The sequence below is a fragment of the Melanaphis sacchari genome, unplaced genomic scaffold (genome assembly GCF_002803265.2).
Source record: "Melanaphis sacchari strain LSU unplaced genomic scaffold, SCAv2.0 Contig174_pilon_pilon, whole genome shotgun sequence".
NCBI classification, from domain to species: Eukaryota; Metazoa; Arthropoda; class Insecta; order Hemiptera; family Aphididae; genus Melanaphis; species Melanaphis sacchari.
Window position 1 is genome coordinate 327,141 of NW_020270814.1, and position 72,089 is coordinate 399,229.

The 72,089-nt window shown below is 26.1% G+C and overlaps 9 protein-coding genes across 15 annotated transcripts in view; 5 read left to right on the forward strand and 4 right to left on the reverse strand.

The window, feature by feature from the left end:
• The window catches only part of LOC112592424 (transcriptional activator protein Pur-beta-B), a 10,432-nt gene extending 6,602 nt beyond the window's left edge, over nt 1–3,830 (forward strand). For 3 of the 5 annotated variants that reach the window (XM_025336461.1, XM_025336463.1, XM_025336464.1), the window contains 5 exons: nt 1,674–1,792; nt 1,921–2,023; nt 2,808–2,926; nt 3,013–3,252; nt 3,331–3,830. In XM_025336461.1, coding sequence (XP_025192246.1) covers nt 1,674–1,792; nt 1,921–2,023; nt 2,808–2,926; nt 3,013–3,252; nt 3,331–3,486 — 737 coding nt within the window. In that variant the 3' untranslated portion in view covers nt 3,487–3,830. Of the gene's footprint in view, nt 1–1,445; nt 1,547–1,673; nt 1,793–1,920; nt 2,024–2,807; nt 2,927–3,012; nt 3,253–3,330 lie in introns of those variants that run through there. The other 2 variants (XM_025336465.1, XM_025336462.1) reach the window with 2 other exon arrangements.
• A 3,516-nt stretch (nt 3,831–7,346) lies between these two features.
• LOC112592413 lies at nt 7,347–10,679 on the forward strand. Its single transcript, XM_025336443.1, has 4 exons — nt 7,347–7,639; nt 8,939–9,024; nt 9,087–10,164; nt 10,641–10,679. The coding sequence occupies exons 1-3, from the start codon at nt 7,564–7,566 to the stop codon at nt 10,161–10,163; spliced, it is 1,239 nt and encodes a 412-aa protein (XP_025192228.1). The 5' UTR covers nt 7,347–7,563; the 3' UTR covers nt 10,164; nt 10,641–10,679.
• Nucleotides 10,680–10,986: 307 nt separating this feature from the next.
• LOC112592409 (sedoheptulokinase-like) lies at nt 10,987–16,523 on the reverse strand. Of its 2 annotated transcripts, none has more exons than XM_025336439.1 (7): nt 16,148–16,523; nt 12,556–12,797; nt 12,216–12,481; nt 12,033–12,158; nt 11,820–11,957; nt 11,298–11,490; nt 10,987–11,211 (listed from the first exon to the last, which is right to left on the reverse strand). In XM_025336439.1, the coding sequence occupies exons 1-7, from the start codon at nt 16,364–16,366 to the stop codon at nt 11,013–11,015; spliced, it is 1,383 nt and encodes a 460-aa protein (XP_025192224.1). In that variant the 5' UTR covers nt 16,367–16,523; the 3' UTR covers nt 10,987–11,012. The 2 variants fall into 2 exon arrangements, with proteins under 2 accessions (XP_025192224.1, XP_025192225.1); XM_025336440.1 differs by having other exon boundaries at nt 12,556–12,830; nt 16,148–16,223.
• A 4,484-nt stretch (nt 16,524–21,007) lies between these two features.
• Nucleotides 21,008–22,330, reverse strand: LOC112592406. The gene is made up of 2 exons (XM_025336436.1): nt 21,948–22,330; nt 21,008–21,826 (listed from the first exon to the last, which is right to left on the reverse strand). Exons 1-2 carry the CDS (start codon nt 22,059–22,061, stop codon nt 21,119–21,121), a joined length of 822 nt encoding a protein of 273 aa, XP_025192221.1. The 5' UTR covers nt 22,062–22,330; the 3' UTR covers nt 21,008–21,118.
• Nucleotides 22,331–22,356: 26 nt separating this feature from the next.
• LOC112592407 (MOB kinase activator-like 3) lies at nt 22,357–25,015 on the forward strand. The gene is made up of 6 exons (XM_025336437.1): nt 22,357–22,373; nt 22,446–22,538; nt 22,627–22,777; nt 24,071–24,298; nt 24,377–24,492; nt 24,815–25,015. Exons 2-6 carry the CDS (start codon nt 22,497–22,499, stop codon nt 24,947–24,949), a joined length of 672 nt encoding a protein of 223 aa, XP_025192222.1. The 5' UTR covers nt 22,357–22,373; nt 22,446–22,496; the 3' UTR covers nt 24,950–25,015.
• Nucleotides 25,016–25,141: 126 nt separating this feature from the next.
• On the reverse strand, nt 25,142–26,037 carry LOC112592408 (60S ribosomal protein L32). The gene is made up of 4 exons (XM_025336438.1): nt 25,928–26,037; nt 25,628–25,727; nt 25,405–25,557; nt 25,142–25,342 (listed from the first exon to the last, which is right to left on the reverse strand). Exons 2-4 carry the CDS (start codon nt 25,718–25,720, stop codon nt 25,187–25,189), a joined length of 402 nt encoding a protein of 133 aa, XP_025192223.1. The 5' UTR covers nt 25,721–25,727; nt 25,928–26,037; the 3' UTR covers nt 25,142–25,186.
• Nucleotides 26,038–30,421: 4,384 nt separating this feature from the next.
• LOC112592418 (heat shock protein 60A) lies at nt 30,422–34,499 on the forward strand. Its single transcript, XM_025336449.1, has 10 exons — nt 30,422–30,594; nt 31,286–31,444; nt 31,590–31,842; nt 31,916–32,064; nt 32,151–32,274; nt 32,355–32,523; nt 32,640–32,847; nt 32,906–33,214; nt 33,298–33,480; nt 34,026–34,499. Exons 2-10 carry the CDS (start codon nt 31,286–31,288, stop codon nt 34,197–34,199), a joined length of 1,728 nt encoding a protein of 575 aa, XP_025192234.1. The 5' UTR covers nt 30,422–30,594; the 3' UTR covers nt 34,200–34,499.
• A 1,287-nt stretch (nt 34,500–35,786) lies between these two features.
• LOC112592395 (exosome component 10) lies at nt 35,787–39,906 on the reverse strand. Of its 2 annotated transcripts, none has more exons than XM_025336422.1 (13): nt 39,665–39,906; nt 38,830–38,963; nt 38,655–38,766; nt 38,323–38,594; nt 38,069–38,255; nt 37,856–37,999; nt 37,603–37,793; nt 37,341–37,497; nt 37,134–37,282; nt 36,913–37,075; nt 36,633–36,836; nt 36,352–36,555; nt 35,787–36,068 (listed from the first exon to the last, which is right to left on the reverse strand). In XM_025336422.1, the coding sequence occupies exons 1-13, from the start codon at nt 39,686–39,688 to the stop codon at nt 35,802–35,804; spliced, it is 2,208 nt and encodes a 735-aa protein (XP_025192207.1). In that variant the 5' UTR covers nt 39,689–39,906; the 3' UTR covers nt 35,787–35,801. The 2 variants fall into 2 exon arrangements, with proteins under 2 accessions (XP_025192207.1, XP_025192206.1); XM_025336421.1 differs by having other exon boundaries at nt 36,633–36,839; nt 39,665–39,905.
• Nucleotides 39,907–42,659: 2,753 nt separating this feature from the next.
• On the forward strand, nt 42,660–48,494 carry LOC112592391 (4-hydroxybutyrate coenzyme A transferase). The gene is made up of 8 exons (XM_025336417.1): nt 42,660–43,264; nt 44,781–44,933; nt 44,992–45,140; nt 47,082–47,172; nt 47,243–47,647; nt 47,714–47,851; nt 47,932–48,081; nt 48,143–48,494. The coding sequence occupies exons 1-8, from the start codon at nt 43,093–43,095 to the stop codon at nt 48,325–48,327; spliced, it is 1,443 nt and encodes a 480-aa protein (XP_025192202.1). The 5' UTR covers nt 42,660–43,092; the 3' UTR covers nt 48,328–48,494.
• The last annotated feature ends 23,595 nt before the right edge of the window (nt 48,495–72,089 follow it).

The following is a 72,089-nucleotide window of genomic DNA, read 5'->3' on the forward strand; positions in this document are numbered from 1 at the left end:
TAATTAAAGAATTCGTCGAAAAAAATTGCACATAAATGTATTAGACATTTATATTGGTAGTATGTACCAGATGTCTGGCAGCTGCCAATCACAAATCAGTACAAAATTATTAATTGTTTTTGTTATAATTGAACTTTGAAGTATCTGTTTTTTGTTTTATTTGATCGCTTGCGATCCTCATTTGTCTTATCATAATGGCTATTTGTTTTGTCATTTGGCAAAATTGAATGACTAAATTATTTTAAAATTCCTAAATTATTGATATCTTTTAGTTTTGATTTATTGGTCATACTTAAAATAATAACACCTAGATAATATATATACATTATACATCTGTGTATGTAGTATATGCACCTGTATTTTTTTATATTTTGTATAGCTAATTCTATTAAAATATTCAATTTCGACTTTTAATCATATAATTTCTAATTTAAGTCTTATCTTGTGATAAATTTGCAATTTATAAAACAAAACAAAAAAAAAAACCATGATTTTTTTACATTAAATAATTTTGTTTATAGAAAACTAAATAATAAATAAAAATACATACCTAATTATTACATTTTTAACTACCCACAATTTTTTTCTTTTTTTGTAATTAGTTTCATTTTTTGATATAACCAACCACATTTAATAAATGTAAGTTAAATTCAGGAAAATAAGTATTTATGCCTATCGTATTTGTTACGCTTTTTTTTTTTTTTTTTTTTTTCCCCCATTAACTACAAGTACATATATACAAAAAATATTTATAAATTTTTTTATTTAATTTGTATTTTATATTTGTTGACAAGTAATAGGTGAAACTATACTATTTTTTTTTTAATTGTTGATTAAAAATGATTATGTTTACTAGTGTATTTAATCTTGAAATAAATATTTACTTATGGTTTAATGTATGAGATTTTATTTAATGATGTTGGTTGTTGATATTATATACGCAATATTTTTAATGGCGTCTACAATAAATTCATAAAAAAATTTTAAACTGTGTGTGGTATCTCAAGTATAAAAATAATTTGTGATACTCGGATACTTCGTTATCTGTTTAGTGTAATTTATAACTTTGTATTACTTAATATTAATTTCAAATAATCTCGTTTTGATAAAATCATTTGGTTTTTAAATATTTTGCGCTGTTTTAATGTGTTAACAACCCTAATTAAAAGCAATTTAAAGAATCCCTCTAAACGAATACGTAAAATAAATTATTTCTTGTGATGGTAATGATGGTACTATCTACAGCCCTTTATGCGGCGAGTCAGCTGACGTGACCCACTTATTGAACGCCCTGACCTAATCCCTACTAGTAATGTTGTACTGTTATTCCCGTCACCGAGTGTGTACCCCTTTAGTCGTGTTGCTTTGCTGTTAATCTTTTATTAGCGAAATATTACCTCACCTAAATGTTTACAGTTTTCGTTTTACTGTCAACAAAAAACTATGCACATTTACAAATCATTTAATTTAAGCTAATATTAAAACAAAATGCAAAATCGCGATAACCCCTTCATTATGTCAGATATCGATAGGGAAATTATATTCGGTACAATATATTTTTTGTGAAGTTGTTTTTTAGTTTATACTTGTATATGCCTAGATAATAATTATTTATATATTCATCCAATTTAATACAAATTCATTCATTCACGTCTTCTGTTTTTATAATATAGGTCAACAACAGCAAAGTAATGAGCAAGAATTGGCTACCAAAATGCTTCAAATACAATCAAAACGTTTTTACTTAGATGTTAAACAAAATAGAAGAGGAAAGTTTATAAAAGTCGCTGAAGTAAGTATAAATATATTATATAATTTTTCATTCAAATTGAAAATTATTGTGGTTAACATAAGTTACTAAGCAGTGTTAGGATTTTAAAAAATGTATGTTTGTTAAAATATTATTAAATATTTTTATAGATTGGAGCTGATGGCAGAAGAAGTCAAATTTTTTTGGCTTTATCCACCGCAGCTGATTTCAGAGATCATCTTGGTACTTTCAGCGAGTTTTATTCACAATTAGGTAAATATTACTGATCTTTAAAGTAATAATTAGTGAAATAATGAATATAATTAAATAAATTAAGCTTATAACAGTATAAAATTGACCGTAAATATGCCGCTAAATCTTAAACCTAGAATAGACTATTCTATGATCAATGCTATTATCATAAAAGTTTTAGTTAAAATTATGAATAAAGAAAAACATTTTAGTTACTTTTTCATATAAACCGTGTTTTTGTTCAAATAAATATTTATTTTGTTTGATATTTTGCACCAAAAATGATCATATACAATTAAAAAATTGTATTTAAAAAAAAAAAAATGTAAAATATTAGAAAACAAAAATTTCAAAAATAAGTTTTAACAAATAAATTATTTAGTATCAAAAATGTTTAAAGAAAATATATTTTTTCTAAACTAAATTATGCATCAAACATTTTTCAGCAAATGAATTTAAAACTAAGTATTTGTAGCTTTGAATTACTCTGAATTATGTAGGTTAGTTAATAATTATTATTATAATCTGAAATAATAATCACAATATACATACTGATTTTGTCAAGATTTTATTGAGTTTCTAATCTTAATTTTTTCCAAAAAAACAAATAACAATAATCATATGTTGATAACAAGACTTCAAATTATTGATGGATGAAGGTCATCATAAAATATTATACCAAAATATTTTAGAAAATTCTTTCAAACATTATACAAACACAAAAATTTTCCAACAAAATGATCATATAAAGTTAAAAAATATGAAAAAAGTCCCACTTCTTTTAATTATAAATAAATTTGTACAGGACCGCCAAATTCAGATACTGTTCCTGAAGATGGAAAATTGAAGTCTGAAATGATGATTAAGGACAACCGTCGTTATTACTTAGACCTAAAGGAAAACGCACGTGGAAGATTTCTTCGTGTAAGTGAATATTTTTGTTTTTCTAAAACAAAAACAAATTTACTATATTACTAATGTACATAATATATATTATGTTACATTTATAGGTCTCCCAAACCATAACTCGTGGTGGCCCACGTTCTCAAGTTGCTATCCCAGCACAAGGGATGATTGAGTTCCGTGATAATTTGACAGATCTACTAGATGAATTTGGTACTGATGATGGTGGTTTCAAAGGTGACTTGCCTGATGGTCGTCACATGAGGGTTGATAACAAAAATTTTTATTTTGATGTTGGTCAAAATAACCGTGGCATTTATATGCGCATATCGGAGGTAACAACTACGGCAAGTCTAAATTATTCTTCATTAAACAATCTAATATGATAAAATTTAATTGTAAACTAATTTTAATTTAAATATTAGGTTAAAGGAAACTTTAGAACAGCAATCACTGTGCCAGAAAAATCATGGTCCCGCTTCCGCGATTATTTCAGGGATTATTGCGAAAAAATGGCTGAGTGCAACGAAAAAAGTACTACAGCAACTTCAGTGCCAGCTGAAAGTGTCAGTCCACAATAAACCTCCGTGTATAAGAAGATATAAAAAAAAAAACATATGATTAATTTTTTTTTCACACACACTCATACAAACAAATGAAATTTAAATTAATTTAGCAGGTCTAATGAATAGTATAATATGAAAAGGTGGTGGGGATGATATACAATTCATCCTATAAGATTGTGAATTTGCTAAGGCATCTGATTTATGTTCTAATTGCACACGAGTTTACCAACTGATTGTACAATGTTAAAGTCTTTTCTAGCTTGTTGTTTAAGTGTTCCATTTCTCCATTAGTGCAATATTTGTTAAAAATTTATTTAAATTCTAGTAACTATACCAGATTGATGTTTTTGTTTTATATTTTATTATGAAAAATGTTGTTTAAATTTTATCCAAAAAGTTGACATTTATTTTGTTAAATATCTTTGTTTTAGCTTATTAATCATTCCAAAATTTATTCAGTTATATGTATTATTTATTATTTGACATAATAACAATGATTTCATTATTAATACTTTCGAGTTAACAGTAAATAATTTATTTTTTTATTTAATTTGGCTTTTCATGTAGTGCTTAAAATTCTTTAGTATCTCGAGAGTACAAAAATTAGACAAATTTTCCATAACAAGAGAAAATTTCAAAAGTTTAAAACAATTAAAATATATACAGTTATATAACCAATATTATATGTATATAATATAAATGTTTTATTTTGTGTTAGACATTCAAAAAAAATATTATGTCTTTATTAGGTTTAAAGAAAAAAAAAACAATTTTATGTATGTCAGCTTAATGTGTACCTATTTTATTTACAGATCTTTTTTCTAGTCTATTAAAATTTAAAATATTTATTCTATCAAAAAAAATTATAATTTAATGTTACTAATTAAGATTTTTTCACGTACTTAAAATTTTATTTTGGAAAAAAATTTCTAATGAATTGTTAAAGTTTGTTGGGTGTGGATAGTGAAGAGAGGACATTGTCCTGAGTGGTCTGTGATTTTGAAAGTAGAACAATTGAAAATTATATATATTTTTCTCTGTTATGTTTGGTTCTTTATCATGTTGGGCACGCGTTACACATATAAAAAAAAAATTGATATGCTCAAAGCGATTATCTATTTTTTTTTTCAGTCAATTAGAAAAGATTTATGGGAATGTTTGAGTTAAAGGATGCAAACACACTGCCATTCTAAATTTTCCCAAATTAATAATTTCTTTTTAGTTATTATTTTGTTAACATTTCATATTATATTGCATAATCGTGGAAAAATCTAGCAAATTTTAAATTTATACTATGTTAAATAATTTAAAATATTTGTAAATTAAAAGTATTTATTAGATAACAAATTAAAAATTACTTTTCCCACTTGAAGATTAATTGTATTTTAACTCACTTGCAATAGTACCTTCATTATATTATATATTATATTCCTTGTTGATTGTTTTAGATTTTTTTTTTTACTTTATAAATATTTATTTTTCCGTTTGTGCTTGTTTTGTACAAAATTTGTTACCAGATTATTATGATTTTGTATAAAACAAGTCACCATTATCTGTGTCTGGAGCAAATAAAGTAATTGTAATGTGAAAAGATATTTGGACTTGAACTTTTCATTGTACCAATATTTCCTTTATCATAAAAATAACAATTTTTCTTGAATATCAATTTTGTCCTAATATTTATTTACAGAGTAATTGTTTATTTATTATTATTTTTTTTTAATATAAGCTATTATAAACTAAATTTATTCTGTAAAATTATGTTTGAGTTTTTGGAAAATTTAACCACAAAATAAATATCCAATGTATTTATTTATTATTTAAATGTTTTTAACCTCAATCCTTTGATAATACATAAATGTGAATATTTTTTATTAATTTAATACATGGATGTCTATCTGTAATTTTTCTATAGAAGATTTATGCTGAATTTAGACAAATTAAACTTAAATTACAACATTTTACCAAGGCCTATAATTTGCAAATAAATATTATTTACAAGAATCAATAGCATTTTACAAACGCTAGAAGATATTCATAATGAAGTTCATCAGAAGTCTGTATTGTTACTAGCTTAAGTAATAATTTTAATATTTATTTTTCATTTTTAATAAACCTACAAATATTTATTATCTTATTGAAAATTTATAAATCAATAGTAATCCTTCATCATTCCATGTATAAATTAATACACTTAACAGATACAAAAATAATTGGTCAAATTTGAAATATTTTCAATTTTATAATATGTAAAAGGAGTAAAGTAAACTACTCTACTAATACAGTATATCAAATTGAAAGTTTAATTAAGTACATACATTTATTAAATATAACTAAAATCATTATTTTTTTGTTTAAATTTGAACTAACATTTCTATAAAAATAAAAAACTATTTCTAAATTATTTCATATTGTCACAGTATGAAATACTTTTAAGAAACCATGTACCTACTAAATTTACAATTCTTGTCTATAAAAATTTAACATTTTATAAAAGAAATTTTGATTTTATCAATATTTTAACTTAAAATCCTTAAAAATTAACACAATTTCATATTTACTATATTTTTAATTGATAAATACAAAAAAAATATTAAATGTTCATGTATAAGTCATAAATACTAAAAGAATCAATATATCAGGAAAATGTTAACGTGTATAGAAAATTTCAAGTTAAGTTTTTTATTACAAATGTGACCTACTTGTTTTGAAGATTCTTGATTTTTTTTTGTTATTATTATCAAAGTACTAAGTATATTTAATTGACTATTAGAATCTATACCAAAATCTTAAAACTGAAAAATGGTGAAAGATGCAAAAATATAAAAAAAAATCATTGTATTTCAAAGTAAATCAAAAAAGGTAGGTAAGTTAGTAAGTACTACTCTACTATATCTACATTAATAGGTTTGAGTGGATCATTATTCTTATAGGTGTGTTGAATTTGAATTTAATCATTGTAGGTACCTACCTATACAAAAATAATTCTAAACGGAAACTGTATCAGCCTTTAGAGCCATTTATTATATTATTGGTGTTTATAATAATAGTTAATACATACATATTTATTTCATAACTCAAAATTTAATATGTTTCTTTAAATACTGTAACAGTGAAAATAGATTCATAATACTTATAAAAAGATAACATTTTAAAATAAACCAAGAATGCTATTACGTTCTTATACTGTTTCATAAATTACATAAAAGTTTAAATTCTCACGAATGTCTTTAAATCATGATAAGGTAATTTTTATATCATTATATTTATCATTTAAATAAGTTATTTTGTTCAAATTAAAAATTGGAACTTAAAATATCTATTAAAAATTATTGTTATTATACAATTTTTTAGATTTTATTATTTCAGTATGAACTACCAATGAAGAAGCTTGTTAAAATGTTCAAAACTTAAATACAATAAGGAAAGTTTTTATGAAATTTTAACTACAAAATAATTTGCAATTTTTTACTTCAAATGAATATAAAATGTATTAATATAAATATAGACTGTTATAGTGCTTTAGACTATAGTATTTTATAATATTTCGATTTGAACAAAAATTTAATTTGCTTTAGAATAATCATTTTGTAAAACGTTTAAGAAATTAAAAAATGGCGGGGAATAATATTGAGTATACATCGTTTGTTCCATGCACCACGGAATTCCTAGGAATCTTTACCAAAAGCTGATAATTGATATCAAATTTTAAAATATCGGTTATTTTTCGTCGATGTCTGAATTTCCGATTCAAATTTCAAATTTAATATCAACCATATAATACATAATAATTAATAATATTATCATCCTTGTGACTATGTACTTATTGTACTTCAAGGTGTAGTTGCTAGTTGTATTTTAACGGAATTTGCTTTTAATTTTTAAAATTTTATCAATTTATTCAATCTAACATTTTAACTGTCAAGTGCCGAATTTCGGTATCGTTGAAAATTTGAATATTGTTACTTCTTATTATTGTTATTAAATATTGAATTTTCTCTTTTGTACTAGTCGACCTTGTATTTTGTTGGATTTTTCTAAATCCTTTTGTTTTTTAATTTGCGTGTACATTAATAGCCTCGAAGATTTAAAATGAATAAAGAAAGGCGCGTTGGTCGTCGTAGTGTTGTACAAAATCTTGTTAAACTTACTCCCGAATATAATAATGGTAAGTAGTTAAGTATAATTCTGTATTTATTACTTCCTATTTTAAACATAATATTACAACTCGTTCTATGTTATATAATTCATTTTTATATTTTTATGAACTTAAAACATCATATTATTTGAGTTAGATTTGTTTTATTCCTTAAATTAACTATTTGCTATGTGATTACATTAAAACTATTATTATAAAGTTATATAAAAGTAATTTTTGGTTACAATTAAACACCTGTGTTTCATAAAAATCTTACAAAAGTTGTGGTCGTTGTAAAAGTGTCATGCTTGTCACAATTATTTAAATGATGTAACATTTTTATTACTATCTTTAAATATTTATGATAATGATAGGTAATTTATAACAAACATATATTCGTTACTTTATTGAAATAACTACAGTCTACATGCTATACATGTATGAGTCTCAGAACTGTAGATAACTTATTACTTGCAACAATATTACTGTGATAAAGTCCACGAGCATTGGGTTAATCAACAATAATGTAAAACTATAATTATTTTTTGAATATTTGGTACTGTATTCATAATTATGCGATACATAGTGCAATATATAAATAATGAATAAGGGCTATTATTTTAGTATCAAGTAAAATCCCTCTGGTTAATAATAATATTATGCATCTATTGTTGAAAACTATATGTTTAATCTTTAATATTGTTTTATGTTAGAGTAAAGTATCTAGTTAGCATTTACAACACATCATAAATAAAATGATATAACTAGATATTCAAATAATGTAATAACTGTAGTTTAGGTTCAATACTAACAAATATATATATATTTTTTTACCGTAATGTTATAACAAATATATAACCTATCTCTGTGCAATATTAATAAATAAATTTAAATGAAGTAAATTTTTATTATTAAAGAATTTCCCTAGTTTAACTTTTTTGATTTTTTATAATATGATATAAATAGCGTTCATTTTAATAATTACTATGCTGATATCTTCACCCTAACTATAATGACATAAATGCATAATACTTAATTTATATGATCAAAGGTGTCTGATATTGTTTTCTTGTTTATTAATATCTACGTTGTTTTCTGGATTATTTATATTTTAATGATAGGTACTGTTAAAGATAATTAATAATTTAAGATTTAAAATGTAATGAATTTAATAAAACAAAATATGGGTACCATTCTATTATTTAAAAAAAAATTTATTTATTTAATATAATTATATTTGTTGTTAATTTTACAGGTTAATTAATTATATCACCACATAGTTTAGGTATATGGAAAATTAAATACTTTATGTCTATTTGTATTTTTTAGAAGAAAAAGTATCAGTAGGACCAAAAAAAGCTTTATTTGATGATGATACATTTGTTATGAAACGTACATTGAAGCCATTACATGAGGTATTTATAAATATTTATAATATAAAAGCAACAATAATAAATGTACTTCTATTTATTTTTAGATTAACAATTTTCAATTTTCTTCATCAAAATCCAAAAGTCATGATAAACTTTATGCAGAAAATACTTTTGACATACCTAAATCTACGTACATGGATATGTTTAATAACCATAATAAAATTCCATTATCTCCACCTAGTAGAATTAAACTTCTTGAATCATCAATGGGAAAATCCCGCCAAAAGCCTTATGAACCTGTATTGCAATCAAAAGAACTTTTTAACACTTTAATTGACTCACCTTGTACCAAGTATGAAAAAGTACAGTTTAACAATGCATTATCATCTGCCTCTAAATATTTATTAAACCGCCACTTAGAATCTGTCCAAAAAAATGCAGACATATTTAATGTCTCAGAACCTGATGTAAATTTGACTCCTGTCCATGAAAATAATTTCAATAAACTCACAACTCCAAGTTTAATAGATGTAAGTATTGCTCTGAAGCCAGATATATGTCAGTCTTTTAGCCAAACTCAAACATCAAATCTACCTATATTAGATGAAGTAATGAAAAATGAAGAAATTGATGATACTTGCAAGACACAATTATCAAATGTGCCTTTATTAGTTGAAGAAATTGAAAAATTAAAAAACAAAGAAATTGATGATAATCGCCAAGCTCAAACATCAAATCTGTCATTATTAATTGAAGATATTGAGGAACTGAAAAAAAAAGAAATTGATGATATTCGCCAAACTAAATTACAGTGTTGTAATTTAATGAAGACCCGGTTCAAAGAAATCGAACTAGAAATTGAAAAACATTTTGGCATTATAGAAAATAAAGTAAATGAAAACTATGATAAATTGCTGAAAAAAGTTCAAGATGGAAATAATGACAGTAATGAATCACAGATGTCAAATATCACTGTAGAAACAGTGAAGGAAAAAAATTATACTAGAATGACTGGTGCTTATGGAATTTTCAACAATTTAAACAAAGATTGCAGTTTTTTAAAAACTCCTAAGACTAAAGGCAAAACTCGCGAAGAAATGTTGAATAAAGGAGTTTTGACACCATGTACAATGTCATTTGTTTTACAAGAACAATTAATGAATTTGAATAGCAGTTCTTAAGGTAATATTATGTTATGTTTATGTATTATTAAAAGCTTATATTGTTATTATTGATTCTAAATTACTATTTACTGGTAATATTTTGTAATTTTATAACTTCAGATTATTAGTTTTATCATAATTTCTAACCAGATTTGTTTTGTTCATTTGTTAAGACTTACTCCATAAATAGTATAAGTTATTCTTTGTAGTTCCTACATTTCAAGTTGTATGCTTTAGTTCATTTTTTCTTTAAAATAATTAAATTTAGTGATGAATATAAGTGTAGGCCTATACATAATAACTTTCAATATTGATGTTGCAACTGATCAATCAAATTCTTTTCATTATGGCTCTAATTTGTATAATATACTATGTTAAAATTATAGACATTGACAGTATATTTATTTTATATGCTTTATATATATTTATTCTTATTAACTTGTATATTTAATTTTAATACATTTTATGTTAATATTAAGTTTATTTATGTTTCAGAATTTGAGCTATGAATATTCCAAAAAAATAAAACTAACAATATTAAAAGTATTTAATTTGTTAGTCTTTAATTTTTACTGTGACGTTTAATTATTTTTATGCAACAATTCAAGTATTTAATATAATTTTAGTTTTTAATGTTAATAATATTTTTATTTTTTATTATTATTATTATTTATAGATAAATTAATATTACAGTAGTTATTATGATTGCAATATTGTAGTGTTAAATACATTTTTGAATTGATAATTTCATGTTTTGTATCTATAAATTTACCAAACATTTTTTTTCAGTTCTTGTGTAATTTATATATAATATTATATATAATTTAATGAACACTTTTAATAATAAAATAAATTAATTATTTTTTATTAATTAAATAAATAAGGATTATTCTTCAATAATGCTAAAGCAACACCAAAAGCAGAATCTTCTGGCATTTTTACACTTAGTGGGAGATTAAAACAATGTTCTATTTCTTTTTTTATTATATGATTTCTAGTTATGACTGATCCTGATCCTATAATTCTTTGAATTCCAGCTTTCAATAATATTTCTCTTGGCATCATTCTAAAATCAAATCAATTAAATTTTTATGATTTTATATTATAAAATATTGTATTTTACATTGTTTTAAAATAATATATTATACTTACTTGAGTAAATTATTAACCATTCCTTTACAAAAACCTGAAAATATTTCTGGTAATGTAAAGTTATTATTTGTTATATTTATTAATGAACCAAACGTTGTTGGATCATGTCTTTCACTAAAAATTAAAGGGTTTACTATAAGAGTTGTCAAATGTTCTTCGGTTGATAAATGTAATAATCTATTCCATAGTTCATCTGAAATAAAATTGATACATATAACATAGTTATGTATGTGTAAATAAAATATTCTAATATTTAGAAAATAAATAATATTATATATGTGTACTAATAAGCAAGATTTAAAAGTATATTATCAAACAAATATATTACTGTTAGAAGCTTAAAAGGAATTTAAAAAAAAATCCTCAGTATAAACCAGTTTTGATTATAGTGTTTAAATAAAATATAAAGCTGAGATTTTATATGGTTACAAGCTAATAATAAATTGATTTTCAAAATTTAGTTTTGAGCCTTAAATTAAATTAAATGTTATTGAATATTGGTAAATAAATATTTTAAATTACCTTCAGTTATAGTCAATCCAAGAGCAGATATCCAGCTAAGCACAGATCTAACAAAAAAGTCTATGACATTTCCACCATTCAAAGAAGCTGCTACTGCCAAGAAATGGTTATCAAAATATGGAAAATATTCAATACCATCTAGTCTTACAATATAAAATAATACAACAAACCACTATATGAATTATTCAAAATACTAATAATTTTTAATATTACCATATTGTGTCTCAATTGTTTTGGTTATAAATGCAACTTGAGCAGAAGTTGAAATGTTAATAATAGCATCTGTCATTGTTGTTAATGTGGCTATTACTGAACATTGTAAATCACCAAGAGCAACACCTTAATGACAATTTAGTTAAATACATGTATTATAATTTTTAAACATTAATTATTTACCAACTACTATGCCTTTTGGTATTTGATAAATTGTTTCATATAATGTCCCTACATTTATTCCAGGCTGTACAACTGATGGTAATAGGTGAACTGGAAAATTTGCTTCAATTAGTATATCTGTATTCCAGGAACAGTCAATTACATCAAAATATCCCCAACTTGCTGCATTGTGAGTAGACATGATTGGCTTTCCTTGATTACAAAGTATTGATACTACTAAATCTTGAATTGTGCCACAATGCTTAAAATTATTCAATATTTCTGGTCTAAAATATATGTATTAAAACATTTGTATTTTATTTATAAATATTCAATCTTTAGTTACGCCTATTAAACTTACTGATTTTCTTTTAACCAAAAAATAGTATTACAGCCATAACCTGAATATGTATTTAGATGAGAATGAGGTTTTGGCAGCTTAGACAAAAATGTTATATCTGTACGTGCATCTTGCCATGTATATAAACTAGATACCAATTTCTCTGTATCGTTCTTAAAATCATTCTCCCAAAATGTTTGTACAAAATTTTCATTCCAGAAAACTATTCCATGCATTTGACCACAAATACCAATCGCTTTTACCTTATCAGGATCAGTTACAGGTCAATATTTTATCTAAATGATTATTCAAATTAAAAATACTCAAGTGATTTTTTTACCTTTTGGATTAAAACTATTCACATAAATTGTAACCATAACTATGTATATGTGTACTTACATTACAACAAATAAAGAGTACTTAGTTTAAATTAAAATATTTAACTTAATAGGGACCTAAGTATTTTTTTATATTGAATAATTTATATTTTCTGGGATTTTAAGAGATATAGAATGATTCACCGAGCATACTCATTCCTTTTTTTTCTTCAATAATACTTAAGTTGTTCTTTATTTTTAAAACCATAATTTTAAATTCTTGAGATTTTCAGTGCTATTTAAAAAGTATTAAATGAAATAAAGATTATCCTAATTTTTTAATTACGATGTATCCAAATCAAAATTTGAACTTATAGACTAGGTATAGTTCTTGAGTTATTTTAAATTGTGTACTAAGAATAATAGGTTTATGTTAATGCATTTTTAAAATATGGGAGCTATGGTAGTATTAACATTCTAATAATTTAGATTAATTTAACAACATTATTAATTTATCAATTTTATTTGTAAACGATATAATATGTTCGTCTTAGGTAAAATCAGTTGCTTTGTAGTTAATTTTGCAGACTATATAAAAATATTCTTGAAGATTCAATTTTGCCCGTGTTTGTTTTAAATTTCAAAATGATCTTAATAGTTTCTCTACCTGGACTAAATCATTCGGTCTTACAATGAATATTAATAATAATAAATTCAATGATATTTAACAGAAATTACTTCCCTACTACTTTTCCTACACTTTGAATGGCTCTAACCCGTTCCTGCTGTAATTACTGAAATTTCTGATAAAGATTTTACTTTTAGTTTCTCCATCTATTCTATTGTCCACAGTGATAAGGTTACCTGCAAAGTTTTGAAAGTGTTGGATTTCATTATAAGAATATCTGGTGAATTTCAACTATCCCACTGAATTCCTTATATTGTGCACCTGTTAGAGTTACACGAATTATTAAATATGGTTCAGTTATATGGGATCCTTAGACAGTTGATGCATGCAAACAACTTCAGCGTGTATTGTATGAGTTCTTAAGGCTTTATAAAATAAATTTATGGGTGGGGTGGGCAAACAAGATAGTCATCTGTAGCACGTCAATAATTATGGATATTCCTTTGAGTCAGTGTTCCGGGTGTTACGGAACTAAAAATTACGAAACTGACGTGAGAAATCTCTTTTTTTTTTCATTTTTATATCCAACTGAATGCCAACAGTTCATCTATTAATAGTACCATTTCATCACCAACAGATTTCCTTTTGAATAATTATAGTAAAACTTTATCTTTATTACATTTTCAGAGTTGGTTTCTCTAAAGATATTCAACGCAAATTTGACATACAGATGTCTGCCACACATTAAACTTTTGCATTTAAGCGTCTTGATCATCGACAATATGTCATTAGGACCGTGCGTTGCATTGGTAATATAATAATACATGCATTACGATTAATTACATGTTACATATTTGATGTAGGTACCTACGTTGGTATAAGCAGGTAGGTATATGACACAATAATAATAATAATAATAATAATAGAACGATAAAAAAACAGACGAATGTTAAAACGAAATTTATATATTACAAACTACCGAGAATCATAAAAACTATAGGGCAACTATTTATTTACATCGTAAATAAAGTGATCACTAATTTTTAAGAAAAACGACGAAAAAAGAATAACGTGATAATATTTTTGAACGTCATGTTATTAATTTTTCATAATTTATAATTATTTTAAACACGTAAAGGTAATTTGGATTTTTTCTCCAAAATTGTTTTTAAAATATTTGCTAGTTTTGAAATGTTAATACGAATAGGGTACTTAACTTATTTTAATATATTTTTTATTTGATGACAGATTAGTCACAGAGGATATTAAATTATTTGAATATTTAATTTAATTTACCATACAACCAATTGTATACTCCTAACTGTAGGCCCAAATTATAACGACGAGTTACCGATTATAATTTATAACTCGGTGTGTTGGACTTTATTTTAGTACCTAGATTAAGTACCTAACAAACTTTGTCTAAATTAATAAATTATAACAGTAAGGTAAAAAACGGGATTAATAAGGGATAGATTTGAAAATACGGACAAATAACGTTCTGAAAAAAGATTGTCAGGACAACTAAGTATCTACCTACTAAGTACCTCATACTAATTGCAAATTGTAAAAAATTACAAAATATAAATAAGAAATTATTTTATTTTTTTGCTATCTATATTAATATTAGAATCTAAAAAGATAAATTATTATTAATCTATTATTTAAATTAAAATTTATATTAAACAATTAATGATGACTATAGCTAAATTTTATTTGAATACAAAATAATTATTAACAGGACTCAAACTATAAGATATTAAAAATAACTACAATATAGGCTGTATATAGTTTTTCTTAAATATTTATCAAAAAACATTGATCTTACCTAATCAACAAATAATTTATGTGACCGTCTATAGGGTTTACATGTTGACGAAATTGAATATTTACGCGTAAAATAACAATATATTATTAAACAGATTCAGTTTTTTTTTTCTATTCAAAAAGTATTAATCATTGAAATGTATAACATTCCACTGATTAAGTGGAAATAAACTGTTGATAAATATGTTTAAGTTTAATCAAAAACCATGAAAATTTCATACAAAATTCTACCAAGTAATGATTTTAACAATTTAAAAAGTTTTATTATACACAAACACAGACATGATTTTTTTTATAAGCATTTGAAGATCAAATTTCATTAAATCAAAAAAATGTAAAAATTATTTTTATAGTTAAAGCTTAAAAATTTACAAGGTTCATTTACTTTCCTTCTCTTTCAATCTAATTTCCTTTACAAAACAATAATTAAAAAATAATAATAAATAAATAAATCTATTTTTAATAAACTAAAATAATAATACAACTGAGAAAAAACATTAAATATCTAAATTGCTTAAAATATTAAATATATAATTAAATATTTATATTTTTTTAATAAATGCATATAATTTACTTTGTTACTCATATACATCATACTATCTGTATTATATAGTGATAAGCCAAAGCTATAGAATTCGAGCCCTGTAGTTTATAACTATGAAATATTTTTGAATAAATTCTAAAATATTATCTATAAAAACAATATTACCTATTAGAATAATTTCCTTCTATATGTAATGTATACGATTATCAATAAATACTATACAGATATATCTTTATAATTTACATAGTATTGTTGTACATTTAGGTATATAGTTTAATTTTCGATTTAAATATTTACCTTTTCCATAATTTTTCCTGGTGACTTTAAGCATTCTTGCATTGCTTGCAAAATTTTGACAACATCTTGCTCATCACCTTTTTGATGACTAGGATTCATTTTTGCTTTAGTTGGAACCGATTTTGCATAAACAGATTTTGAAGTGCAGCTATCTAAAAGTGAAATTTTGACTGAACTTGTTCCTATGTCAATTCCGAGTATTAATTTTTCAAAATCCATAATGCAACAATTGATGGTTTATCAACTTATTATTTTTGTACAAAAAATAAATATTTTTAACGGGATTCTAATATTTAATTTTATTAATAACAAAATATGTTAACATTAGAACTAACTATATATAGAAGTGCGATGAACTACGTACGCCAAAAATTAAATTAAAACTGATTGGTTGGTTTATTTGAAATATTTGTATACGTATATACGTATACAGTCTATCGCACGAACTGCAATATCACTATATCAGTATTAAATAGTAAAATACTCGCAGGTCAAACTGGTTTGAGGTCACGTTCCTTTAAGTAAACATAAACACGTCCTTATCGAATTATTGTTCATTTTTTTTTATATTTTACTCACACAGTATGTTCTTGTAAAATACGTTCAAGTGTACTGTGTACAACATATTATAGCTATTACCTATCTATTGACTATATTGTTTAAACCAGTCACCAGATAAATGCTCAATGAAGCTTGCATTACTTACACTATAGGCAAAATCTTATTGTAAATAAATAAAGTGGGTTGACATTTATCTGCATTGTATGCTTGTCTATCAAAAATATTATCCCGTGAACCATGACGGGGCACCTATATTATGAGAGTTGATCTTACCAAAACCTAGCTGTTATACAAATAATATAGTTGGTAAATATATAACTTAAAACTAATTATAATTTGATAATTTATAACATGTAAACACAAAGTACAGAGTGTTATACGGTATAAATATTAACTATATGAAACTTTTTAAACCACAAACTTGCATTAAACTTAGAAATTTAAAAGTATACGCAAATCGTAACTCATAAATTGAATTGACAATCAATCAAATTATTCCAAAAAATTTATCGTTATTCAATATAGAAATACAGCACCTACTTATATATAAAACGATTACGATCATTCTGCTAAACGTATATAAACTATAGATACAATATTGTCAATTATTATACTCGTACATAAAATATGAAGAAATAATTATTTGATTAGTGAGCAATTAACCTATATAAATATAGAATAATGAATTAGTCACATTCAAAAACAAAATTGTTTTGCGTGCAAATGATTATTTGTTAAGATTATAATTTAGTTGAAGTTAGAGACCTATAATTTACTTCTTAGTGTCAATAAGAATTACAAATTATAAATAAATTATTAATAGGTAATTAATACCCTTTTCACACCACAAGCGTCATGCATAATCGAATTAAAGTATTAGGTAGTTATTGTTATATGGTGTGAAAAATGAGTACCTAGGTAGATGATTCACTAACTCATCTAATTTTTTACTTTGCTATATAGGTATAAATGTATATTATCGGCATGGTATACAATAATTAGTATATGGTGAACTAATTTGATATAAAAAAAACTATTCTGAACAAAACTATTTATCAGTCAATACTTAATATTACTAAATATTACTAAGTAGTGGCATGGCAAGCATATTTTAAATCCTAATAGAGTTTATTTAAAACATGACAAACCCCACTACCTCTTACAACAATATATTTAATTTAAAATTGTATACTTATTTAAAATTTTTATTATAGGACATAGGTCATAAACAAGTTAATATAATAAAAAAATATAACATGATAATTAATTTATTTTATATAACTATATATATACTAATTACATTTGTTAGGTAAATTAGTAATAAGTTATGTTGAATTTAATTTTGCCAAAAACTTTTCGTTTACTATATTATTATAATTTGTATATCATTATTATTCAAGAAGATTATGGATACCATCGCACATGTTCGTGTTTATACCTAATTAAACTATTCTCATTTAATTATTATAATGTATTAGTAGATATACCTTATACATACTCATATCATATTAACCTCTGGTCTTAGAGTCAATATATCGATTATTAGTTATTACTATAGAACGGTGTGAAATAGTTCGTTGTGTATAATTAACTTAAAATAATCTAAATATCTTGAATATATTTAAATATGTATGTATATAAAATGTAGGTAATAACATAATATGCACTTTTCTGCACTTAAGAGTATAGCCGTTTATATTTCAACTATTAACTCAGAATCTCCATCGATTTTATCAATAATTTCACTAACACGAGAGTTGCAGATAAATATTACAGATGTCTTAACGTAATCTACATATTATATCGCATATTCTATAGAATGTCAAAAATTGTACTAAACGATGTGTTAAGGTTTATAAGTACATTTAAAAACTCCTTAAAGTCTATCGTTATTACTCTTTTATCCACAAAACCAATTTGCAAAATTATTCATAAGAATTAAAATTATTGGCATTTACAAACCTTTTTGTCAATGTTTGTAGATACGCATAATTTTGGCAGAATAGACTACCTAATCTTGCGAAATTAATCTCGACGACTCGACGAACTTGAAATGTTTCAATTTAAATTTTGTAAAATATTTGCATAGACTTGTAGTAGGTTAAACCAAGTCTCTCGACTTAACCAAATTGTAAAGTTACAAACACAATTAAGTAAATAGGTATATTGTATACCTATGTAAAATAAAAAAAAGAAGCCTCAAAATTAAGGTTTTTTAAACTAAAAATAATTGGAAACAGCTACATCATTTCTAAACCAATTTTAATTTTTAATAATACAGAAATACTTACTAGATTTTTGTTTATTTTTAGCTCATTAGTGTATACCTATTACACAATATTTGTTCGCTAAATCTATTGACATAGATATCAAAATCTTTATTCTTTAATAGCATATTACGTATAATAAATATTAAGCTTAGACTAGCAAATTTGACGTTAATTTGACAATATAATATAAACTAAGATGATTGTGTCTTAAATTAATAAACATTTATTTTTTGTTTTTGTGTGGAGTTTATAATTATTATCTACTCTAAAACAGGGATCAGCAACCTGCGACCCGTGTAGCGATTTTATGTGGCCCACGATTATAATTTATAATTGATATAAAAATTTGGAATATCACATTATGTTAGTTGATAACCTAACTTTGTTTATATATACCACGTTAAATTAATAAAGGTACCAAACAGTGATAAAACTTAAATAAATTAAATTAAACTTTATTTAAAATTTAAAATTCAAACTGTAAAATGTAAATAAAAGATGTAGGTATGGCCCGAGAAAATGTGTTGGTCCTTAACACCAAAAAGGTTGCCGAGCTCAGCTCTAGAACATAAAGTAAAATGCTGAAGTTGTTTTGAAAATCTAAATATTTCACTAAACAATAAAATAATAGCTTAAGTAATTGTGATTATTATTTATATATTAATCATTAACCACCAATTATAGATGTCAGTATTAAAAAAATATTCCCATCATCTATTTATGTAGCAGTCACTATAGCAGAAAAATGCAATCTTAAAATGTTTTCATTTATTTGCTACACGTTAAATTTCAATTTAGATTATTCGAAAAAAATATATATTATATTGATAAATAAATTAAACTAAAGTGGAACTTTTGTATGTTTATAATTCAATTAACTGGTTTTTTTATTATTATTATTATTATTACTGTTATTGGAATAATAGTAAATTGGGCGTGGTCGCATGTCAGAGTTGGCGTCCATTGATTATTACTCCAAACTCCGATACTATACTAGTTTTGTTTATTTTTGGATATTTAACCAAGTAGATCACGAGACCACTGACCAGTTGTGTAATTGTGTTTAATGCTATGTAGTTATTATATAGTTGAACACTCTTGTATGTCGCATCGTCGGGAATTAGGCGAGATTCATAGGAGTGTTACTGTCCTTTGGTCTCACGAGTCACGACCAAAACACCGACTCGAGTGAAGCGCATACGAGGTGAAGAGTGATGAGATAATGGCTAAATACATATAACACATAACTATTATGTATATTTTTACTCGTGAATGAGACGAAACGAGTGAACCAAACTTCGTTCCTCGTGTTCGTGTCGCCGCTTCCGTGAGAATGTGCCGAATGTGGAGCCAGCATGAGACGTCAAGGTGGATGATTAGGAATAGTGAGTAGGATTTTTGTCCTAGACGAGTTTGTCAAGAAAAAACGATGGCTGATAGTTTTTGTCTGTGTTGATTTCACTATAAACGTTCGACTGTTCGAGTAGTTTTTGCCATTATTTTTTCATTATTCGATAACATTTAGATGAAACAAATAGTTGGAAATTTATAATTTGATGTACTGTTATCATTACATTATTATTACTATACCTATAGGGAGTTTGAAATTATGTTTAGCTAGGTAATTTTTTTTTTTTAGACTGTCAAGTCGATTAATATAGGTTGTAAAATGGACAACCTCTATAGTTGGTCGGGTATGGAACATTTACAAAGAAAGGTAAATGTATTGATTTTTGACAAACTATCTGAAAGGCAAAACTCACCACATCAAACGCATTTCGGTGAACGATTACAATGTGCTTTTGTGTATCGCCTTGCCAGCTAGTTAAACTTAAAAATGAAAATTAATTTATTGTTTAACCAAGTTTTTAATTTTTTTATGGTAAATATTATTCAAATATTAATACAAATCATAATAAAAATTTAATAAAAGTGTAAATACATTATAAAAATTATTATACAAATTAACATTAAAAAATGTACATAAACATATAACATGTTTTTAGTATGACAATACATAAAAAGGTATATTGTATAGGTACTAAAAAGTAAAAATTATTAAGCTCAGTTTTTAACAGGCAATTTAATTTGGATAAATGAAAAAATTTTCACAGCCTATAACAGAAAATGGTAAGATACTTCAGTATGACATGAATAAATCTGGAAAATGACTTAACAAACAAATAGATTCTTTAGGGTAAGCTAAAGCTAATTTTTTTACTTCATCATTTAAATCATGTTCTGTTACTAAAGTTGAATTTTTGTTCTTAATGTCTCTTAAGATTAATATACTTCTACATTTGCTAGGATAAATATTAACAATATCAATATCGTTGTTTATGCACCGTGAACTGACACCATTCACAAAGTAGTTCAAAAACTCCATAAATGTATTGCTAAAGTTTAACTTGATGAGCAATTCATTAAAAATACTTGAGCATGATTGGAATACCAATGGTGATTTTGAGCATACATCAATTAAATCGTTTATTTCCCACAGCGATATTGCAGACAATATTGTTTTTTCAAAAATTAAAGGATTTACCTTAATGATTTTTTCTTGAACAATTATAGGCAATTTCAATACATTTGATCCCAATTGAGTCCAAACAGCCATTAAAACTGAATTCAATGACTTGTTGTTTTTATTTAAGATAGATTCTATGTATCTAGCATAGATATCAAAGTCTGCCACTTGATCAAGTATTGATTTTAATTTGATCATATGATCAGGTTCTATTACATCAAAATTAATCGCATACAGAAAACTTTGAATGTTAAACTGTGTGCCGAGTGTATTTTTAGGTATAAAGTTTGATGAAGTGTATAATAATGTTTTCAAAATCATCTAAAATCAAAAAAAAAAAGTGTAATCATAAACCATAGGTTTGATATTTTAAAGTGTATCAATATTAATTTAATTTAATACTCCTAAATAATTATTAAAATGTATATGAATAAGGACTTACTAAACACTTTTCAAATATCTCGCCAGAATCATCAGAAACTTTTTTATTTTCCAAATGTTCCAAAAATGCAGATAAACGATCTTTATTTATTTTTCTAAAATTTGATATTTCCATTATAATAGTTTACATATTTCTTCATAGTACTGAAACATTGAACACATGCAACAAAAATTAAATGAACTCGATAATTAATGATTCATTACAATTTAATATAATTTCAAAATTTTAACTTCTGTTTCAATATTTGGATTTTTGATTACAAATTTGAAATTACGATCCACGGATTCACGATAAGCTGCAACTGGTCATGATACTGTTATTATCGCATTTCAAAAAAATTAGTATTGATAATGTTATCCCAATACACTGTTTTTGTATATCATTGTAATCATTGTATTAAAATGGGAAGATAATAAAAGCTAAAAAGTAAAAACCACTTAAGTATCTTAAATTTAAGTAACTTAGTATATATTACTACTAATTATAATTTAATTTTAGTATTAATTTTTCGGAACAGTATTCATTTACGGAGTATTAAATAAATTCAGCATGTCTTTTAGTGGTTTTATTGATTTTTTTCAAAAAGGAAAAGTAAGTGACAAAATATTGCACTATATTACAAATATACTATTGTTGTATTGTATGCATTGTAAAATTATCCATTAAAATATATTTCCAGACATTTAGACCGAAAAAAAAGTTTTCACCGGGCACTCTTCGTTATTCATTGTATAAACATGCACAAGCTTCGTTAAACTCCGGCATAAATTTGAGGAACGCAGTTCAACTGCCACCGGGCGAAGACTTATACGATTGGATTGCTGTTCACGGTATTATTATTAAATTCTATGCTTGTATTTACTATTGAAAATACATCATATCTTAGCAGTAAGTTTAAGTCATAATCTATAAAATATAGCTACATCCATGCATGACTATAAATAATATGCCATGCACGACAAGGATTTGTTGGTTTTTAAATAAATTATTTAAAAATCATATTTCTAATAAATATAATTTAGATGTATAAAATTGAATATAATTTGATATTTACAGTACTATATCACTTATATGCAATTTGCAATGTTGCTTGAAAAAAGTTGATATCTTATTTCACGTAAATTATTATTTATGCTGACAATATTTTTTATTCAGTGGCGTCAAATACGCACTTTGGATAGTTTAATTGGACTGCTATAAATATTGGGTGGGTAAAATTATAAAGTACTGCATACTGCTAATTTTTTTTACAATATTTATTTTATACACAAGAATGTCATTAAACTATTTATATTTATTAATAACTATGCTAAAATAAAATAAAATAATGTTCAAAAAGGTTGTAAATTAGAAGGAATGATTGGTTGATTAAAATATTTGAACTACCCATAACAAATTTTATTCTGTGCCACTACTAATATTTAAATAATAACTAAATTACTAAAATTTACAATAAATTCGATTAAATTTAAATTTATCTTAAATTATATTTAACTCAACTTATTATTTTACCTATAAAATTTTTAAAATTTAATATTTTATTCAGACATGAATTCTGTATTATTCTTTATTCTCAGATTAATATATAGGGGCATATTTTCTAAACAATATTTAAAAAAAAAAAAAAAAAAGAGTATGAAAGAATATTTATTTTAAATATATAATGAATTACTCACAATCATTACATTATTTAAAAATGTTTTTTGTCTTGTTTCAAATTGTATTTATTTATTTTTTAATTCTATGGTTTTCTGTGACTCATAATATTACTTGAGAGCCATAGAATAAAATCATAAATATAGCTAATGTGTAACTAGTTGGCCTACTAAGTTACATACCTAGTATAAAAATTGGTGAATTATATTTTCTAATAACTTGTTGATTAAGAACTAAGAAATAAGCGGCAAAAGTATGTTTAATAATTTTCTAGTACAGTAAGGTTAGGATCTGAATAAAATAAATAAATCTGAAGCATTTAAATGACTTTGTTTTAACAAATTATAATTATAGGTCCATTCATAAACTAACTTTTCCATTAATATTGCAATCTAAATGGTTTTGTTTAAATATTGTCTCTATATACAATACAGAACACTAGTACATAACTTATTTCTTATTTTCAGTGGTCGATTTTTTTAATCGAATAAATTTGATTTATGGCACAGTCTGTGACTACTGTACAGATACATCTTGTCCGACCATGAGTGGTGGCCCTAAGTTTGAATATTTGTGGGCTGATAAAGAAAGGTACAAAAAACCAACACCGTTACCAGCACCTCAGTATGTTTCGCTGCTCATGGATTGGATTGAAACACAAATTAATAATGAGAACTTATTCCCAGTATCAACAGGTAATTTTAATGAAGCCTTATAATGAGAAAACACTTAACATTATAAAATTTGTTGCTCTTTTTAATATTTGTTATTAGATGTACCATTTCCAAAGACTTTTATGCCACTTTGCAAAAAAATACTTACTCGATTATTTAGAGTATTTGTACATGTTTATATACACCATTTTGATCGAATTATATCTATAGGCGCAGTAAGTATTATTATGTATTAAAACAATAAGGAAATAAAATATTCAACTCATCTTTTATTAATTAATTTATTATTTAACTAATTAAAATTAGTGGTTATAATTAAAAAAATAATATGTTTGAATAAAAATCAAATATTTAAACGGTTGAACGTTCTTACAAATATTTACTGAACTATATTTCATAACTATTACTATCAGTCAAAAATATTGAATTAATTATTAATATTAACTTTTGATTATTTGAGGTGAATTCAAAATTGAGTATATTTATACAATGTTTAACCTTAGATATTAACACTATGTGCTTTAATTTATTTTGCAGGAACCACACGTGAATACATGTTATAAGCATTTCTATTATTTCATAACCGAGTTTGATCTAGTCATAAATAAAGAATTGGAGCCATTAATGGAAATGACATCAAAAATGTGCCAGGATTGTCTTCAGAATCAATAATATTTTGTAACCAAAATAGTTTTTAATTTAAAAAAAAACGAAAAATGTATATTTTCAAATACTATGTGGCATTTATTTTAAAACTTTGTTACCTTTAAAAATGTATATTTTTAAATAAATATTCTTTTGTTAATTTAACCAGGAGTTGAATAATATATGATAGTATATTATATTAAAATGAAAAAAAAAAAATGGATTTTAAGAACTTTTTATTTTATTAAATAATGATTACAAAACTTAACCCTCTTGTGTACGAATACGTGCATTTCCATTGGTTAACCTGATAGATAACTCTTGGGCTCTAGAAACAATGGTTTTACGGTTTTTGGATGAAACTCCATGAGCAATTTCTGCACAGTATTTCCTGTTCTGCATCATCAACATTTCCAATTCCTAGAATGTGGATATTTCATTAGAATCCATACAATATAGGTTCAAAGTTAAGTTGTACTTACTCTGACATTGTGTACAAGAACTTTACGGAATTTAGAAGGCAACATGTGTCTGGTTCTTTTGTCACTACCATAACCAACATTGGGCATCAAATACTGTCCCTTGAATCGCCTTCGCACTCTGTTGTCAATACCCTTAGGTTTACGCCAGTTGGGCTACAAAAGAAAAACAATTGAAGAAAAATGATATTATTCAAGATTTAGTATTTGATCAAATAAGACTTACCTTGAGTTTGTCATAACGATCACTCTGATGTCTGATAAACTTCTTTGTACGTTTTTTGATGATTTGTGGACGATACTTAGGCTTGATCGACATGGTTAATCTAAAATAATTAGATAAAAATCAATCTCGATATGTACAGATTTTAACTGATCTCAATAAACGAAAAACGTTTATAAATTTAATAATATATCATTTTGACTAAAAAGAAACACAACGTACGATTCATAATGAAATCTTACAAATGATACATTAGAGGATCGAGTTGATAAATTTGGATTAAAATTTCACAAATATACTTACATTTTACAGGATTGACCTACGGGAAAAGTAGACTTACGTCGAAGTGTCGTATTCAGAGCGAAGAAAAATAAACAACACAGACTGCTGGTGCTAACCGTATTTTGAGGTTATCATTGGTAAGACATTATCTCATTAAACGTATACCAACCTCACGATTCTTACAAAATTTTTTTTTTTGTTATCAATTATTGGCGCCTAAATTCGAAGTTAAATCACTGTGAGCGATGTGATCGTAGTAAAAACCTATAAAGTCACTATGCAGTTCTACAACCTATGTTGATAAATGTTTAGTAGGGCTTGAAAACCGTTCGTCAAAAACTAGATCACTGTATGGGTGTGTTATATTTCAACTCAACTACAAATTATTAAAAACGAAATATGATGGTGATAATTGCAATATTCAATTTATTTTTACCCAAACCGTTGCATAACACTTAACAGTGAACGTTGCTTATAAGATACGCTTTGGGAACAGTACAAAGTTTTATGACCGAATAAACTTTACTGGCGACATGGTAAAAGTAAGGAAAACATTATTTAATTAATTATTAACTTTATTTTTCTATTTTACTTTTACTGCACATTATTGCATTTTAGATATTATTTTAATTTTACACACAATTAATATACATGTATAATCTATTAAAAATTTGTTAATTTTGTATGTGTTTTGTCATTTTTGGCTATTCTATCTTTATACTACTTTTATTCGTATTGTTTAGTTGTTTATTAAAATTAGTGTCTCAGTGGTAAATTAATAGTAACATTGGGAATAGGAAAGCAGGTCCAAGGGGTCCGGGACACCTTTAGACAGTTATATTATGTTTGTAGTTATAATAATATGAGATAATTATGACTAAATCGTTGTTCTAATTGCTTTCAGACCTATTATTACGAAAATGTTGATACTATAATCTTATCTGCGTTTTATACTTAGTATTCCTTGTTCAATAATTGTTATAATATGTAAATATGTAAAATATTATTCATTTAATACCAAAGTAATTTTCAGGCACCGTGTATATTATCAATTAAATTTTGCACTATATTTAAAATAATTATTCTCAACTATGAATGAAATTTCCTATTTTGTATGTGATTCTCCTAAAAGAATTGATTTATTTGAAAAAGCATTTGGTTATTACGGATGCAAATGTTCCTAGGATCGTTGTATCTTTTTAATGTGAATATTATGGCTCTTTTGATTGAATTAAAGTTCAACATTCATTTTTTTTTAACAGATGTGATTTTATTCAATGAGGATTAAAGTTTTTCAAATGATAAATATGAAGCTTTATTGAGTAACAGTAAGGATTACCATATCATCCGCAAATATTAACAGATGTATGTTGGGCATTTTTGGGATATTGTAGCAATTATATTATATTGAAGAGGGTTGGCCTAAGGGCTAAGACCAGTGACGTAGCCAGTGAAGGGGCCCATGTGGTCCGGACCGCCCCTCCCCTCGAAATATCATCGATAATATTTTTTTTTATACTTTTACAGTTTTACGTTTTACATATAGAAAAAATTACTCTCATACAAACCAAACCACATAATAACTGCTTGTCTACGTAGATAAGAATTTACACAATATTAATACCTACCTACCTAATATAAGATAAATTTGTAAATATAATAATCATGATTGTCTTTTATCAAATAACTAGATACTAAATTTTATCTTTTATTGATATACTGGTAAAAAAAAAAAATTAATATAAATTAAATATATAAATATGAACATATATATATTTATATATTTTTTATTTTAATTTTACCGTTTAACAGGCTGACTCATTTATCCGTTCACTGGGAAATATAAGTTTCATCAAAAGACAAGTTAGATATAATTACAAAACCAAAAGAAAATTATTATTGATATAATTTGTACCAACATTTATTTATTATTATTTACTAACAATAATTATTACTTTTGAATTTTGATGCTACAATAATTTGATTTTTACTTCAATAATAAGAATTTTTAAACCTACTGATTATTATTTTTACTTGACCCCCTCCGAAACAAAATCCTGGCTACGTCCCTGGCTAAGACTGATCTTTGTGAGACTCCAGATTTGATTTTTTGTTGTAGATATGATTCCGTGTTTATTTTGACTTGAAATATTCTGTCTGTTATAGAAAATGTGATTGTTTTTGGTAGGTACCTAGCACACTAATATTATACAATAATAACATTAATAACATTTATTTTATTCTGTGTTTTGATAAAATAAACATTAAAATTAAATTTTCAAAGCGGTATACTTACGTTTTATTCTTATTATTAATCAATTACAATTCATTGAAAATGAATATTAACTAACAAATACGATTTAAAAATAATTTTCCTATTATTAGATTAAATTATTGTTATAACTTATTTATAATCAAAGTTTACAGATAAATAATTATTGGTCACCGAAATAACTTATCAGAAACGATATCAGTAAATAATTGAAAAATATATGTAAGTTCTACACATTCATTGAAAATACGGAGAACGTGTTCTAGTTAATGAAAATAATCAAATGGAGTTCAGGTTAATACCTACTTTGTTTTTTAATTATAGTCATGTTTAAGTTAGGAACGTCAAGTTAATAATTAACTAATAATTAATTTAACTAAACTAGTTTAATGATATTATTGAGGAATATATCAACGATTCAATTAAAAATAAGTTAGTTTTTAATTTATAACTTTCAAATAATTGGAAATGTTGGATTAATCAGCCTGTTAAAATTGTACCTCAAATCTTTTATCTTCATCTTAAAATTCTATATTCCTTCTTACTTCGTACCAACTAAATAGTCTTAGGTGGCAATTATATAATCGTGTCAATACTTACAATTATTAAAAACAAGAACATTTTTGTTTAAATGATTTTATATAAACATGTATTTCAATTTAAAGTTAAGTATTATTACAGTTAATACTGTAACTATTTATCTAGTGTCTAATTAAAACTTAAATTAACTTAGTAGGTAAGTTAAGAAAAAAATTAAATTTTTTATTTAGTTAATTACCTTTGGTCTTTGGAATATGTAATAACTAATAGCCAATAGGTACTATAATATAAAATATAAATTATTGGTGACTGGTGAGGAGTGTCACATTAGGTAATTATAATACGATTCGAAAACTTTGTTGTCATGAATTTAATGATTATTTTTTTATAATCACATTTATTATGTACACATACCTATTATAGACAAAAGAGAAAGTTTGCTTTGCGAAAAAAAACCTTTTAGGAATTTAATTATAATTTGAACTGTAATACCTATATTATGTTTATGCAAGTACCAAGTAGATGGATAATACTGAAATAATATTTATTAATGGTCAATGGAAATGTTTTAATAGGGTTTGTAAGTTCTCACACGAATCATAATAACAGATGAATTGTTACATACAATTTGTTTTTTATATTATTATTTATAATATTATGCAAGTTTCCATATGAACAAAGATACAATATAAATATGTAAAAGTTCTCAACTTATGATTATAGAATAAGTAAAAGTTTATAGTATTGTGGATTCAATGGGTGAAGAACTAATATGGATAAAAATTACGAATTTAATAAAAATGATTATATTTTGAATTTTCATGTATTGCTAATATCAAATTTTCGAAATAATTGGAAATATATGAATGCTATCTTAAATTATTGTGATAATACCATTTTATGCAACTCTATACAGTTCATAATTTCATAAATACTTTTAATTTAATTTAAATCAATGTTTTGCTTCTTACAGGATACATAAAAATACAATAATATTAAATAAACATTAAACTATTAAAGTTGTAGGTCACATGTCTAAATACAGTATTACAGTGGAACTGTGGAAAGGACATTTGTGTAGACGTATAGTTATTATTTTTATTCATGTAATAATTTACATATCTATTGATAAAATAATAAGTTTTTTTCGTATTGGAACTTACGTAGTCAAAACAATGGGTGATTTTTACCTATTATACACGTCTTATGTGGGAACTTTAATTTACCCTTTTTAATAACAGTTGGTCTCCCCTTTTAAATTGTTAAATAACTGTATACTATTTTAGTAAAAGTACATCCTATATGTGTAAATACTAAATACTAATCAACTTTAAATTTTGTATTTGTGTGAATAAAAGAGACTATTTTATTATGGTAATCATGGTATGAGTTTATATTGTAATATTAATAATATAATAAATAATAATTGATTATAAACAGTAAATCATAACAAAAAAAAATAAAACCAATCAATCAATTTGAAGTTCTTAGTCGTCGAACTAAGTAGTAAGTACTTACTAATAATTAGAATATACTATATATAAATATATAATGTCGTGTACTTTTTTGGAATTTCATCGCAACTTAAATGATTGAAGTTTGAAATATCAACGATATGCGAGGTTGTAGTCGAAATATTTTCTGTCGGTTTAGTGGCTACACTGGTGGCGATCGAACTTTTTTACATTATTCCTTCTAGAAATTTCCATAGATTGCTCACTTTGGTCCCGGCTACCGGCTTCATATCTGTACTCTAAACTCGTTCCGTTTTGTGGCGTGGTGCAGTTTTTCGAATCGTTTTCGTTTGATTTTTAGTCGTAAAATCATCTATATTTTATTTTATTTCTGTTTAGCTGTGCTGTTCAAATTATTTAAGGTAAGATAAAATTCATTTACAGATTAAGGCGTTTTTTTTGGACGTCGGTATTCTACAATAATTTATTTAAACCAACAACACGTATTATAACCTTTGCGCCATCCGGCCGGCTTAATTCGATATGGGGATAACCTAATTCTTTAGCAAGTTTTTGTCCATTAAATGTCTTCATATTTTAAATTTTGAACATTTTGGTTTTACATGATTAACTGATAAAATTTAGAATTAATTAAAATCTATGTAGAGGTTAATTAATACATTTTGAGATTACCCATGTGGTTTTATTTTTTAAACAATCTTTCCATAGAAGTGGAAAAGATATACCCTAAAATTCGTAAAATTAGAATCATTACTGTATTACTATTGAATGCATTATTTTATTCAATTATGTAAAATTTAAAACTAGAATATATGTTTTGATTTGCTTATATAGTTACCTACAAATATGGTACCAAGATAGAAATCACTTACATTCCAGTCATTCCATGATTAAAACAAATGTAAAAATACCTATCAAAATTGTTTTCAATTATTCAGAATGAAAATTTTGCAATTGAAGACCATTATAAAGAAGATATTATATTTGTTATTTAAACTCATTTTTTTTTTAATGTTTTACATATTATATATTGATTTATTTCAAATTTTTTATATTAATTTAATAAAAATAAATTGTTTTTATGTTTAATAGATGTACCGTATCTCTGCTGCTCTTGCTAGAAACAATGTGCCCAAATACTTCGCCAGAAACTATGCCAAAGATATTAAGTTTGGCCCTGAAGTGCGAAAACTTATGCTTGAAGGAGTTGATATCCTTGCTGATGCTGTTGCTGTAACTATGGGCCCAAAAGTGAGAAAACGGCAACATTTATCTAAGTCTTACTTATTATAATACATTGTAGTAGTAACAAATATTTTATCATTATGTTATTTGTATTAAAGGTACATATATTTTATCAATTTAATGAATATGATATTTTTATTTTATTTATTAGGGCCGTAATGTTATCTTAGAACAGAGTTGGGGCTCTCCTAAAATTACCAAAGATGGTGTAACTGTCGCCAAAGGTATTGAATTACAGGATAAATTTCAAAACATTGGTGCTAAACTTGTTCAAGATGTAGCAAATAATACCAATGATGAAGCTGGTGATGGCACAACAACAGCTACTGTATTAGCACGTGCTATAGCTAAAGAAGGATTTGAAAAAATTATTAAGGGCGCTAATCCTGTTGAAATTAGACGAGGTACTTGGGAATACAATTCTAATAAAAATAATATATTTAAGACATTTTAATAATCTTTTCTTTTTATTATCAGGAGTAATGTTAGCTGTTGATACAGTTAAGACACATTTAAGTACATTATCGAAGAAAGTTCAGTCTGCTGATGAGATTGCACAAGTTGCCACAATTTCTGCTAATGGTGATACTAGTATTGGAAAACTTATCTCTTCTGCTATGGAAAAAGTAATACTTGTGGAATTACAACTATAGAACGAGATATCGTCTAATTTTATTTTTTTTAATTTGTACTGATTTTATTGATAATATAGGTAGGAAAAGATGGTGTAATAACAGTCAAAGATGGAAAAACCTTAGAAGATGAATTGGAAGTTATTGAAGGTTTAAAATTTGATAGAGGATACATTTCCCCATACTTCATTAACTCTGCTAAAGGTAATTACAATTAATACTATTTTCAAAAACTATTCTTAATAATCTTTAAAATTCTTTAATACTTAAATAATTCTTTAAAGGCGCCAAAGTAGAATTCCAAGATGCATTAGTATTATTCAGTGAGAAAAAAATTTCATCTGCTCAATCATTAATTCCTGCTTTAGAATTAGCCAATGCACAACGTAAACCACTTGTTATTGTTGCTGAAGACCTTGATGGTGAAGTTATTGGAATGCTAGTTTTAAATAGGTACTATTTAAAAATACAATTATAAGAAATATGATATGATTTTAAGTATTTATTATTATTTATGATGTTAAAAATATAAGATTTAATGTAAAAATAATTTAATATTTTTTATTTAGATTGAAAATAGGTTTAAATGTTGCTGCTGTCAAAGCACCTGGTTTTGGAGATAATCGTAAATCTACCTTAACTGATATGGCAATTGCAACTGGAGGCGTTGTTTTCGGACAAGAAGGCAATGAACTGAAAATTGAAGATATTAAAGCTAGTGATTTTGGTGAAGTCAAAGAAGTGGTTATCACTAAAGACGACACTTTACTTCTAAAAGTAAATTTACTATTAACTCTTTATTTATTATTATATTTATACTTAAAATAATTATTAGGGTAATGGCATACCAAGTGATGTGGAACAAAGGGCTGAACAAATTAGGGATCAAATTAAGGATACTTCATCAGAATATGAAAAAGAAAAACTGCAAGAACGTCTTGCTAGGTTAGCATCTGGTGTTGCTGTATTGAAAATTGGTGGAAGTAGTGAAGTTGAAGTTAATGAGAAAAAAGACCGTGTTACTGATGCATTAAATGCCACTCGTGCAGCTGTTGAAGAAGGTATTGTTCCTGGAGGTGGAACTGCTTTAATTCGTTGCTCACCTGCATTGGATACCATTAAAGTAGCTAATCAAGATCAAAAAATCGGTAAATATTGAATAGTTATAACTTATAAGTATGATGAAGCTGCTTGTGAAGATTATTTTAATAAACAAATTGTTGTGTGATCGGTATTGAGATTGTACGTAAAGCATTAACCATGCCTTGTATGACAATTGCCCGAAATGCTGGTGTTGATGGTAGTGTTGTAGTTGCCAAAGTATTGGAAGGTAAAGATGGTTTCGGATATGATGCATTGAATGATGAATATGTCAACATGATTGAAAAAGGAATCATCGATCCAACCAAAGTGAGTTAAATTAATTAATAAGGTTTATAGTAAATCAAATATATTATGGCATTCTTCAACCAATATAACATTCATTCCTTTACATCATTAGAGTTAATCTAGATTTATTTCAAAGATCTCCTGTGTCTTAGTTATTTAATTTTGATGGAATATTACAATACTTAGAAATTAAGGGTTTAAATCATCCCATGTAGAGGTATATTTTTTCGTTGAATTCTCGATACATTTATTAGATTTTCCCCCCATCCATATCACTTAATTATATTCTTAATCTTATTGCAGCCCATTGATGAATTTTATTTAAATTGACTTAATATTAATTTACATGATATTGATTTAAAAAAAACAATACACAGTGGATTGGATATATTTAAGTTAAATTACAGACCTTATATTCTGTATATAGTTTCTTTAGTAATTGTCTATTTTTAGGATTTTAAGTTTATGTTAGCATATTAGAAACTCAAAAAAAATTTATCCCTGAATCTAATATTTTTGTGAATTTTCATTTTATAAAATATTTATCATTAACATGTTTGTTTTAGGTTGTCAGGACAGCATTAACAGATGCTGCAGGTGTTGCATCATTGTTGACTACAGCGGAAGCAGTTATCACTGAATTACCAAAGAAAGATGAGCCATTACCAGGTGGCGGTATGGGAGGAATGGGTGGTATGGGCGGTATGGGAGGTATGGGAGGAATGGGTGGCATGATGTAATAATTTGTTTTAGAAATCACAAAGACTGACATCGCGCAAGTGGCATAAATATTTTTCTATCCTAGTTATGTGTTGTTCTCGATGTTTTATTTTATAAGAATCAAATTTATTAATTATTAGTAACATTATTAGTTTTTTTTATACATATTTTTTAAATGCATGTGTTTCTATATGTACAAATGGATTGTAATTTTCATTAGACTCATGTTAAGAGATATTTTGTCTATTGCATAGATGTTAAAAATGGAAACTGTACAAAGTGTTTTAGGTCATATAAAACTCATTCCAAAAATCATTGAATATTTTTGTTTCTTTATTTCAATAGTAATAAAAAGTGATGTTGCAATTACGGATTTTTTGTCTGACCTTTGTCCTATGAAATGCATTACCATTAATATACAATTGCTAATTGTTGCCCTGTGTTAAATTTAAAATTCATATAAGGAAGAATAATTGATTTAATAATCACAACATCATGTTTTATGAATATTATATAAATGTTAATGCCTATTTCTCTTGTAACTGTTGATATATATATATATATAGAATCCAAAACCAATAATTACTCTTCTAAAAATGCTAAGAAGCTGTTATTTCTTCTGGTTGGAACAAGTTGAAAAACTATTGGTTTGCAAAAAGTAAAAATAATATTTCTCAAAGTATATTATTAAGATTTTGAGTTGGTTATATTCATTCAAATAGTTAACTCATATTATCATGTTGTATTTCATTTATGTTTTGGGTATTGATATACAAGTAACAATCAATCAAATTTTAAATTTTGTTCAACTTATACCAGGTAGATATGAATTGATCGTGGTTTGTAATTATTAAGGCTATTAAGAGGATTTTAATCAGCACACATGGTAGTTGTTTGACCAACTCAATAGAAGAACAAGTTGGTGTTTAATAGTACTAATTTCATGAATTGAATCACAAGCTTTATTTATGTTAGATTATTCAAATTTAGCAATTAGTATTGGAAAATTAGAAAATATGATGGTTTAAAACCTGAATGATAGAAATTTTTGCTTTCAAAAAGTGATACTTTTAGACTACTCTTTGTACATTATTCAGATTAAGTGCACCTAACAGTGGATATAAGCCATGTTATGGCTTGTCCTATCACTAATGATTTTATGCATTAATCGCAGAAAATTTTTTAAAAACTGCATTACATTGTCTGAAAGTAATGCATTTAATTAAAATCCTGTAAAGGATGACAAAACACATTTAAAATTCAATATGTTATTTTATATTTAACATTTAATAAGATCGGTTAAACAATTTTAAAATCTGATAAAAATCATTAATTCATTGTTTATACTGTTTTTTGCAATCTCTTAGGCTTTTTATTTTTCTTTGTTTTGTTCTTTTTCTGAAAAAAAAATTGAAATTTTATAAATAATTTTGTTTAAATAATCATCTATTGTTATTAATCATAAATATAGTGAATTGTTTGATACTAGTAATTAATAAAATGTTACAATACTCGCAATATTTCTACTAACACGGTAATAAAAATATTAAAAAATGATTATAAATGAAATTTTGGTTTTTGTATCATGTACGCATTGGCCTATATTTCTGTTAACAACAATTTTAATTAATACATTTCATATTTACCTTTTGCAATCGTTTAGCTATTAACATGACATCTTTTGATTGATTGTGAAATTTAGTAAAATCTGTGTTTTCATATTTATGAGGTTTAAAATTGGTATTTTGTCTTGAATTATTTGTAAGATTTTGGGAAGCTGAACTCGTGCTAGAACTTTGGTTATCAGTTTTTATCTCCTTCATAATTGTACTCTGAATGTTTTTATTTACACTTGTAAGGTCAGTAATTTCTTTTTTAATTTCTTGAACCTAAAAATAAGAAATTATCAAATTAATCATTCACTATATGATAGTGATAAATTAAAAATTTATAATACGCATAATAAGACAACAAAATCACAAAAATGTATCGAGCATAGCAGATTTGAAATATAAAACATCTCAGATACAAATTATAAAGTACAAACAATTTATTTAAATTGTGTTCAAATATTTTTAGAAACACCAATAGAAATATAACTATCCATGATTTTATGAATTAAATATTAATATTTAAGTATGAATATTAAAATCATTCAAAAGTAAATCTCACTTGAGGTGTCAAATGAAGTTTGTCCGGACACTCCATTGGGATGGTAGTATTTAACGGTTTATTGTTATCATCACTGATTTTATCTTTTACCTCTAATGATTTCTTAAAATTATTATATTTTATTGTTTTTAAATACAGCTCATATGGCTGTTTATAAACAATATTTGTTAAACCAATATGCTTTCTTGATTTTTTGTTCACTTCCTAAATTAACAATAATAATGTTTATAGCATTCATATAACAACTGACAGAAGAAAATTAAAATCTATAATTAAAGTACTTGGAATATAGAAATTTGTGGTGGTGTAAAATATACAATTTCAATATCATCTTCAACTAATTTATTTATATCATTTAATAATGTGGGTAATACTTCTTCTACATTTTCTTTTGATTTAGAATAATCGTGTAAGCTTATCATGTCTACATCAATATGTTTGACCACATCTTGTGTAAAGCTTTTATCTTCGTTTAACTTCTCGGCCTGCTAAAATAAATATACAAAACTAAACACACGAGCATATAAATTGTTTTTATTACAAACCAAAAATATTACTAACATTTTCAAAAGTCTGTTCCCTTGCTTTTTTAATGATGTAATGGATTTCATGCAGACATTGTCGGACCAATGGGGGTATTGGGGAACAACAAGCCAGTATGCCATATGATTCTTTGGGCAACATTTCTGATATTTTAAGCAACATATGATTTGGTAGAATGTATCTGTAATAATAATAATAATAAGAAAGTTTAAATAATTATAAATGTTTTTTAATCTTACCCTGGGCTTTCATCCAATTCTCTCGCTAATTTATCTCTCCAAGCGTATATATGTTTGAGTGCATACATTTGCTGAATATCAAACATTTTTTTACTCCGCTTATACATGCTCAAGTGACTGTCATCGCTTAAAATATTTACTTCATACCTCTAAAATTAAATTAAATTATTTATACCAGTTACAAAATATAAATCATTAAATTTTTACCGTTTTGCACACATCAGCACTTCGCTGGAATACTAATTCGATATAGTTACACTGGTTAGTAGACATTGCCATTAAATCTTTTTTGATCATATCATACACATAGAGTAAATAATGAGTATCACAACGGGCGTAATATATAGCTTCAGGTGATAATGGCCTAAATCATAATACAGAAACATAGTTACATTTTTGAATGGCAGAACAGCATTTGAGAAGAATACCTTTAAATAATTTATTTTTATCGGTTTTAGATGATCGTTACCTTGTTCTCCAATCATACAGTTGAAATGCTTTGTCAGCATCTACATTACAATAATGTTTAAGTAAGAAATCTAACCCTTTTCTAGAAAAGTTCAATATTTTGGCAGCTTGATACGTATCAAACATATTGACAATATATAAACCCAGATCTCTTTGCAGCCATGGAATATCACTATCTGCTCCATGAAATACCTGAGTATAAACATAAATAAATAATAAATTTAATTATTTTAATTTTAATTAAAATCTATTACCTTGACTACAGCAGGATTAGTGAATATTTCATTGAGTACGTGCAATTTTTCACGAAGATGTAGTGTATCTATAATATAATCTGCATTTCTAGTAGATATTTGCATTAAACAAGTAAACCCTTGATAAGTTCGATAACTATGTGCCTTTAAACAAAAAATAAAAAAATAATTTGATTTATTGTATATTGATTCAATAAAAAGTTTGAAGCCTACCTCTAAATCAATAGCTAATTCATTGACGTTTTCTAAATCTGAAATCATTAAATTCAATTGTTCTTCTGTATATACTTCAACAAATTTTGTATCTTCTAGTGTTGCAGGATAAACAGCTTTTGAGACATTTAAATGTTCAACTGGAACCTTAAATTCATCCAATTCTAATTGATAGGGATGTTTATAACTAAAAAAAAAAAAATAATTTTAAAATATTTATTTTGTAAATATTTCAATGAAATATAACTACTTACAACATGATTCCATCATCATTTGTTTCCAAACATAAATCCAATGGTACTTTACTGTTTGGCTTACTAGTAAGAAGGGGTTTAAACGGAACTGGTCTATTATCAACTTTGATCTTAAATTTTATTTGTGGTCTTTCAATATTACGTCCATGTACTAATATTCTTTTTTTGTTTGCTGCTTGTGTATTGTCAGTAGATTCAGATATAAAAGCTTTAGGGACGACAGATACATCCACATTTTTGAAAGACCCATTTAATGTATCAATATTGTGAGTCTACGGAAAAAAAAAATTATTACTGTCTATTCATAAAATAAATATTAACACATTAGGTACCACTCTGTCTAAGATTGTGTCATTTCCTTCTTCAATAAGTTCAAACTGATGATCATCATCTTTATCTCGAATATTACCAGCGATTTTTTGATTTTTCAATAATGCAGATATTCTATACATCAAAAAAACAAATTAGTTTGTATTAACTGACATAATATGTAATATATGTACATACAACTTGAGAACATGATTTTGACGTAATGAAACAGCTTTTTTAAATTTAGGGTAGCTGTTATAAAAATTCCAGTTCACGCCATTTGGCAATTTATTAGAGGCTCGAGTTCCTTCAATAACTGTTTTTAAATCATTCTGCAAAAGTAATGTAAATGTATCAATAATTTATGTTTCTGCTATCATATTACATAAGTATATATTACGAACAATAGATTTTTACATATTAGTTTTAAGTATATTTAATGGGTATTGTCATTATTACACAAACAATGAATTAAATTTAAATATATTGATTTAGTTTTCTTAAAATTAAAATATACATTTTTGACCAATATGTTTAGTTTATATAATAGTTAAATATAAGATGACTAAAAACTTTAATTTTTAACAAAATGAATGATCCATAATGTTTTCATTAAACAAAATACAGTTAAAAATAATTTAGTGATATGAATTGATTGATTAAAAAAAATATGTAATAATTTTTTGTAAGTTTAGACTATCTGTATTATAAATTAACAATTTTTTATTATGTTTGTGCAAGTACATAAGTAAATACTTATCAAATTTACTAAATATTACAATAAATGTCAACTATTATATTATTATCTAATTATTTAATAGAATCAATTTGTATGAATAAAACACACATTTTATAACATGTAACCGGCACGTATAGCTATGATCTCGAAAGTGATCAATTATCTTATCAATGTATTTTAAAAGTGGATTGTAGTTTGTAACAATCAACAATAATTCCTAGAGATTTCACTACAGTTTTTGCAAATGTCAAATTTACAGAAAAGAATCAATAAATAAATTTCAATTCAACAAACCTTGATTAGCATATCATTATCCATTTTAATACTTCAGACTCCGATTCCTATTTACAATTCGCGTACTCGCACTTTTTTAATTTTAAAGTCACAGTGCAGTGTGCACTGTGTATTAATTTATAATTAATAATAAAAAAGTTTGCGTATGCTTTTTTTCAAACTATTTTGAAAATACTGAAAAGTGAGAAGTAAATACGAAAACGAATCGTGATTAATGCGACAATGCGACATGCAGGTGTATAATGTATAGTGTGCTGCTATCGACCGCCGCGGCGGCTGCGCTAGTTTGATGATACTCATAGTGATAACAGTAACCCATTACAGGTTGGCAAATTGTTTGTGTTTCAGTGTAGGAAGAGTGAACGATCATATAATATAATTATTAGTTGTCTACAATTCCACTGCAACGAAAATACAGATTAATAATATGATATATGAAATATATTCAAATATACAATATTTATACAGAAATACAGAATGAACTTTAAACTTAAACAGGACGCCACGCTCGCAAGTGTTGTCTCAGTCGGACAAATGTACAACATGGCAAATTTGCGTTCAGTAGAACCAATTTTCTGTTGTTATATAGTGACTAGACTAGAGCAGTAGAGCGCGGATTTCTATGCAATTGCATATTTTTTTTTTCCTTTTACTTTTTTGGATTTTTTTCAGTTATCTTAACGAATCATAACAATTTGAATTGAATGGTGAATTTTTTTTTTGCATATTTCTACATATTTAATGGTTATTGCATATTTTTGTATATCTCTACAAAATTCGAAATATATTGCATATTAAAGGAAAAATTTTAAAAAAAATTGTGTAAAATAACATTTTGTCAAGTAAAAATATTAAAAATAATTATGTTGGCATTAAATTATAACCATAGCGCGGATTTATATGCAATCGCTTATTATTTTCTTTTTCATATTTTTAGATTTTTTTCAGTTATCTTCACGAATCATAAGAATTTGAATTTAATGGTGACATTTTAATTGTACATTTCTGTATAATTGTACAAAATTTAAAATATATTTTATACTAAAACGAAAATTTTTATATACTTAGTTATTTTAAGTAATAAATTATTGTATGTTGTTCAATTTGTAAATTTTATATAAATGAAAAAAATTTTCTTACATATTTTTATGATTTTTACTGCATATTATATGGCATATTTCGATACTTTTTAGTGCATAAAAATCCGTGCTCTATTAGTGACATAGTGTTAATATTAGAGTTATCTCAAACTATTTATTTTTTAATTGGTTTTACTTTCTACTTAAGAAGACATCAGCGCATTGTTTTCCCTCTGGCCAACGCGTAACATAGACAAAAGTCAAAACGCATTTGTGCAGAATCATTTTTTTGACGTTTTTGAGTAATTTTAAGAGTAAAATCACCCATAATGAAAATTATAGAAAATAATAGTTTTGTGGGTAACTTTATCGATTTATCTAAATATTATCTCAAAACAACTTTAAATATTATTTAATTTTATAATTTTTATTTTTATCTTTAAAATGTAATATTAAGTTAAATAATAATAAAATATAAAACCGATACGTTAAATCCTCAAAAATATTATCCTCTATAATTTTTATAGGATGTGTTTTTACTCTTTGATTACTCAAATCATAAAAAAACGATTGTAGTTGAAAGCGTTTTAACACTTTTAACTATGTTGTGCGTGGGTTTGAGAGAGAAAACAAATATTGTGCTAAAATCTATTTAATGCATTTTTACTATACATGTACGTTTGTAAAATGAACATGCGGAGACAACATTTCAGTAGCTTTATTACAATTTTATTTTTTAATACATTTTTTCTATGCAAATCATTAATATTTTCTGGAATTTATTAATTTTTCAGGCCAACCTATTGGACTTTAAATAATATACAAATGATTACATTAGGTAGTTCAAAAAACGCTATAACGAATTACAATATATAGGAAAAACGGATATGGTATCCTTTTAATTATTGGTATACAGTACACACTACACTGGAACAGTGATTCATGACAACTTTATCGTGCTGTGACCATTGATTATTTGATCGATAAATTCATAAACTGGATTATATTTAGTAAATATATATTATATCTTATGACTTACGTGATTAAAAACTAATACATAATACAATGATTAATAAAATTAATCTATTTTGTGGTTGTACTCCGTACCGTGTAGGTAAAAATAATTTATAACACGCTCTCATCATCGTTGGACTTTAAGTATTATTGAACTTCTAAATTTTATACTTTGGTGAACTATTTCTATATACATCGGTCAAATTACGCGTTTCAATGTTCTATTATTAATCTTACTTCCTAGCTGTGTGTCGTGTGTGTGTGTGTTAATACGAAACGATTACACAATGTAATACGTATTCCCCATGGCCTGGCCCATGCACACGTTGACCTATATAAATTGATTCGATTAAAACCGGGTTCACCCAGCCGCCGACACGTTATTATAGTTTTTGTTATTGTAAAAATTGTTTATTATTATTGGTAATATAATATAATGATAATAATAATATTAATAATAAACATGTTGTTTATGCGTCTCGTTCATTTCCGGGATTTTAATCGACTCGAGGCTCAACTGCTCAAGTAGTCTGTGTAATAAATTAATTGTCATTCGTCATTCGCCAATCGTCATAAATGACGTGATTCGTCCGTCTTGAGTGCCTCCGCAAATTAATAATTTGTTCATTATTTATTGATTTATGGACTAACACGACCATAGGTATTTTTGCTAGCCAACTTACATCACAGCTACTGACGTATAATCGAACACATTTACACTGTTGTGTTCCTACCTACCTACCTAATACAGTAGATTATCGTTTAAGACATTATATTATTATTGTTAATTATTATTATTATTATGTCACGTAATCCGGTAATCGTTACGCATTAACACCTCCTAGGTACCCTCCCCTAAAGCTTGCCACATCTTTTCAGCGGTTGTCACTTGTCGTTACTCATCAATCGTCATTCGCCAGTGCGCGCGCTTTTATATTTGGTGGTGGCGAAAACGAGGAACCAACTGATAACGCATAAATGCATAATCGTCATTTTATTATCGTTTTATTCATTTAATCGCACTGTGTCGCCCGAACCGGCTGCGTAATATTTCTTCGTATCGCCGACAGTGTTCGCAGTTTCGTACTGTTCGACTGGTGGTATTTCGTGTCTACACTCAAGTACACGTACTCACCACTGTCGCCCGTCCTCTCTTTAGCACCAGCCACCAGCTGACCGTGGCGTAGTCGTCGCCTACTGACCCATCACCGCAGTCGTTTTTTTTATCACTTGTTTATGATTCGCAGTCATTATTGCAAAAGCTTTCGATTGTTTTGAATATATTTTCACTATCTGTCCGTCGTTCCATTTATTCAACCACACACACCACCAATAATGTCGGTTTCGGCCATGAACAGGATTGGACTGAGGGCCAAGATATGGAATTCACTGGTCGGACGGGTTGGTCCCAAGACGTATTTCACGTACACGCCTCAAGTGTCACAGGTATTGGACCGAGAGCCGAAATGGGTGTCCGCCGACGAAGCCGTCCAGTGTATCAAGTCCGGTAATTGAGTATTTTCTGTTCTCGCCAATTCCCTGCCGTCTAGTCAACTCAAAGAGTCCCAACGCCAGTGTCACAAATAGTCAATATTTTCAGGAGAGGAGGTTTTGGTCCTCTGATTTTTTTTATTAAGTTTTGGTATTAGGTAATGATCTTTATGATCATGTATTGGAGTAAATTAGGAGAAATGTGCTATGTATCTATGTACAATCATACAATACCTATACCATTATGATATTATTTGAGCTTTGCTTGCTAATATTTAGTCAGAAAGGGAGGGGTTAAACACCCCCAATTTGTGACACTGCACGGTACACAGACTTGTTTGAAATTCAATTTTGGTTAAGGGTGCATCTATAAATAATTAATTAAACCGTTTTCAGGTTAAGATAATATATTTAGTTATGTAATTTTAAAGTTATAACTTATAAGTTTTTAAGTATCTCAACACAAACTCTTTTGGCAATGGATAATATTATTAAATGTTTGTAAAAGTTATTTAGTTCATGTCATTTACCAGCCATGCTCACTAAATTATTAATTCTTTGCCCTTTTGAACTTTTACATAATAATAAATACTGTCGGTAGTTATGCAAGTGCTTAACCTTACAAAAAAGTTCATATTTATTACTTATGCTAATTTAAGTGTTTGGTTATGAGACTATATAAGTAATATTTTTTCCTCATGTAATACATTGCCTTTTAAATATCTTATAGATAGTCATTTATCATAAAAAATATTTATAGAATATTTACTACTTAATAAATGTAAAAAAAAAAAATTTATAAATACTTTAGATAATATTTTTTTTATAGATAATATACTTATTATAACTCACGCACCTACTTGCATTTCACCTGTTAAAACTTTAAGATTTTGATTGCCTTAAAATTGAAAATTTTATTTTAGGTTGCATCTATAAATTGTTAAGGTCAAAATAATAAAATTGTGTTTTGTAAATTTGAAATTCATTTCAGTATGACATAATAAATACCAACATTCAAATTGAAAATATACCCTTTTTCTAATGAAGGTAATACAAATAAAAGTATCCAAAATTGTGTGAATGAGTATAAAAATAGTAAATAATTAATAGCCATACAGTTTATTCGTACCTTTTAAAATTTACTTATAATAAAAATAAAATTGTTGCCTGTTAGTACAACTATTAAATGCCAAAAAAATATTGATATTAAGTAAATTAATTCCTCTGTAAAATTCTTAAGATGAACAATAAGGACATAATTAATATTTATTTATTTTTTTTAAATAAAAATTACCAATTAGAAAAATGTATTTGAATGGCTATTGAATAATATAGTTGTACAATTAGTTAGTAGAAGCTATTAAATATTTTAATTGTAAGAATTTATATTTTTATCTTAAATAATAATTAATAATAGTAACTTTTAATTTTTAAATACATTATAGATTAGATTAAAAACGAGAACTATCATGTAATTGCAGTAATTACATATTTCTGGTAATTTTTGTTCTAAAAAAGTATTTTGTTTACAGATGATACAGTTTTTGTGAGTGGTGCTGCTACTACACCAATTGAAATTCTCCGTAGTATGACTGATCATGGAAAACAAAAGCAATTAAAAAATATACGTGTATGTAGCATTCATACTGAATTTGAGTCACCTTATTCATCCCCAGAATGTGAAGGTGTGCAAGTTATACAATTTTACAACCAAAAAATATTTCAAAAATTTTCATTTTTTAGGAATATTTCGACCAATGGCTTTTTTTATTAGTTCCAATATGAGGAAGTGTATAAATGAAGGTCGTGGTGATGCTGTACCAATATTTTTACATGATATACCTTACGTATTTGAACGAAATGTTATACCAGTAGATGTATCAATTATTTCGGTAAGAAAATTTGATTAATTTTTATTCAAAGGCCATAGTGCTGTTGGTTGTTCATTTTGACCTAAACCATTCATCATTTAAATATAACCTTAATAAGCTATACAAATAGTAAAATTTGTCACAGTTAGTTAAAGTTATTATTTGTATAGCTAAGGAAAATAACTTTATTTTGTATTTGGAATTTAAAACCATAATCTGTTTATATTTATTTAATAATTATTATATTTTAATTTTAGTATAACTTAATATACTACGTTGTATGAAAATTATTTTTCCACATGTGGTGGTTAAAGTAAATATTATTTATATTTACATAACTTATCTTGATTTATTTGAAAGTGATTTTTGGTTTTAATATTTTATTATTTTTATAAATAGTTTTTGTTTTGAATACTCTAAACATTTAAAAAAAAATCCATCTTTCTACTTTTTTATAACCAATATTATTTATTAAAAATAAATAAACAGATTATTCTACTATTTACTATAGAGTTATATAAGATTCTTATTAACTATAATATTAATTATTAAATAATTTGATTATTAATGGTTAGGTTAGAAAAGTTATCTAACTTAATAAAAAAAAGATGAACAATGTATTGGAGGTGAGGTAAAATAAAAATAATAACTGATAGCGTGATAAAGTATTTAGTCTATAGTAACTTATCTAATTAATTTTACTATTAAGATAGACTATTATATATATTCAGATATTTTATTTATTTAATGTGAGAAAGTTTTTATAATTAAACATTGGACCTACCAATATTGATAAATATTGTTTTGATTAAAAACTTAACTTAAACAAAAGTATTTATATATTAATAGTCAATTTATTAAAATAAATAATATGCATATTTTTATTAAATTCAAATCAATATTTTTATAGCTTAATAATAAGTGTTAAGTATTTACCTTTGAACACTTGATGATTTTAAACTAAATTTTATTATTACACTAGCAGTTAAATGAGTAATTAAATGTATATACGTATTTGTTTGAAACATGAACCCTTTACTTTATACAGTAATACAGTATACTAAGTATTATTTTTAACTCCCTCATTTAAATTAAGAGGATGTTACAATGAAATAGTCTGCTGTTTTACAATAATATAGTATAATAAAATAATTATTAAAAAAATATTATCTATTTTACCAGAAACATTTTTAATTTTATTATTTTTATTGTTAATTCTATAAATATAAAATAGCTTTTATATAATTATAAATAATATTAATGTTATTTTTAATTATTTAAATGATAGGTTTTACATTTTTAATTATAACCATGTCATTACAACCTGTAAAGTTTAGAAAGTGTTTTATTTTTCAATGTTTACTCTATGTGTATATAACTCATTATTCCACCTTATCAATAATTATTTGTTGATATATATCTTGTTTGATATAGGCAGTGAAAAACAATGATTGTAAGTTAGAATGTACAATTTTATTAATATACATCAGACATTAGTATTTCTTTTTTAAATGTCAAGTCAATAAAACATAAAATTTTTTTTTATATTTTCTCTTTTATGTGAAGCAAAACTGGATTTGTGTAGTACTTGTATTATATAGATGAGCTTAAAAATAATAATAATTGTAAAGTTTCTCTTTTTGTACACAGTTTATTTATTGTAAATTAACATAAAAATTGATAGATTTAAACATTCAATAATTAATTCTATAATATATTTTGTTAGTTAAGTAGTATGTTATAGATTAAATCAACAATTTATTTTAGTTCCATAAAGTAGCAGATGTAAATTTGTTGAGATATTTATAATATTATATAGGTAACAGTTTTATTTTTAATTTTAATAGTTATATTATTATGTTGGTTGATTGTTCAATAAAAAAATTAAAATACATTTTAATAACTATATGTTTATTGTTGAACTTTTTTAATGCAACAGTTTAATATATTTATTTATTTCAGGTATCACCCCCTGATCATCATGGTTTCTGCAGTCTTGGTACAAGTGTGGATTGCATTCGTTCAGCTTTAGGGAAATCAAAAATAATTATTGGTAAGTCAAATATTGATTTAACATTTTAATATCAATATTTCTAATGTATATATATATTTTTTTAATTTAGCACAAGTAAATAATTGTATTCCACGCACTTTTGGTGAAGCCATCATCCATCAATCACATATTGATTATGCTGTCAGATGTGATCGTGATTTACCAGCTCATGAACATAAAGATCCAAATCCTACTGAAACAGCAATTGGCAAACATATTGCAGATAATCTTGTTGAAGATGGTGCCACATTACAAATGGGTATTGGTGCAATTCCAGATGCCACGCTTACCTGTCTTAAAGGTCATAAGGATTTAGGAATCCATTCAGAAATGTTCAGTCTTGGTGTTATTGATCTAGTAAAGTCAGGGGTTATCACCAATCATAATAAAACATTTGACAAAGGATTGATAGTAACAAGTTTCTTAATGGGCAACAAGAAGTTGTATGATTTTGTTGACAACAATCCATTAATATGTAATACATTTTTTAATTGATTAATTTATAAAAATGTGTATATTTATTTTTATAAATATTTTATAGGTATGAGGCAAGTTTCATATACCAATAATGTACATATTATATCTCAACAACCTAAAATGACTGCAATTAACTCTTGTATTGAAGTAGATTTAACTGGACAAATTGTGTCAGGATCTATTGGATATAGATTATACTCAGGTAAATAAAATGATAAGTTAGCTATGGTAAAATTAGCTAATAAATATTAATAAATATTTGTGAATTAAAATCTATTTCAGGATATGGTGGTCAAGTAGATTTCATTAGAGGAGCTGCTGAAGGTTTTGACGGTAAGGGTAAGCCTATTATTGCTCTAGGTTCTGTAAATCCAAAAACTAAGGATGCCAGAGGTTTGCCGAGTAGTAAAATTGTGCCTAAAATTCAAGAAGGTAAAATATTAGATGTGTACACATTAGATTTTAACATTGATGTCATGAAATTATTTTATAGGAGCCACGGTTGTTACTACTAGTGCACATGCCCATTATGTTGTAACCGAGTTTGGTGTCGCCTCATTATTTGGAAAGAGTTTGAGACAACGAGCTCATGCCTTGATAAATATAGCCCACCCTGACCATAGAGAATGGTTAGAAAAAGAAGCATTTAACCGTTTAAAAGTTATGCCAAGTGCATAATATGTATTTAACATTTCAATGTATTATTATTATTATTCGTTAAATTAATTATCATATTACCTGAATAATTCATCAATTATATTAATACATGATTTATTCTTATTTATTTTGCTTAACACCTATCATATCAAATGTGAATTGGTTGATAATACACTGTAATTCGTAATTGGTTTGTTTTTTAATTATTTTTGTACTAAAACACATTTGTTATTAAATCGTCAATATAATATTCATTTAAAAATCAATATTGTCCATAAATAAATGTATGAAATAAAAATTATTTTGTTAACATGATGTATATTTCTATTTAGTATGGAAATAGTATTGTGGATCTCAATAATGTTATTGAAAAAACCTAACATTGTATGATTTTGTCTATACAGATTATACCTAGTTTATTGCTATAATTAAAAAAATAAATTATTTTATTTTCATATTAACAAATAATTATAGATTTGTAATAAATGTATTTATTTATTATGTATAAACTATTAATTAAAATTGTAATGTTTATTATTGTATTTAAAATAGCATAATTGAAAAATATGAAAGATGTTGAGTATAACATATCTGTTGAAATAATTTATTCAGTGCTGGGAAAAAATTGATTACCAAATAATGGTTAAAGTTAATTAAGATAAAGACTAAAACTGATATATTTTGATAAATATTCATTCATTTTATTTATCATTACTAAAGATTTAAGGTAAGAATAAATATTTATATAAATTATGTTAAAAAATACAATTTATAAAGTGATAAAATGTTATTATTAGATTAAACTCTATTTAAAAGGAAATATTAGAAGATTTATCAAGAAATCGTTTGGCATATTGTAGTGAGTACATTATTAAAAAGAATACTATACAGTATGATATATTACTAGGTACTTATATCACAAACTTATAAGTTATAACAAATTACTATTTAGTACAGTACAATGTAAATTTTTAAATTTTCATGTGACCAAATTCGTATAAAAATTAAAAAAATAGTAGTTAAGTACTTAAGTATCAGTGCCTTATTTACTTAAATAACATTAAACTATTCTGTTAATGATAAATATTTGCCAAAATAATTTAAATATTTCAAAAAAAGGAAAAATAATGTTTTAATTAAAGATAAGTAACATACTAACATATAGGTCTGCAATTTTAAATGCATCTCTAAACTTTAAAGTTGATTTCAGTATACAATTATATTTTGTTTTTTATGATATATATATATTATATTCATGGTTGAAATAATTGTTAATTACTATATTGGTACCTATAATTGTGAATATTAAAACTAGGATTTATTATATAAATTTATTCAATAGGTATATCTTGTACACATTGGTGCAACCAGATCTAAAACATAAAGAGGGCTGAAGTTCTTTTATTAATTTAGGAAAATACGTGGCATGGGGGGACAAAGCCTCCTTTCGTTTACCATAAAATAATTACTTAAAATAAAAACAAGCATTACATGGATAGTAGTCCTGTATTATAACATACTATAGGTACCTATTCAAAAATATTTACATAAAATATGATATAAATTATAATTTACTGATTAAGATCTATTTTCTACTTTTAATATTAACTAAAAAAGTTTTAGTACAGTGTCATTGTTTATGACATTAATTAAATATTTTTTTATGCTTTATAATGTCAAATTTGTTTGTTGACCTAGTGACAATGCAATACAGTTGATGAACGTAATCAATTTTTTACTCTTCGCATAGCAGCGAACGATTTTTCCACAAGTAGGACTAATAATAAACTATATTTAAGAATTTATATGTACCTACATTTGGAAAGGTGTTAGAAGATACAATTTTTGCATTTTCAGAGGTATTTAGTATTTGATTATCAATTGAAAAATAAAAAAAAAATTTTATTATTCATTACCTATTCATTAATAATTAATAAGCTACTTTAGAATGCTGAATGGTTTATACTTCAATGAAAAGCTTTTAGAATAATCGAACATTAAAAATCTATTAACATTATTAGCTGAGTTTATACTTTATTTAGAAAATTCTTTTTAAAAATTAATTTTTATAGTGTCTTTTTTAATATAATACTTGTTATGATAGTATGTAGGTAATTTACATATAAATATATTAGCACAGAAAATCCTAGAACAAAACACATCGACCATTCGACCATATTTATTTATAGTTGCAATTAGGTACCTACATGGAGTTTAAAAATTGGTTGGTGATCATCGCTACATGTTCCTTGGCCCTTAATATTTATTAGATAAAACTGCTATTAATGTTATTACTTAAAAAAATTATAGTCTATAATAAATGTATTTTGAACAATTCTAAATCTGTACATGTTGCATATAATATATTTTACCATTAAATTACGATTAAATCTAAAATAACCATTTTGTAATCCATTATTCAATATTTTTTAGATTTTAAGAAAAAATATTGGGGGAGGGGGATAAAATACATTTTTGGATCTAAATTCCCCCTAAGTTTCCCCTAGTTGCGCCAATAATTGAACACATATAACTGAAATACAACTATTAGGTAAGTAGGTAATTATGATCTTATAGAAATAAAATTATTCATGTTTTATAGCAATTTTTAATGAAAATAAGCAGTGAAAATGTTAGATGCCATACCATATCATATTATGCTCTCAATTTAAATACTATACGTTTAGTAATAACTTCATCTTCGATGAAAAATGTACGGAAAATGATAAATTTAAAAGTAAGATTTATAAAAATGATTTAACTTCTATAAACAATACTGGCATTCAATTTATTTTAAAATTATAAGATTTTTTTGAATAGATTTTGCTTTATGATAGTTTGGTAAATTCGATGTATAGTTTCTTATATTTTTATTGCATATCTTATAAATTTATATTGCGTATAAATCCTAGCTCTTAACATTAGGTCAATATCAAAGTACCCATGGGCGTCCCCAGACATTTTTTTAGGGGGTCGGGCAAAATTAATTTAAAAAATAAATGAAGATTTTTTTATACATTTTATTCATAGTCCATTATTATGTTTTGTCATTATTGCATTAAATTATTACAATTAGGTAATAAATTTAAAATTCTAGGGGGTAGGGCAAATGCCCCGTCTGGCTTCCCCTGGAGACGCCCATGAAAGTATCACAGAACATTGTGAATAGTTTTAAATAGTTTAAAATTAATCACAATAATTTGAGAATTTAATTGTGTATAGTAATTACTAATTATTCAACAATAATAAATGAAGTAGTGAAAAGCTTCAAGTCCTTTCAAATTATATTTAATTAATCATAAACAAATATGTAAAATTGTTACTTTTCTTTAAATTTAAACATTATATGTCTAAAAAAATTGTGCATTGTATTTTTATTATTGTAACAACAACTTATGAAGATTTCGCTGAATCAATTAACAATTTGGCATGAGAGGTAAGAGTTCGGTAGTATAATAATGTTTTAAGTAAATATAATATTTACTAATTTAAGTTTTGATTTTACGATGTATTTTGTATAATATAATATAGCATACTGTTATAGGACCTATTACTTAAATAGGCATTAGGTACGGTTATAATTATATTAATGTACAATTGGTTAATAGGTATGACAATGGAACATTACAATTTATATTTTATTATAACCCAAATAAATGGTCTCCGTTTTATTAACACATACTACGTAAACAAGACATAAGTATATACTAAGTTTATAGTTTTACATTCCTTTATGTAATCCAATTTACTGTTGTTTTTAATAATAGAGTCAACTATCATTGAAAGGTATGGTTATCATCAAGTGTTTCGTGTAAGTTATTGACTATATTTTAATAGTATATAAAAACAAAAATTAACGTTGAAATTTTAATTTTAGGGGGGTCCGTGAGTTCCAGGGTTTTTATTTTATACATAGGGACCACAGAGTAACGACGAATCTTGATTATTTTCGTGTAAACATGCTGGTTTCCCACTCGATGTGATGAGTTATAGTTGCTTTCAAGTATCTTTATAATGCAAAGAGTGAAGATGAACCCTTGTAACTCATGCACACTTGCCTAGTTTCCCTTTTGTTTTTAATTTGAATATTTGTTTATGCATCAAACTTGCGTAATATCATTCATTACATGTATACGACCATACAGGACTATTAATAGTTATTACCTATATAAATATGTAGGTAATGATATTTTGATATTTTAATAATTTCTATAGCATATTTTTTTTTATATAATATTTTAAATATTTGTTATTTTTCAAGTGGATTTACAAACATTTTTAGTGGCGCAAACAAAGACGGCATCTCTATGAAAATGAGCGATAAATGCCATCTGGATTTACTATGGACATTTTAATATTTTATGGATGATTATTTTATTATGAGATCAAAATAACTATATACTATATATATTATAGAAATGAAATTAATTAAAATATTTTTTTATTATTGTATATTTAATAAGTAGTGGATGTTTCATAAATTTTACAGAAAATGAGTGTACACTTTGTACCAATACTTACACATTTTAACATCTGTATGATGCCCATGTTATATAATAACCAGCTGGAAAATCGTGGAGGACTGGAGATTGGAGAATATTATATATTAATACTTATAATCGTATAAAAATGTGTTAGATATAAGAAGGGTATCGACCAGTTGCCAGTTGCTCTTGGTGGTTGTTTTCGATACTTAAACATTGTGCTAGTTACCCTGAACCGAATGTAACAATTACCCTCAACGTAAAACGCATCTGGTACTTAGAAAGAGACGAATTTTACCTGTATGCATACCTATAATAGTGAAATCAGACGTAAGCATTTTTATACATTTAAATTTTTTCTTCAACAAATTACAATGTATGCCACTTATTTCTATTAAAAATATTGTGTTTATTCTTTTATTATATGTTTTATTTTATTTTAACTATTTAATATTAATATGATAAGTATGTTCACAGCGTTGTATACTGCCACTTCATACTTGGATCTACACGCTAGACGTAGTATTGTTTAACCTTGCGATAAAATCATATTAATACTTTACCATAGAAAAAGGGTAGTTATCGTTTGAAGAAAAAAGAAATGTCTAATTATTTGAAAATATTGTCTTCATAGATTATTTATTGAATATTTTTATCTTTATGTATACTAGTATACCTATTTAAAAATTTCAAAAAATAAATTGCTTATAAGAAAACTATTTAAAGTTAACACAGTAGGCAATTCGATCTTTATCCACGGCATCAACATACCAAGCTTAGAAGAGATCCTACTAAAGCCTCCTCCTACACATTAAGTTATCAGCCCACCTTTTCTAAAAGCAAAATAATGGTTATGCCACTGAATCAATGTTTAAAAGGTGTATTGCGAGTAAATTAATATAATTATATGCTTAAGCGTTCGTCTCCAACATAAATGATGGGTAATATATATATAAATAATATAATATAATATAATATATAATTATTTATATATAATAACGTAGTAACCTATAGGTACATTGAACAAAAATTTCATTTCTTGTGAATATAATACAACGAAAAAGCACAGCATTGTATAATAATATTGTATGTTATCGTAACTATATAGGTACATTACGTATAGCAACGCAACTGTGTTTAAAGTACTCGCTCTTAGTTGCCCACAAAATGATTATATTTGTATATATATAATGACTTATATTATTAATATAATAATTTATACGTGTACACGATTGGAAGCCTGCGGGAGTGATGGGCACTATAAAGGGATCAAGGGTTGGTTTTCGAGAGGTCTTGAGTACTGACGCGACGATCCCTCTCACGTATTTGTATCACACGACGATTTATTGGCTCGCACTTGAACCATATTATATTATATAAGTAATATACGTGCGCATAAATAACACCCTTTGTAACGAGCATCCTACTTCTAATCGGGTAAATATTTATTCGAATGTCATGTATTATGTTGTACACTGCGGTATTTCGAAATATAAATAACGGATTATAGGTACCTTTACCTATAATATGCCTTTATACGAATCAGGATTAAATAAATAATTGTTATTTATAGGATGTATAATATTACTACAGTTGTGTACTTTAGAAAACTCATATTTTTGTTCTTTATAGATTGTTGTACTAAGTGAATGACCCAGAATCTTTTGTGAAACAAATTAAAATTGTGAAATTATTATGAAATGGCTCATCAAAAAACTACAGATACATATATTTAAATCGATGAGAATCCTACTCAGCTCCCTTTCATGACCAAAAATGGAAATTGGTAATCGCTATAAGAAATTTATTTATTTATTTTTGAAATTTGGGTATTTCTGTAACAACTGTTTAAAACATGCTCTTCTATCCAAAAGTGGAAAATAATTTAGAACTTCGTATTATATATGATAATTGATAAGTAACGAAGTCTTCAACTCAATTTTTTTTCACTTATCTTTATACTTCATGTCTGCATATAAAAAAAAAATACCAAATAGAAATATGAACACATATATTTATAAAATGCCTAAATTTGGTTTATCATTAATAAGTAAGTTTAGAACTAGAAATATGCAATAATATATATGCTAATACATTATATCTTTATTTTAAAATAAAAGTTTTTAATTTAAGCTTAATCATAGTCATGGCCGGCCCAAATTTTACACAGCCCACCGTGATTTTCTCGGTAGCTCGCCGGTTCAATCCGGGCCAGTTTTACGCGTCCACAAAAAAAAAGCGATACCAGTTTGTGTATATTTAACCTTTTTTGCGTCTTGTTTGTGTACAAATGTACAAGGTACAACTCAATTTAGTACACGAATTGATAATACCTATGATAAATGACCCAAACGTAGGGTTCGTTTGCGTTCATAAACTATAGCAAAAGTTTATTAAAACATAAAAGAACTTACAAAAATAGTGTTTACTATTACTTTGTAAAATTTTTCTTCTCATTTTTAAAGGCTTAGGACTACCTAAACTCTGATTCTGATTGAATCTGTAATTTCGTGTCTATAACTAGGTAGATGTTTGGATCTGGTAAGTAAAACTGACTATTGTAATAACGATGGAAATTTTTTATGCCATTTGTTGTCTCTGGATTATTATTATTTGGTGTTTTTGCTCACATAATTTGAGGAAAATCAGAGTCAAGCAAAATATAATTTCCCAGAATATAATCTGTAAATTCGATAAATATAGTCGTAGGCGCAATTGATAGTAAGTCCGTAAAGCCGTTCGAAATTCATCTGGTGGTAAATAACTTAAACCGAAAAAACACTTAAGCCATGCGCCAATTTCCGATGTTTTGTTTAAATATTCGTTTAAAAGTGGTTTATTTTCTCATTATTAGGCACTGTAAGTTACGATATAAATCTATAATGGGAATGAGATATAATAGTTGTACGCAAACGAGTAGTCATTTTACAGGTCAAAATTTGTATTAGCTGGTTTTCATGTTTTTCTATGTACGCAAACGAGTTGTCAGTTTCCAGGTAAAAAATTGTGTACTGTGCGCAAACGAGTATCAACGAAAAAACGACTATTCTCTTAAATATTATGTGAAAAATAATATATTCATTGTATAATAATATCATAATATATGATTAACGCCGTCATCACTGTATAATTGCCAATACGTTATATATATATATATATATATATATACGCAAATCTCTTTATGCTTTTGTCTACAGTATATTCCAGGGTATAAATGTACTGTAAATTATAGGTACCTACGATTTGCCTTTTTTACCAGGAAAATAATATATTTTAGTGATTATTCTTATTTTTAATAACTGTGTGAAGTGGCCTGACCTAATGTCTTCTGCAGGTTATCGGCCTCATAAATTATATGATGGGATTAATACATAATAATATTATATTATAAAAAAAAAAAATAGTGTTAAAAAAAACTAGATTACCGCTTTTGTGTTTTTTTTCCAAAATGCAATAACGGGAACGATAAATATCTATTTTTATCACTGTTTGCAGTAATAATACATAACGTGGCATATACAAAATTAATTTATTCTATCTAGTATAATTATATTATTAGGTAAATTATAAGAAATATGAATAAGTTTTTAATTTATTTTAGTAAAATCAATAAATTAAAACTATTTTTGGATATTTTATCTTTCCAAATTTTGTAAGTGCAACTCGAAATATTGTCTTTTTGTTGACAAGTGCATGATATAAGTAATTTAATATTTAAATACCACTATAGTCACTATAGAAATACAACATTTGTTTCGCGTTACATCGAAATAATGTGTAAATTTGGAAGCACGAGAAACCAAGGTGGATATTTGTTCCTAGGACAAGAAGTATTTGAAAACAATGTTTATATCGGTGAGACTCCATTTAGTACTACTTTTTTTTTTTTTTAATCGTAGCGATGAACATATTTGTCCAACAACGATGTTTTCATGGTCGAAAAATGTTCAGCTTCCGCGGAGGTTTTTTTTCATAGCGAAATGGATTTATTATAGTGTTTAGTTTGAATATTTCTCAGTAAATTTCTCAGTAGGTACTTTAAAAAAAAAAAAAATTATGACCAATATTTTTGACAAGTTTGATTTTGTTTATTTCTTGTTATTAACAATTTTATATCCGTAAAGACTTGAAATCTTCAATTTTCTAGACATGATAAAATTTAAAAAATATTTAAGTCCTTTTTAAGCATTTAAATTTAACAGATTTTAATTTATCATGGTTTTTTAGTTTTTAAATTTTACGTATTTGACTTTACGCATGATAAAATTTTCGTTAGCTAGTAAAAAAACTTGAGAATGATAAAATCTGCTTGTACAATTTTTTTAAGCGATTTTATTTCTAATTTTGACAACATTTCCCAAAATTACCAATTATTAATCGACGGAGACTCGGATAAAATAATTGGTTGTTAGTAAAATTAAAGTGTTAATGAAATTATTATTGTTTTATAATAAAAATGAAATTGAAATAATAAATTAATTTAATTGAATAACAATTTTATGTTATTGTTTTAATTTCTTATACAATTTTTCTAGTTTTGTGTTAAATTTTTGTACCTATTGAATATGTCTGAATAATAATCAAATTATTTTTCCTATTTTGGCCTTTTTATAAAAATACTACCTTTATACATCTCGTTTTTATACAGTTTTTGTTAAGTTGTGCAAAATGTAATAAATTATATAAAATATATCATAAATGATAAAAATTGATATGTTTTTTATATTATATTATGTCGAAACGAGAACAACTTCCAATCTAATAATTGTAATTGTATTTTTGCAGCGGTAATCGTTTTCAAATAAACTTTTTGAACGAACATAAACAAATGCAAGAGCTATAGGCTATAGTATTGCAACTGCAGATAACAGTTGTTGCCATACAACTATTTATACGCGTGTGCACGATTATACTAGCAAAAGCAGCATTCGAGCAAAACGAGTATAGATGACTATTAATAATCGAAGAATGTTCACAATTCGGCGTTTAAATTTGCATTGTTATTGGCGCGAAAATCCCATGTTATGTACCTGCAATCTTGCCATACCTTTGAAGTGGTAAAAAAAAAATCACCGGACACGTCAGAAAATTCTGCTAGCTATTTATTTTATTTATGCCGAATGATTTGACAGTTTTTTTTTTTTTTTTATATTCTTAATGAGACTAAATACGGCTCTAATGAATAACGGTTTTTCTTTCTCGCCGTAGACTGCGTAGCGTGCGAATTTCGTGTACACCAACGTTTATTTTTATGTTTAACGGAATATTAGACTTGAGGACAGCGAGGTAAGTGATTCTTATATACGTACCTATATACAGATAAATTTTTTTTAGTAATTTACTTACACAAGCATGGTCGATTGTATAGTAGTTATAATAGTAAGTAATAAGCTATATAGACATTAAAATAATCGCAGACAAAAAATGTAATGGGCTTTTTGCCGTTATTCGATCAACTGCATTCAAACAGTGTGTGTATAAAACGTCATATTGCTGCAACTGCAGTCTATATATACTCTATAGTATGTTATACGTCTATATACATAATGTTTACACGCTACGGTTGTCTACACGCCTATGCCTATTATGTACTTATATATATTCTTTAGTTACACATATTATTTACTATTTAATATTGTATAAATATATTGAGATTACATTAAGCAGATGTATTGACTTGATACTGCAGTATAAAATTATAAATACTAAATGCTTTAAAAATTATTATATTAACGTTTACACCACTTATATACATATATAGTTGAATATTAGATTATCTAAATACGGCATGATGTGAATTATAATTAGAGATGAATATATAGATGATCTGATCTTTATTTTTTTCTCTATAGGTATTATAGGTATTCACGAACATCGATAAATAGTTGTCAAACGCCTGTATATGAAATCGACGCCCGATTACACATTTGAAGTCAATAGCCATCGGCTGATATTAATGAAATCCGATCCGATGTATTGGTAAAAAATACTCTTAACATCTAGAAATTAAATTAAATACTCTGAACATAGCTTCACATTTCATATTTTTTGCTAATATGTTTTTTTTTTTTTTTTTAGGGGAGACTCAAATATGTCATAATACTGATTTAAAAAAACCTAAAGTATTTTGTCTACACAATACAAATTATAATTTTAAACATACAAATATAAATAATTATTCACTAAAGTCACATAATTTACATTCATTATGTATTTATCAAGCAAACGGAATAGTTGAGAAGTACACACACACACACACACACACACACATATATATATATGTTACGGTCAAAAGCCGAAATCGGGCAAACCTCAGAAATGCCCGGGCAAAACGCGAATTGCCCACAATCCTTGGGCAAAATGTCATATTTCGGCTTTTGACCGGGCAAACCTAGTTATGACCAACATCATTTAGGCAAAACCGCCAAAACCGTATACTGACTTTCATCGTAAGGACAAAACCGTAGAGTTTTAAATACGTTCGCTAATATTATAAACAAATTTAATAATTATAAAATAAGTATTATTGTACAAATATATGAAATTAATATATTTAAACCTCACTTGAGTCACTGTAGCGTTTTAAATTGTGTGTAGTTCTAATATGTGTAACAACAAATAAACATAAATATTATTTTTTTATTATTATATTCAATTATATCTGTACAATATTTTTTATTAATTATTTATTTTAACATTGTAGAGAACCTAATATTATTATATGTTTATTTTTATACGAGTACTTAATATCATTATATTTTTATTATTATTTAAGTGTATTTAATTATATCTGTACAATATTTTATGATTATTATTTTTTTGTATTTAATATTAGTGGTTATTTAAAACGCTACAGTGACTCAAGTGAGGTTTAAATATATTAATTTCATATATTTGTACAATAATACTTATTTTATAATTATTAAATTTGTTTATAATATTAGCGAACGTATTTAAAACTCTACGGTTTTGTCCTTACGATGAAAGTCAGTATACGGTTTCGGCGGTTTTGCCCAAATGATGTTGGTCATAACTAGGTTTGCCCGGTCAAAAGCCGAAATATGATATTTTGCCCAAGGATTGTGGGCAATTCGCGTTTTGCCCGGGCATTTCTGAGGTTTGCCCGATTTCGGCTTTTGCCCGTAACATATATATAGTGATACTTGTTGTAAAATATTATATGGCTGGGACTTATAATTCTCTTACTTCATTTTTTATTGAAAAACCACAACTTTTATCGACTGATATTTCTATCAGTAATATTGTCACACAAAAATAAAATTCAAAACAATTTATGATAAGCTTAATTTCAAAGTTATAGAAAAATATGATACTTAATACTTAATAGTTAGTCATTTAATGATGAATTTATTTTGTGAGTGGAGGGTCTATCATAGTCATCATATAGTTATCATAGTTTTGGGGATTATTTGTTTTCCTTCCTAAGCCATTTTATTACACATACTATTTGTGCTAATAATGTCTTACGTAATATAAATAATTAATTTATAAAAAACAAATTATAGCATAATATTTTTATTTCATTTTATTTAAAAATGTATTTACATTTATAATAATACAACCTAAACAATAATGAATACAACATATCAAAAATATAAATAAACGATATTATGGTTATAGCTCGCAACAGGGTTATCCAACCAAGAACTTAATTTAATTATTAACTGCAGCGTTAGTTGGACGCATATTGGCTAGGTATTGAATTTACCCATTACTAGCTTAATTTACTCTTTGAAGGTGTAAGTATAAAGGTGTGCTGCTAAAACACTATGAACTCTTATGCATTTTATAAAGTCCAATTTTATTTGATTGTTATAAGTCTTTAAAAGCATATTAATATAGTTGATGTTTTGGGGATTTATTTGTATGGATTTTTTTAGAGTTTAGGGTCATACACATCCTAACTCTTAGTAGGTATTGTATAATATTTATGTCATATATTGTTAAATCTTTTTATACATTACAGCTTTTAAATACGTGGATGAGACGACTGAGACGAGCGTGCGCTCCCAGAACACCAGGCATCGACGACGCTGCAGCAGACGATCTACAAACCGGTCACGGCGGGCGGGCGGCTTGTTGATTTGACAATCCTTTGAAACGGTTTTGACGGCCGTAAAGAAAACTGAGTCGACGGCAGATTGACCCCGATCTATGGTAATGTAGTGTGCGTAAGCATCTGCTGCCATACATACGAGTGTATGTATATTATTATTATAATATGTACAGATAGGCATAGGTATACACACCTGACGGATGGTCGCCGCGGTCATTAGTCAGTCAATCGACCGGTCAAGCCCTATCTCGGACCACCCTCCGGCGCGCAGATGGTTCACACCGCAAACGCGGCCGGTCCGTGTATTATTGACACGCGGCGGCGGTTTATTGTGCGTGCAGCGGCGCAAGGCGGCGACGGACACATCACAATATAATAAAGGATTCGAAGGGAGAAAGAAAGGATTTGTGTACTACCGTGCAACTGTGCGTGTGTGTGTGTGTGTATGCAGTATTACAGTACTACCTTTACCTTTACGCCAGTGCGCTGCACCCGATTCCCAGCACGACTCTATCGGCTCCCTGACCACGGGCCGTGTCCAAAACCGCTACACCAAAGAGCTTTGGACAAGACGAAATGTCACACCTGGCTTTTGTGTCGTCACTGCATGCGTTGGTCGTCCGTCGATAATCTGTTCATATTTCTCTAATATAATAATACATATTATTATTATTATTATTATTATTATAATATACATATTTATATATACGGGCGTGTGTCCGAGTCTGACAAAAGATACATCAAGGGGTCACCTCATCACTCCCGTTACCAGTTATACCGCTGCAGCGGTCGTATACATAGAGTCACCATCCATGTGCGTATACTACATGTATTCACCTACAGGGTGATTCGTCAAGTATGCTCATTCTCATTTTATTTTTTTAACAATTCTGAGATTTTTTTTGAAATTTTTAAGTATCTATTAAACTTTTATGAGAATCATTTTTCCAAATATTTAGATTTTCCACACTATTTAAGGAATGTCTTGTGACGAAATGAAACGATGCATTTTTTCAAACAAATGCCGTCCATTTCACACTAAATTGTTTCTTGGATGATTTTTTTTGTTGAAAATATGATGCATTTAAATCAAAATTTAAACGAGTAGTTTACCGACTATCAAACTCAATGCAGGTAATAATGCTATAATATTTTCTTAATAATAGTGTTTTACATAAAACCTTTAGTTTCTCGAGTTTCTCCCATTTGGGAAAAACATTAACATAATAGATCATTATTATGTTTTATGGCAGGTAATAAATAAACATATTACTGATATTAAGGTTTATTTATTTATTTACTTTCGTTATAACTGAAGAACAGGGGCAATTGCCCCTGTTGCCTCTGTGAATTCGGTGCCTATGTTTACAAGTAATTGTAAGTATTAATGGTCTATGATAAGAAAGGTATGAAATATAATTTTATGTTTGTAAATGTTCTAATATGTATTTGGGAATATGTTACTCCGTTAGTTTACATCTCGTAAAATAATACGTTGCCAAGGAAACCAAAAAAAAAATAGGTTTATGTAGTATATTATATTCTAGTGCTGCTCTAGAGTCTACTTATATTGCTGGTAACCCACAAACATATTAAACCTATCAAACATTCAAATTTTTCAATAAAAAATTTTCTGTCTTATTACTAATATTGTATTTTTTAATTATATTTATGTTACCATATGATTCATGAACTATCTTGTATTCCGATTTGCCCACGCACGTAGGTTTACGCTAAGGCTGAAGAAAAAACAGCCGGTCGCTACCATTACTTTGTGTATCACTCCGTATATTTGTATACACATTATATTCCGCCATCAGTTACTATATACTTATACACAAATATACACAATACGAGGATATGTGATTGTACTTCGTTATTATTATTATATTATTATAATATATGCTCTATATAATATTATACCTACCTACGTAGTACGTTGTTGACCGTTGTCGGACAAACATACAAGACGCGTGCGGATTTTTGTACAAAACGTTTTGTCAACAAAACCGTATTGACGTTTTGTATAATATTATACTTGGTCGAGTTTGTCCTACTGCTACGTTTTGCGGCATGTATGAGGCTTGGGGGGTCATTGGCACAGCTAAATAGAAATATCAAAAGAGGGCGGTATACACTAAATATAAAACGCACCCAGTGCATACATTTGAATATATATATTCACGTCATAATACAAAGAAAATGTATCAATTAATTTGTAAAAATTAATTAATATATTACAAAAAAATTAAGTAGTACCTATATATATATATATATTATTTTTACTAGCCTAGGTCTTATATATAATTGTATATAGCAGCTATACCCCTTGCACAATATTTTTATAAGAAGCCTTCTGCAATATCATATAATTAAAAAGTGTATCATAATCCTACTATAATAAATGCTTTATTTTAATAACAACTTTACTAAGATTCTTTTAAACCAAGAACGTGTTGGGCCACTTAGCGGATCATCCCTTTAATACGCCACTGCCGGAGATCGATTATCCAGTTCTTATGGGAAATAAAGACAGAACAAATAAAATACTAAACAGTTAAGTTTTGAAATTGCATTTTCGATCAATTAATGGATTTGGAGTTACTTATACATAGAGATACTTTAGTATATTACGATGCGTTATAATTCTTTACTTACGTGGATAGGTATTTACTCCACTTTAACGGTTAAGTTGATGTATCTGAATAATATTATACATTTATACAAGTTCTTTAGTCTTTACCTAAAACTCTGCGAGAATCTCTTATTTTACTTCAATGTTCAGTACTGGATTTTAAATTATTTAAATTTTTAATCAGCATTTACTGTGTATACTCGTACGTGATCATGTTTTTTTGTTTATTTTGAATTCAGTTTTTGTACATCAAGAAACAAAATGGCTTAACATAAAAATTAAATGGAACCGGTGAGAAAAATTTGAAAATGCTCAACGAGTTTAATATAATTTACAAGGAATGTTTCAACGATAGTCTCTGTAAATCGAAGTATTTTCGGCGGTGATATTCGCGATTTGTGTCCAAGAGTATTAGAAGTTTAAACGACCGAGACAACATATATATTTCTATTCTTCATGTGCTTATTATAGACGTCACTTGACTACATAATCATGTTAAGTAAGTATTATATATGTATTTATTATGAAGTTCGATAATTCACTCGTACTCGTTTACGCTACTACCTATACTCATTTATTGCCGATCAATTTATTCGTTAGAATTTTTGTTTTTTGAAGATCGTTGATCACGATATGTGTTAGGTATACGTCGTAAAATTAAAGTGTTCATAATTTATCATAACCCTCGTTGAAGTTTTTAATGAGAAGATTAAATATTTGTAAAAAATGCCAATGTTGGTATAATTATACCTATACAGCTATACTAATATATTATCATATTATTTATTTTTGTAACATTAAATAAAACCCATTTAATGAACACATGAGTACTTGTAGATATTATACCTATATATATATTATATAATATCAAACCTTATGTTATATAATAAAATTGATGTTAAAAATTTTCAGTTAGCAAAAATCGGCTAAAAATTTATATTATTAATGATAATAATAAAAATAAATCGATGCTTAATTTTGATATTAATTTACTGATTGACCTCAGCATCGTCTATCATAAAATACATCCGGGGCTGCTTTTTCTGAAAAATACCGGTTAACGACGTGATCGCAAAATATATGCAATAATATTAGGTATATACGCTCAACCATTGCGTGTAGGTAGGATTGTTAAAATGTTTGTATATAAGCATATTATAGTTGGTTGGTGTGATTACCGGACGATAGCTAAATCGACGAATTTCGACTCGCCGCCATCGTTTCGTACACGCGCTTATATTAATTATATTATTATAACAGTACACATATACACACGGTGTCGGTGTGTCGTGTAAATTGTTTTTTAATAACCATATTATTACTTATATAATATTAAATATATATATATATATATATATATATATCTGCTTAGGTATATATATATATATACCTAAGCAGATCTCATTCCTAGAATGATTACAATACATACAGTTTTGTCCATTTCTATTTGTACGAGTAAGTACGCTAATAGCGTATTGTTTTTAATAAATGTCGTTTCTTTGTGGACTTATATGATTTTTGAATGCTCATGATTCCACAGGAGTATGATAATAATATTATATGTAACAACTGCAGACTACACGTGATGTATACGATCATAGTATACATAGTAGTATCATAGTTGTTCTATTTGTTAATGTACCTGTGCAGGTATTTCGCTTCAAGTAAAATTATTAGGGCGTGTTGTCTACATAGATTTTTTTTCATACTTCAGTACTCACGTTGTACGAATAAAAAACGATGGGATAGATAATGAATTGTCTTCGTTAAACTTTATTATTATATTATAGTTACGTATTATTTTATAAGTACCATATTATATTGATACGTCACAATGAATCCGTCAACTATAGACTATAGGTGTATACATATTATACGTTTGCATTTGCAAATTCATTATTATCTATGTACATTAACGTGTGCAATATTTTAAAGATAAAGAGGAATTTGAATAAAATTGACTATTATTGTTTCTATTTATGAACAGGTTAACGCGAAAGTTTTTTAAATTCCTCAGAGTTATATCATTTTGAGTAAAATGTATTAAAACGTACTTCAAATCATTTCACTACATACCTAACAATTAGTCAAAATAAAAAAATAACAAGTTTTTCATTTTTATTGAACGTTATCATATATTGCTATCGAATGAGGAAATACCAAGAAAATGTACAGGTTGTATGAAAATTATCGTATTAAATTCTATGTAGGTATATTATTTTTGTTGTTTAATATTTCCTACTCATATAAATGTATAATATCTCCTATTAATATTTCATTATTTCATATTAATTGTTGTCACACATACTGTGAAACATATTATTTTTTTAACTTAGTTTGCGTAATTATTTTATTTTTTTAAGACAAAAATAAGTAATAACCAATTACGAATATACAAATCAATCATAAATTCTGTATAATTATAATCACACTTTTTGTTGCTTCTGCAGTGAATAACGTGTACATTAAGTATTTGTAAGTTAAATATAGAAAACTATATTCAACCAACATTAAATAATATGCTGTTTATGAAAATCTTCTAACCCAACCTAACTAGTATTGGAGTTAATAATTTTAAAGAATTAACTATATCCAGTGGTACACAAATCGGGTTTTGTCAAATAAAATCATCTCTGTGCTTGTATAATATTACGCATTATACGTTATAAACAGTATTTATTGAAATTAAACACAGTTAAAACGACGAAGCGAAGAAGAAATTACAAATAAAGATAAGAAAGAAATGTATTCATTTTAGTAAATATTTTGAACTTCTATACATGAAGAAAAAACCGAAAATCCTGTCTTGACTTCTAGTTTTTTTTTTTTTTTTTTATTCCAGAATTCAACCGGTTGCACTGGATTTTAAGAATAAAGAATGGGTAAATGTTTCGGATTCTAATCGAACATTGGAATTTAATGTACGGTCGCGTCTTTTACATTACGTATGTCAGGTCACAATACAAATTTTAACAAGACTTGCTGTGTATTGTATTTACGTTTTGGCACGTGCATACTCGCACTGCGAAAACAATGATAATTATTTTATTCCTAAATTATACTAATCACGTAAAATATTAACTTTATCATATTAAACTTAATTATTGTTGTAAATTGTATTGCGTACTTAAAAATTATTAATTAACATAATCGTAACCTGTAGTCAATTTACATGTACATGGATTAGGTACTTATTTCATTAGATATAAGATATTCCGTTGAATTTAATTAGTTAATTATTAATATTATGTATTAAAATATTATATTATTACAGCTATTGATTATTATACGTTGGATAGATGCTTTTATTTATATGAAAATGGGTGTTGGGAGTGTATATTTTATGTTAAGCATAATTTTATTCCACGTATTAAATGCCATTAAATAGTAATGCAAAACATGTTATATTTAATTTAAAAATAATACAATATTAAAGCTTAAAATAAATATTATGTTCATGCAGTTAAACAATAACTTCTTATTACACAATGCATTTTAAATTGCAATGAACAGAGCGATGAATATATTGGCTTTACAATGATGTACCTATGTGTTTCTGTGTCAAATGTCAACTTTAAGAGATGTAAATATGTTTCAAGCTTGAATTTTGAGTATGATTTTTGGTATAAAATTAAATTTAATTGATAAGTGTCATGATGGAAATATTAAAAATATTTGAATATTTTACAAAATAATTTAGGGAAATAATTAAGTCGTCGGAAGTCGCTTGGCTGTACAAGTGGCAGCTTATGTTTTTGTATCGTATTAGAAGATATCAAAAGTATCAAGTGTACCTCGTTATTGAATGGGTAGATACATTTACGAAAAATATCGTTGAAATACAAAAAAAGTATGAACTTCAAATGCTTATAAAAAAGGTTGTGTTTATATAATTTTGATATTTTTTAATTCCTTTAAGAAAATTTATGAAGGATCTTGTATTTCAAGCTTTTTTTTTATCAACTGTCATAAGAAAAATTCAAAATTTCAAATGCTTATAAATAACATTAAGTTGTATTAGTTAGGTTAAGTTATAATTAACTTAAATTTAGTCTAACTATTTATAGAATTGTAGTGGGTATTATGGAAAATGACAATTTAAGATTTAAATAATAGAACATTTTGTGAAGTTTTGATTACAACAAAATAACAAAAATTGTTTGAAGATAAATCATTATTTTCGATTTTTAATCTAAAATAAAAATTTTTGCAAGTTGTTTTTATAGTGACCTTAAAAATATATAACCATATTTATTTTTAAGTTTAACATTTTCAAAATTGGATTATTAAACAAAAACTTTAGTTCTTTTGTTGTAATTCAAAAAATTGTGTGTATAGGAGACTTGAAATATTTTGCTATAATGTATATTATTATTTTCTATACACAATGAAATTTTTAAAATATTTATAGACTAAATTTAAGCTAGTTATATTACCTAATGAATTCACAGCATTCTATTTCTACTGCAATACATTGCTATTGACTTATAACTATTTATAACTCATAAATTAACTTTAAGTTTAGTTAGTAATATTAACTATATAATAATATTACAAAAAATGTAATGTATAGTATAATATAATATGCGATTTGTTATTGTTGAATATCTTGATACCGTATTACTATAATAGGAACATAAATTACATTTTACATAAAAAAAATCGCATAATTATTTTGATTAAAAATGTGTAAAAACCTTGTAATGGTCATTTCAACCATTCTTCCTCTACAGTGGTTTATTATTTAATTAAAATTTAACTCTTCCGTTACAGTAACCCACTCAATGACGAATACATTCAATACCTACTATAGAGTACAGTGACTTTACGTAGGTTTTATTATTCATAATATTATAAGTGAACATAATAATATGTTTAAAATGTACAAATATTTATAAATATTAACTATTTGGATTTATAATTGAATGATATTTCACATCTACAAATATTTCGTTAAAAAAGCTTAAAGAAAATTTACTACCTATATTTGAATGTACCTATCTATAGACGTCATAAAATCGTCATAATCAATGCGACAACGTATATATACTATATAATATGTCTATATAGTATGCTGTAGGTATGTATCATGTATTAGCAATGACGAAAAATACCAACAAATTATCACAATTTTTTGTAGTATACATGGTATACCGTTAACTAACAAAGCTCGTTTATTTTTAGCTTTTAAATTTCTCATGTTTATATTTTTGTTCTGGTTCATGAGTAATATAATTATGTTCAAAACAATATGTATTTAGAAAAATACATTACATGTATAACAAACCAAGAAATTGTAGCCGTTGTAGATACATATATATATATACAACTGTAAAATTACTCTCACGTACCTATATATATTTTAGATAACGGTAGTGATAATAGCTATGATGGTTTAACTTTGTGGTCACTCACCTTTAGTGCGAGAAGCACAATACGCATATATGTATTCAGACTATATAACCTGTGCTGACTTCTATTACATTTCAGTAAATGTTTTATTTTTTAATTCTGAATACTATAATGAAATTTAAATATATGAGTACGTCATATTATATATATATTTCACAAAGAACGTACATAGTATCTTTGGTGCAAAAAATTGCTATTATTTCATAGATATAACTAATACGTACAATTTAAAAAATACTATTCTAACGTTTTTCTTTGTTTAACTTCTTTTAAGACCTGCACGGCTATATTGGCTGTAACATTAGTTATTATTAAGTTATTCTTCTAAACATTTTTGTAACAAAAATGAATAAAACACCTATGGTATATGTCAACGATTTAAATTATCTATATTGTATTGACAATTGGTATGTGCCTGTAACTCACTTGCAAGTCAAAGATTTACTATTTATTAATTTATGTATACCGTTTTTGACTCATTTAAGTAAAATACGTAACTTGTCTAAGATATTATTTGTAAATATTTAAATAACATAAATCTAATTAACGGCATAAGACTTTTTGATAGCTGAAAATTATATAAAAAACTCGAATTTTATTATATGTACATTAAAAAAATAATAATAAATATTTGGGGTGTTTTTACAATCAAAACTTAATCACAATGAATTAATATATTATTCCATATTATAATAATATTGTGTGATAAATAATAATTAAATAATTTAAAATAACACCTGTAAAATAAAATAAAAATTGAACATTAATCCATTTGTACATTTTAATGATAATTTAAAACACCAGTGAAGTGTATTGTATATACTATAATATTATAGTATGTGATTTGTGAAGATCTCATCATTGTTTGAGGCCACTAGCGCAGGGCGTGTTAAATTTGAACTCAGTAATAAATCGTTGCACAAGAAAAATAATTCTGAATGGAGACGGTGTTAAACTGTGAAAGTTAAAGTATGTTTTTTATAGATTAATTTTTCTATTGATAATTCAATATAAATATTGTTCGAACTTATGTTTGCTAAAAATATCATTATTATTACTAATAATTAACTTATAATTTAATGATGTGTATCGTAAAGCGGTTAAATAGGTTTGGTGATACAAATATAATTTATTTAGGAGGAAGTCTAAGTACCGACTTGATCTAATTTTTTCACTGGCAATCACCCTCAAAATTAAAGACTAAGGTATTTTTGTTTTTCCTAGCAAGGTGACGTCAGAATAAAACGCTCGTTATATAGTAAAATAAAAAAATTTATCAGTATCTAAAATTATAACTGATAGTTATCCGCATTTCACTCATTTAGTTTTATCGAACAAACTTAATATTATACTTCAAAACAATCCTTTCGATAAAGAATAAAAAAAAAAAACTATTAACAAGTATTAGTTTTCAGTTGAAATTCTATAATATGTAATATCGTGTAATTTATTATTTAAGGAGTACCTATGTATTAAATAACCAATATAAATTTGTTTATTAATCATTATAATAATTCACCACATTTATTTGTACACACCAATGACCTTTGATAATACATGTTTCGGTTTTCGAATTTGTATGAATGCGTCTAGTGCTTGTTTATTATTTATATATTCATGTGGGTATGAATTAAGAATTGTGCTTTGTATACGTTGCAAAATTCACGTATCTCGATGATATATCGATTATATCTTTTTATTTTCATCTATTTATCATTTTTCTAATCAAATTTGTGTGGTAAAAAAAACTCCTATAATAACTCGTTCGCATAATATAATACGCGTATATTATATTATATGTGTGACTTCATTAAAATTTGATACCTACCTACACGGACGTAAATATTTTCCAAGAACGCGCAACATGTTGCATTTACGTGTCGGGCGTCAAAAAATTTCTATAATGTCGTATTCTACTATTAGATAACGGCTGGACTATCTGCAGAGGGTACTACGAATTATTTATTATACTATTATATAGTATACAGATGCGAGCGTTCTTAAATTCTCCATCCTAAGATTGAGAAAGGAACAATAGTGATCTTATTTTCAAATTACCAACGAACCATATTTTAAAAGTTCGGGGGCAAAAATTGTTGTGGGCTGGTTTCTATTCAACAAAATATATTTTTGTTGATTTTATAATTATGTTTACAACTTATTGCAAAATTATTGTTAAAAAAAAAGTCCCGATTGTTGTAATTGAGCTACACTTGTTTACAGATCAAAAATTTAGAAAAAGAATGACAGTTTGTAAAAAAATAAACGTACAGCCATATTTTTCTATAAAAATATGTCTTTTATGATTGAATTTACATTTAACAGTTCAACATACAACATTTTAACAAACAAGGCATGCTTATATTTTTAGAACTTTATTGTATCTACGTCTTGGACATTAATACAAATGGTTGAATCACCTAACTTTGATATAATATATCTTATAGATTATTTATATCACAAAGCGATTAGTGTAATGGAATTTAAGTCTCGGTATTTCTTCCAAACGATGGATGTAAAAATAAAACATTACGATACAAACGACATTACCTACATATAAAAATATAAACAAAATTTAATTAATTTTTTCTTTTAGTCATTCAATTATAGTGAACGAGAAAAAAATAAAACGAACATTTTTGTACAAAATAAATCTGAACTGTGAACCAAGCATATGTTCGAGACTTCCGACTGTCTCATAGAGTGTTCTGTTGCCCACTCTTGTATACGTACTCATATATTAGTCAAATTCACCGAGGGCGGTGGCTTGGAAGGATTTAGATACCATTAAACTATTTCAAATCAAGTCCTCGGTAAGTAATAGTTACTAATACGTACCTAATAATCGATATAATTTTAATTGACGATTTTGAAATTAAACTCATTAAAAATTACTGAAAAATTTAATTTTTGTGGTACAGCATATTTTTTATAGGTGGTATAAACACAGTCGGTGAAATTTTTTTTTTCGTAGGAAACGTGACGAGAGAAAATTCCACCCGGCCATTCGACCATGTATAATATTTTATCACTGCAGATATCAATACACGTATGATGTGTGTATGTCAGTTACTCTGTTTCCTGAATCAATAAACAGGTATTATGTTAAATGTAAACATTAATTATTATTTGAATTCGCATAAACGTCGATAACTAGGCATATGTGTATAGTCGG

What these genes read in the sequence shown, in the direction of transcription:
- LOC112592413 (XM_025336443.1), top strand. Translation starts at nt 7,564, where the DNA reads ATGAATAAAGAAAGGCGCGTTGGTCGTCGTAGTGTTGTACAAAATCTT. An exon ending in TACTCCCGAATATAATAATG is followed by an intron (nt 7,640 to 8,938) that starts GTAAGTAGTTAA and finishes TGTATTTTTTAG; the next exon opens with AAGAAAAAGTATCAGTAGGA. An exon ending in CATTGAAGCCATTACATGAG is followed by an intron (nt 9,025 to 9,086) that starts GTATTTATAAAT and finishes ATTTATTTTTAG; the next exon opens with ATTAACAATTTTCAATTTTC.
- LOC112592409 (XM_025336439.1), bottom strand. Translation starts at nt 16,366, where the DNA reads ATGGATTTTGAAAAATTAATACTCGGAATTGACATAGGAACAAGTTCA. An exon ending in AACAATTGAGACACAATATG is followed by an intron (nt 11,958 to 12,032) that starts GTAATATTAAAA and finishes TTGTAAGACTAG; the next exon opens with ATGGTATTGAATATTTTCCA. An exon ending in TGGATTGACTATAACTGAAG is followed by an intron (nt 11,491 to 11,819) that starts GTAATTTAAAAT and finishes ATTTTATTTCAG; the next exon opens with ATGAACTATGGAATAGATTA.
- LOC112592406 (XM_025336436.1), bottom strand. Translation starts at nt 22,061, where the DNA reads ATGGAAATATCAAATTTTAGAAAAATAAATAAAGATCGTTTATCTGCA. An exon ending in AGATATTTGAAAAGTGTTTA is followed by an intron (nt 21,827 to 21,947) that starts GTAAGTCCTTAT and finishes TTTTGATTTTAG; the next exon opens with ATGATTTTGAAAACATTATT.
- LOC112592407 (XM_025336437.1), top strand. Translation starts at nt 22,497, where the DNA reads ATGTCTTTTAGTGGTTTTATTGATTTTTTTCAAAAAGGAAAA. An exon ending in CTTATTCCCAGTATCAACAG is followed by an intron (nt 24,299 to 24,376) that starts GTAATTTTAATG and finishes ATTTGTTATTAG; the next exon opens with ATGTACCATTTCCAAAGACT. An exon ending in GAATTATATCTATAGGCGCA is followed by an intron (nt 24,493 to 24,814) that starts GTAAGTATTATT and finishes TTTATTTTGCAG; the next exon opens with GAACCACACGTGAATACATG.
- LOC112592408 (XM_025336438.1), bottom strand. Translation starts at nt 25,720, where the DNA reads ATGTCGATCAAGCCTAAGTATCGTCCACAAATCATCAAAAAACGTACA. An exon ending in ATCGTTATGACAAACTCAAG is followed by an intron (nt 25,558 to 25,627) that starts GTAAGTCTTATT and finishes TTTCTTTTGTAG; the next exon opens with CCCAACTGGCGTAAACCTAA. An exon ending in TTCTTGTACACAATGTCAGA is followed by an intron (nt 25,343 to 25,404) that starts GTAAGTACAACT and finishes TCCACATTCTAG; the next exon opens with GAATTGGAAATGTTGATGAT.
- LOC112592418 (XM_025336449.1), top strand. Translation starts at nt 31,286, where the DNA reads ATGTACCGTATCTCTGCTGCTCTTGCTAGAAACAATGTGCCCAAATAC. An exon ending in TCCTGTTGAAATTAGACGAG is followed by an intron (nt 31,843 to 31,915) that starts GTACTTGGGAAT and finishes TTTTATTATCAG; the next exon opens with GAGTAATGTTAGCTGTTGAT. An exon ending in TAGCTAATCAAGATCAAAAA is followed by an intron (nt 33,215 to 33,297) that starts ATCGGTAAATAT and finishes AATTGTTGTGTG; the next exon opens with ATCGGTATTGAGATTGTACG.
- LOC112592395 (XM_025336421.1), bottom strand. Translation starts at nt 39,688, where the DNA reads ATGGATAATGATATGCTAATCAAG. An exon ending in CAAAATCATGTTCTCAAGTT is followed by an intron (nt 38,767 to 38,829) that starts GTATGTACATAT and finishes TTTGATGTATAG; the next exon opens with AATATCTGCATTATTGAAAA. An exon ending in GGGAACAGACTTTTGAAAAT is followed by an intron (nt 36,840 to 36,912) that starts GTTAGTAATATT and finishes TATTTATTTTAG; the next exon opens with CAGGCCGAGAAGTTAAACGA.
- LOC112592391 (XM_025336417.1), top strand. Translation starts at nt 43,093, where the DNA reads ATGTCGGTTTCGGCCATGAACAGGATTGGACTGAGGGCCAAGATATGG. An exon ending in CGTCCAGTGTATCAAGTCCG is followed by an intron (nt 43,265 to 44,780) that starts GTAATTGAGTAT and finishes TTTTGTTTACAG; the next exon opens with ATGATACAGTTTTTGTGAGT. An exon ending in TGTGCCTAAAATTCAAGAAG is followed by an intron (nt 48,082 to 48,142) that starts GTAAAATATTAG and finishes ATTATTTTATAG; the next exon opens with GAGCCACGGTTGTTACTACT.